Source organism: Vitis riparia, chromosome 3 (genome assembly GCF_004353265.1).
Source record: "Vitis riparia cultivar Riparia Gloire de Montpellier isolate 1030 chromosome 3, EGFV_Vit.rip_1.0, whole genome shotgun sequence".
Lineage (NCBI taxonomy): Eukaryota > Viridiplantae > Streptophyta > Magnoliopsida > Vitales > Vitaceae > Vitis > Vitis riparia.
This window is the reverse complement of record NC_048433.1, coordinates 15,326,236-15,398,324: the sequence shown is the minus strand read 5'-3', so window position 1 is coordinate 15,398,324 and position 72,089 is coordinate 15,326,236. Positions and strand designations below refer to the sequence as shown.

General features: G+C 32.7%; 3 protein-coding genes across 4 annotated transcripts in view; 1 reads left to right on the top strand and 2 right to left on the bottom strand.

Annotated features, from left to right (window-relative positions):
• Positions 1-5,797, bottom strand: part of LOC117910153 — a 15,815-nt gene extending 10,018 nt beyond the window's left edge. Inside the window, exons 1-3 of one of the 2 annotated variants that reach the window (XM_034824216.1) lie at positions 5,219-5,797; positions 3,333-3,533; positions 2,656-2,695 (exon numbers count right to left, since the gene is read on the bottom strand). In XM_034824216.1, the coding sequence (XP_034680107.1) occupies positions 2,656-2,695; positions 3,333-3,533; positions 5,219-5,747 (770 nt within the window). In that variant the 5' untranslated portion in view covers positions 5,748-5,797. The remainder of the gene's footprint in view (positions 1-2,655; positions 2,696-3,332; positions 3,534-5,218) is intronic. The other variant, XM_034824212.1, reaches the window with a different exon arrangement.
• A 4,570-nt stretch (positions 5,798-10,367) lies between these two features.
• LOC117910982 lies at positions 10,368-13,672 on the top strand. The gene is made up of 5 exons (XM_034825153.1): positions 10,368-10,953; positions 11,199-11,641; positions 11,702-12,089; positions 12,168-12,397; positions 12,872-13,672. Exons 1-5 carry the CDS (start codon positions 10,368-10,370, stop codon positions 13,670-13,672), a joined length of 2,448 nt encoding a protein of 815 aa, XP_034681044.1.
• A 51,443-nt stretch (positions 13,673-65,115) lies between these two features.
• On the bottom strand, positions 65,116-68,184 carry LOC117910864 (scopoletin 8-hydroxylase-like). Its single transcript, XM_034825042.1, has 3 exons — positions 67,520-68,184; positions 65,650-65,998; positions 65,116-65,553 (listed from the first exon to the last, which is right to left on the bottom strand). The coding sequence occupies exons 1-3, from the start codon at positions 68,017-68,019 to the stop codon at positions 65,302-65,304; spliced, it is 1,101 nt and encodes a 366-aa protein (XP_034680933.1). The 5' UTR covers positions 68,020-68,184; the 3' UTR covers positions 65,116-65,301.
• Between the last annotated feature and the right edge of the window lie 3,905 nt (positions 68,185-72,089).

The window sequence follows — 72,089 nt, the reverse complement described above, 5'->3', positions numbered from 1 at the left end:
ATGACTTAGTCGACTTTTATAGACGGACCATCTACTCAACCATTATAAACCAAGCCCTCCTTCTCTAGACCAACATTCACTAAGCCCACCTATACTAAGATACCACAACCTTAAGTACCTTATACTCCTAACCATGCATGCTCCTTGGATGGATATATTTGCTCAAATTAGCTTTCTTGGTACTTGCATGGTGGAACTTGCAATGGTCAGTGACACATGATTTTATTCTATGGAGGATAGGATGGACAGGTATCAAACTGGGTTCACTTCTCAGTTTGAGTATCTCCAATAAAGGATTGATTACATTAAGGATTGCACGGTGCGTTAGCATAAGGACATTATGGCCTACTTGAGTTCAGTGCTTCCACCTCCACCTCCTCAACCTTGATTCATTGGGCACCTCCCTTGTTCTTTTTTTTTTTTTTTATGTTGCCAAAGGGGGAGATATTTTAGGATCAAGGAGGCTAGATATAGGAGACTCATACATGCATATCATCTTTGTTGGATCATACATTGCTTATGTTTAGTAATGTTAGTTTGATTGGACATATGATGTACTGACTGATACATTTGACTTATAATATATGATATGCCTATATATTTGATGACTTATATTGTTTTTTGTTGCAATACTCTCTAACATGTCTTGATCTTTTTGTTTTCAATTCTTAAATTCTGATTGTTAATCCATGATTGGTTTAACAGGAAGGATTTTTTTCCTCCTAGATAACCAAGGTTTTTTATCATAAAAAATGGCGAGATTGTTAGCCCAAGGGTTCTCTTAATCATGTTTTGATGATAATAAATCATGGTTAAGTGGCTAATTGATTTGAATTATAAAGAATTTCAGGTGTTTGTTTGGAAATTCATCAAAAGACTCAATGGATGCAAGATCAAGACATTTGGGAGACCTTTAATCATAAGAAATATATGTAAGATGAATGCATGGGTGCACTTGGGATTTTCATATCTTTTCATACATTTTTAAAAACTCCGTTTATGCATTAAAGTTACATTTCCATCAAAAACCCGAGTTTTATCAAATGAACGTTAGGCAAATCATTTAAAATTTGGCATATTAATTTGCTTAAAGACCCTGCCAAGTGTTAAACAAGAAAAAAAGAAAAGAAAAAGATAGGTTTTTAGGCCAAAAAAGGTGAACCAATTGAGGTAGTGGCCAACGGGCTCAATTGACTAGGGTATCGGTCGACCAATTACACTTTCCTGGTCGAGTTCCGATCGAGAGATGCAAAAAATCTTATCTCTCTTCCAATATCCTTTCTTCCCTAGTCGAGGGATATGTCTTCCCAATCGAGCTCCGATCGAGGCCTAATGGCCACCTGCCATGCATTTAATGCCTAACGGCTAGTGAACCGATTGACCCCCAACTCGATCGGTCAAGGCTGCTTTTTGGCATTTTGGTTCCCAATGCTAGAAACCTATAAACTGAGAGCTCCACTTCATTTATGAGTAAGAGAACACCTACATTTATTTGTTTACCTACTTGTTCTTGCCGCCAAAACTCACATTCTTTCTTTGGTGCATTAAACCTTCATTTGCATATTCCTTAGTGCACCCTTGTGATTCTTCTTAGCTTTTAAGTAGTATTTGAGCCCTTGTTGAGTTTGGTTGAGAGATTTAAGCTTATTATTTCAAGTGAGTAGATATTTGAAGGGATTGTGTAAGAACCCATTGGATCCAGAATCCAAGTGTAAAGATGATTAGAAGCTTGGTTGAAACTTCAAGTTAGTGGAAGCCCATAAGATATGTTTCCTTTTGTTTTAGATTTTCTACTTTTTATTTAGATATCTCATATTATATATATATATATATATATATATATATATATATATATATATATATATATATAGGAAATGGAAACAGTGGGTGGTTTGAAGGCCACTAAATAATAAATGTGATATCCTACATTGGATAAGGGAAAATGTTTTTACTGCTATATATATACTTCTTTTAACCTTGTAGGCACGTTTTTAAGTCGCAAGGGCCCCTTTTAGGTCCATAGTGGTTAATATCTACACGATTAAAAGCGAGTCATTACAGATGTATCAAAGTTGATCCTCTACTCCTATATGGAGGTTTCTTTTGGTTTCATGAGAAATGTTTCTTTATTTGACCCTACAATCCCGTGAGACACAACGAAGATATTGTATCTATATGACGGAGGAGGGGTTGGGGTATTTATGTTTCACATGGGATAGGGGAATATATATATATATATATATATATATATATATATATATATATATATATATATATATATAAGTTCCTCTTAATCTCCTAAACATATTTTAAAGTTGTAAGAGTCCCTTTAAGTCTAAAGTAAACAATATCTACACGATTGGGATGAGACTGTTACAATAGATATAATTTTTAAAATTGAGATTAGAATCAAGAAAGGAGGTTTTCTTGGTTAGACCATGGGTGGGGCATTTTTACAAAAGACTGATCCTATTCTTCCTCCTCTTAGCTAGATGCATTAAATTGAAACAAAATCTTATTTACTTAGAAAGTATGTCCAAATGAAGCACTAAAATTTAAATTTCTAATTATATTTTAAATTTCTTATGCAAGAGCTTTTAAGAACACTAACCTTCAAAATAAATATGGTGCTTACCAAAACTTTTCATATCTCACCTTTCATCACTTGTCTTCTTGTTATCCTTGGGGGGCCACTCTGGAAAAGAACTTCAATTGTGAGATGTTTAGGCCACTATTTGTTAGTGAAAAAAAAAAACATATGTAACAGAAAAGGAAAGAAGCACTACTTAACAATTATAAGAAGTTGAAGTAAATAATTAATGGTGAGTGGATATAAAAAAGAACCAAATTTTATTAAACAAATCCATCAGACCAAATCCTTATTTTATTGGACAGGAAAATTTGAGGAAAAAAAATTACATCCATTAGAGCCCCATTTCGTAATATGGAAGAAATTGTAGACATTGAATTTTACTTGCTCACGTTCCATTCTACACCGTGCATGGGTTCTATTCTATTTATTGAGCGAATAAATATTAAATCCATTAAAATATTTTCAATTGAGTTGGATTAACTTGAAAGCTTGAATGTAAATCATACATTGTTGTATAAGATAGCTAATTGATTTGTTTCCAAACTATATTTTTCAAAAAAAAAAAAAAGAAAAAAAAAAAGAGAGAAAATATATAAAACTATATTTAGCATTCCAAAATTATGTTAATGCCCATACCCAATTTCTAAAAAATGTTATTATCTAAATAAATAAAAAAAACAAGAATAATTGAGTAAATGAAGAATAGATATTGATGAGGAAGGAGTTAAATGTACTATACCGGAGTTAATGAGTATCTCCATGAGTCCTTGTGTCGGTACTGTTGAGATCATGAGTTCGTCCATGAATCCTCGTCTCATTTTTATTTTCTTCTTTTCAAATGCAGTTGGATTGCATGCAAGATATTGAAGAGCAGTCATTGAATCTTGATCTCTTTCTTCGATTAAATACAAGTAGCTCTCCGCAATAAAATGGGCCAATTCTATTTCATGTTAATTTTGTAGAGATAACACACAAAAAAAAAAAAAAAAAAAAAATAGATTAGTAACCTAATGTTGTCTTTGCATCCCAAAAAATATTTGAAAAAGAAAATATACATAAATTATCTTATTTGATTTATTAAATAAAATCAAAAGTATTTAAAATTTGTACATTTTTATAAACTATTTAATTTTTATAAACAAAGAAAAATAAATTTGAAGTTGATATTTAAGTAAAGCTTATTGATTTTAAACTTATTATTAACTTTTAAATTTTTTTTTTTTTTTGGATTTTTCTTTATTTTCATTCCTTGATACTTTCTCCATTTCTAAGATCCACATGGCATGCACCTAGACTAAAGGGCATATGCAAATTATCTAAAACGTGCTAACTTAATATTTTTTTTACTAGTAACATTTATGTTTTGAACTTTGAAAAGAAGGCATGACATGATATGTCCCCTTAATGTATAAACTCCCTTTGTACAAACCCATCACATGCCTTTCAAGTTTAACCAATTAAATATGAAGTTTTTAAATGATTTTAAGTGGGTTATGAATTTTCTTGACCAACATAGTTTTGGGTACCATTTTTAGGCCTAAAAAAGAGGTTTTGAATAATAAAAACTCTTTTGTTGTATATTTTGATTACATTTAAGAAGTTGTTTGGGGAAAAATATTAAGACTTAAAAGTAGCAAAAGTTACAATATAGTAACTTTTGGCCAAAAAGGGCTTTGGGAAGCTAATATTTCTTTAAAAGTTTATTTAAAAAATTATATCAATATTTATAAAAAAAAAAATAGAACCTTATTATATCTTTAAAAAATTTTCAACTTGAGGTAGATAAATTAAATATTTTGATACCTTAATTTGTAAACCATTTTTTTATTTATAAATCATTCATTGCTTTCCAATGTAAGTATTTAAAATTTTTTGGTATTTTATATGAAGTTATTAGTATTTTGTAATTTTAAATAGAAATGAAATGAAAATATTAAATCTATTTTCAAGAAATTAAAGATATTTCTTAAGAAGTTCCTTTAAGGAGGAGTTAAGCTACTTCAAACAAGGCTTTCATTAGAACATGTACTAATCTTTTAAATTTTCAGCACTTAGGATTATTAGAAAACATTATCTAAAGCTTTGTTTGGATTGTAAAATATAGTAGAAAAAAAAACAAAAAAGAAAAGTTAATTTATCTTGAAAATAGTGAAAAAATAAATAAAATAGAATAAAAAAAAAGAAAATAATGAGTTTTCATACATTCATGTAAAAATATAATTATAAAATAAAATTGTCTAAAAATAATTCAAGTTTTATACGGTCAATACCTATATTATTAAAATGTAGTACATGAATGGTCAAAGATACTAACTTTTGACTAAAAAATGTATAAATATTAATTATTTTTATATAGCTATTTGAAATTTGTATTTTATAAACTTGAGTTTTTATTTTGTGGTTTTTTTTTTCATTTGAGTGTATAGAAATACATTTGTCCAAAAAAACAAAATAGAATGAAAAATATTTAAAGTTTATATATACATGAGAGCAAAAGAAGAAAAAGAAATTGGGAGAATGATATAAGAAAAATCTACACTTGGGATAGCCTATAATTTCTATATTTAATAATAGAAATGGATATTATAGGAAAAAACTTGCAGATGAATTGAGAGAAGAACTCACCGAAACACTCGGTGAAGATGGAAATATGAAGAACTGTTGTTCTATCATTCCTCCGCAAATACTGTTTACCATCTTCTGGATTTCGTTCCGTTAGTTTCATTTCCCGAGCCAGAAACTTAAACATTTTAGTTTGGCCGTAGCGGGCTGCACAAAAAATAGGCGTCTCTCCTAAGTCGTTACGCGCAATTAGCAACTCTGGACCTCTCTTCAACATCTCCTCCGCCACATCTTTCATAGTATCACTGGCCGCTACTTCGTGGAGTATATTGCTGCCGGCGTTGTTTTTTGTAGCGGCAAGTTCATGGTTGCGTTCTATAGGCAACATTTTCAGTAAGTTGGGTACCAGTTTACTTCGTTTGAAGCGAGAGGCCATGTGGAGGACTGTGTCATTGTAAACACTAATTCTCTGTAGCGGGCCTTCACGATGAGAACTGCAGAGTTGGGTCACCTTCTTGTCGTCTTTGCTGATCAAGTGAAAGAACAATTGAGCTTGGAGTTCCTGTTGGTCGGTAGAGTTGGTGTCGGCCATGAGAGCGTCTCTGGAGAGGGATGGGTTCTTACAGCGTTCCAGAGTCACTGCAAAATCCCTTTAATATAATTTGAGGCTGCCCATATTTTCATCACGTTTACGAAGATATGGTTGGTGCCGGTTGCCGGAGTAGTCTCAATCATGCTTGGAGCCACTCAGCAATGATGAGTATTAATAATCTTTTCATCACGTTTTTTGAATTTTTATGAAACCATTAAATGGTGGATCCCATTGGTTTCATAAATGGTAATAAAAGGGCCACTTTGAATATAAATTTGACAAAATGGTTAAACTTCATTTTTTTCCCGTAATGGGGCTATTTTGGCCCAAAACTCATTTTCTCTAACCTAACATGAATATAAAAACTTGAGATGATTAAATCATTGTTTAATATATTTAAAATATAGTACCTTAATAATAAAAGTGAATATACACATTATTTAAACTCTATTTGCTTATTATAAATTGAAGTTGTTAGGTAGTACATCTAATCTTATCCTCAAAATCAATAAGACATTAACTAACAAGCTAAATTCTTTAACCCAATATGAATATAAATTTTTCAAAATAATGAGACTGTTGTTTCATATGTTTAAAATACAAAAACTTAATAATTTAAAATATATAATTTAAAATCTATTTGTCTATAAATTTAAGTTGTTAGGTAATGCATCACATCACATCCTCTAAATGAATGGGACTTTGCCCAATAACTCATTGTAACATTGTAAGAAATTTTATATTTTCTCTAATTTAAGATGAATATAAAAATTTGAGATAACGAAATTGCTATTTCATATAGATAAAATTTAGTACCTTGGCAATTAAAGATAATATAAAAATGAATATACACATTATTTAAAATCTATTTGCTTATAAATTTAAGTTGTTAAGTAATACATCTCATCATCCTCCAAATGAATAAAATGTTACGTAGCAACACCAATTTGTAAGAAAATAGATTTTAAAACGTAAATAACTGATTGATGATATCTAAGAAATTCAACGTTTGACCTAATATGTGTATACAAATTTGAGATAACAAAATTGTTGTTTGATATGTTTAAAATACAGTAACTTAGTAATTAAAAATAATGGATATATATTCTTTAAAATCCATTTGTTTATAAATTTAAGTTGTTAGGTAATACATCCCATCTCACCCTCCAAAAGAATAAGACTTTCTCGGACAACTCAATTTTGTAAGTAAATAGATTTTAAAACACAAACAATTGGTTGATGATATTTATGAAATTCAATATTTTCGCTAACCTAGGATGAATATAAAAATTCAAGATAAGGAAATAGTTGTTTCATATATTTAAGATACAATACCTCAATTATTAAAAATAATATAAAGATAAATATAGACATTATTTAAAATTCATTTGCTTATAAGTTTAAGTTGTTAGATAATACATCCCATCTTATCATCTAAATGAATAAAATGTTACTTAACAATTCAAATTTGTAAGTAAATAGATATTAAAACAACAACAATTGGTTGATGATGTAGTATCCCACATCGCCTAAGGAGTGAATGGCGAAGAGCCATATACGAAGGGCTTTCACAATACACTATTAAGGATGTAGGTCTAATAAAGAAGTAAAATTCGAGCTGATTGGTGGGATATGTGTACCACTACAACCTTGAATCAGACAATATTTGATGAAGAGTGGGGTTATGACATAATGGTATCAAAGCCTAATCTTCAACTGAAAGTATGCTAGCGAAGACATTGGGCCCCTAGGAGGTGGACTATAGTGTTCCACGTCGCCTAAGGAGTGAATGATGAAGAGTCATATATGAAGGGCTTTCATAATGTACTATCAAGACTTTTTTTGAGGGTGTAGGCCCAATAAAGAAGCAAAATCGATGTTGGTTGGAGGGACGTGTGTGTGCTACTGCAACCTTGAATTAGACAATATTGAGTGTAGAGAGGGCCATGATAGATGATATCTAAGAATTTGAATGTTGGACCTTAAATGAATATAAAAATTCAAGATGAAGATTGTTTGCTCAACTATTGAAACTTAAATGAGAAGATAGGAAGACACAAAATTCATGGTGATGCGTTTGCCAATGGAGTAGGGGGAAAACAAGGAATGGGCAGCATTTAGTACTTCATTCGAAGAGTAGAAGTTAAACTGAAGCACCAAGAGATATGATAGTGTGCATTTTAAAAGCCATATGTAGAGAGAAGAGAAAATTAGAACAAATGAAGTTTAACTTTTTGGTATTTCAGATTGAGAGGGTGTTTAGTAAAATAATTTAATATTACAATTTAAAATTTAAAATGACTTAATATATAAAAGTTAAAATAATTTATTTTTTCTATAGCACAAATATCCTTTATTTTCATAGATTATGTCTCTTTTTTCCATCGTTTATTTGTTACAACCTTTTTATTCAATATCACTGAGGATAAATATATCAATTTAATTGTTTAGAAAAAATTTTAAATTGGTTTAAAAAAAATTAACACTAGAAATAATAATTAAATATTGAATTTTATACAAATAAATTAATCATAATTTAACTTAAAATTATTTTAATATATTTGGCATTAAGTACTTTAATTCATTAAGCATTAATGATTAAGTTATTGAACACTTGCTAACTTTCAACCTATTTCTCATCTTTTCCATACCATTCCAAAATAATATATAAATATAATTCAAAAACATTGAGATTAATGGATAAAGCTGAAGTTCAAATTGTGGAAAAGATAGTGAAAAGAGGAGATTTATTGATTGGGAAATCAATTTCACTCTATCCCAATTGTTAGAGATGCAGTACTAGCCCCACAGAAATAACTCAAGTATACCAGCTCTATAGCAATAACACAAGTGCACTACGTACGTCTAAGTTTTGTTTTACACAGTATGGTATAAAATTAAAAATAATTCTAATGGTTCAATCGAGCAGTATAGAACTTGATTAGTTGATAAGGGGTTCTCTTAACTGTAGGGACCCCTCCTCCTGATGACACGTGGCACGCCTCGCTGTCCGGAGCAACTCCATCCGAGCTCCCCATAGAGGACACGTGGCGCGCTCCCCTATCCAGACTTCCTCAGGGAGAAGCACACGGCACTCGCGAACATCACATCCGGACGATAGCATATCCTATCCGGATATGTTGTCCAGATCGTTGGCTAAAGTAAGCAAGTCTTACTACGTCATTCTGACAACCTGCCACAGCCCACGTTCCGCCACCTGCAGAACGAAAGGACAAGAATGATGGCAAGTCACCTCCCGCTATCTCTGACAGCCGCGTCGCCTACCACGATCTCTGACAGCCGCCCGTAGGGTGATGATGGCCCTGCCACCACCTAGAGGCATCATGACAAGCCAAAAAGTCTCCCCACCATTAAAGAGGGAAGCAGAGCTCCTAAAACTATATATATGGACCTTCACACAAGGAGGAAGGTAAGCTTGCGATACCTAGTAAAAGGTCAACGGATTAATCTCTCTATCCATGGCTGACAAAACCATCGGAGGGTGTGTCCGGACACCTTGTCCGGACATCTTTTGCTGGGACAACTGAACCAAAACTCAATCTTGGTTGAGAGCGTGCGTCCATTTGGCAGCTATGTGGATCACAGGGACGCGAGGCCTCAACATTGGCGTCGTCTGTGGGAAGTTCGTTGATTCAGTCATTGGCAAAGATGGGCACACCTTCCAGAAGCCACTCATCTACTAGGGGAGAGAAAGATAATTCTGAATGGCACCAAGCCATTGAGAGAAGACAGTTGGCAAGCGAGCGACAACTACAAGCTCTCCTCCAGGAGACAGTAAGATTAAGAGAAGAAAACGCGATGTTACGCATCCAGGCTTCGTCGACGGGGCCTCTCTGTCATCAGCGTTCAAGAGGCCAGGTAGCAAACTCAAGGCCTGACCCAGAGTCAATATACCTTGGGACAGCAGGAGCAATCCCTGAAACATGCAACGTTAGGCCACATGAGCCACACACGCCCATGCACCGAGCTCCCCATGAGGAAAGCTCAAACTCTACTCATCTTTCAGCAAAAAGACAACGCGACAAAAAACCCCAGTTGTCAGACTCAATGCGCGCGAGACTAGGCCCACAGGAGCCTGAGAGGCCAAGGCAGCCAGTAGCCACAACCTGGGGAGCGCACCCTGACCCTATGGTACAGAACGTTCTCCCGCACTGTGACCCTATGGTCACCCCTATGGTGCAAAACGTTCCCCCGTACCAAGCGATACGACAAGTTGGGAGAAACCTCCCAAACGAGCCACCCATTGGCTCCATCAGCAAAAGGCTGGACGACATGCTCTTCACGCTTTTTTGCTCTCATATCGTTCATTACGAGCCCCTAAGGGGATTCCTCGTACCCAAATTCTCCACGTACGATGGGTCCAGCGACCCTTTTGACCATATCATGCATTATCGACAACTCATGACTCTCGATATAGGAAACGACGCGCTGCTATGCAAAGTATTCCCCGCCAGCCTACAAGGGCAAGCCCTCTCATGGTTTCACCGCCTACCTCCCAACTCTGTTGATAATTTCAGGGACCTGTAGGAAGCCCTCGTGGGACAATACTTATGCTCCGCTCGGCATAAGTAGAACATCAGCACTCTGCAAAACATAAAAATGCAAGATAACGAGTCCTTAAGGGAGTTCGTGAAGCGGTTTGGTCAGGCCGTGCTACAGGTAGAGGCCTACAGCATGGATTCTGTCCTACAGATCTTCAAGCGAAGCATCTATCCAGGCACCCCTTTTTTCGAATCACTCGCTAAGAAGCCTCCTAAGATGATGGATGGCTTGTTCCGGCGTGCGAGCAAATACTCGATGCTTGAAGATGACGTGCGAGCAGCCACCCAGCAAATCTTGGTTGCAGGACAGGCATCCAGAAGTGGTGCGGAAAGAAGTGCCAAACTTCCAAACCGGCCAAGGCCGTCCGATCGAAGGCAGGAAGGGCCAAGTCACTCGGAACTGCCGCCCCTCACACCCATTTCCATATCCTATGAGAAGCTTCTCCCTATGATCCAAGACATGTCCGACTTCAGGTGGCCTAGACCCCTCGGAACGGACCCATCCAAAAGGGATCATAGTAAAAAATGTGCCTACCATAAGGAGCATGGTCACACAACGGAGGCATGCAAGAGCCTCCATTATTTGGTCGAAAGGCTCATAAAGGCGGGACATTTGAAGCAATACCTCCGCTCAGATGCCAGAGGTACAGACGCTTTCTGAAATCATAACTCTGGAACCCCCAAAGCTCCAGCTGCCCCCAAAGCCATTATAAATTATATCAACAGAGGCCCATCGGACGAGGAGCACGACTCCAAACGAAAGAGACCGAGATTGTTGCGGGTAGCATTGGTGCGTGAGAGTGTCAACTCCATCCGGCCTGGGATAACTGGGGGGGGGGGGGGGGGGGGTCTCGCCCCATAGATGGGACAATCATTTTCCCACCAGTAGACCCCACACGGATATTGCAGCCGCACCGCGACGCCCTCATTATGTCCCTGGAGATAGGAGACTTTGACGTGAGACGCATCCTAGTTGACCTGGGCAGCTCGGCCTATCTTGTACAAGCATCGGTCATTAGCCACATGGGACGCAGTCTCACAGGCCTCGAAAACCCTGGGCAAATCTTGTCCGGATTCAACGGGGCATCAACTACTTCCTTGGGAGATATTGTACTGCCGGTCCAAGCTGGCCCAGTCACTCTCAACGTACAATTTTTCGTGGTACAAGATTTATCACCCTTCAATGTCATCTTAGGGCGCACATGGCTGCACTACATGAAAGCCATCCCCTCTACATATCATCAAATGGTAAGCTTTCTTACCAAGGATGGACAAATAGACCTATATGGTAGCCAGTTAGCCGCTCGCCAATGCTACCAGATAGCACAGGAGGTAGAAACCAGTTAGGAGGATAAACCCCTCCCTGAATCCACCCACGCACTGGACCAATAGCAATCACTGAGTCCAACGGACAAAGATCCCCCGGTAGCGGATCCCTTGCAGACGATCCAAATTTTAGAAGAAGGTACTCATCTTACATATATCAGTTCCCTCCTGACGCCAGAAAAGACCCGGAACATTCAGAACGCCCTCCGACAAAGCCATGACGTCTTCGCATGGGCACATTCTGATATGAAGGGAATTCATCCCTCCATCGTCTCTCATAGGCTCAACGTCTTGCCAACAACAAGACCCGTCCGACAGAAGGTTAGACGTTTTCACCCAGACAGGCAAAAGATCATCCAGGATGAGATTGAAAAGTTGCTGGGAGCCGGATTCATCAAAGAAGTGGAGTACCCGGACTGGTTGGCAAATGTAGTGGTGGTACCCAAAAAGGAAGGCAAATGACGGGTGTGCGTCGATTACACCAACCTCAATAATGCATGCCCAAAAGACAGTTTCCCTTTGCCACGGATAGATCAAATTGTGGACTCCACTGCTGGGCAAGGGATGCTCTCCTTCTTGGACGCCTTCTCCGAATACCACCAAATCCCCATGGCCCCGGTTGACGAAGAAAAGACATCCTTTATAACGCTACATGGTCTTTATTGTTACAAAGTCATGCCATTCGGACTCAAAAACGCTGGCGCCACTTATCAGAGACTGATGACGAAGATCTTCAAACCTCTGGTTGGCCTCACAGTGGAGGTATATATTGATGATGTCGTGGTTAAAAGCAAAACCTGAGAGAAACATACCGTACACTTGCAAGAGGTCTTCCACCTCTTAAGGAAGTATGACATGAAGTTAAATCCTTCTAAATGCACCTTTGGCGTAAGCGCTGGCAAATTCCTGGGATTTATGGTCAGCCAAAGGGGGATAGAGGTTAGCCCGGATCAAGTGAAGGCAATCATGGAAACACCACCCCCCCAGGAGCAAAAAAGAATTACAGCGCCTCACAGGCAAGCTCGTCGCGCTAGGACGCTTTATAGCCCGCTTCACTGATGAACCGCGACCCTTCTTCTTGGCAATACGAAAAGCTGGAACGAGCGGATGGATGGACAGTTGTCAGAGCGCTTTCGAAAAAATTAAGCATTGCCTCATGCAACCGCCCATTCTAAACAACCTCCTCCCTAGAGAAAAATTGTATATGTACTTGGCTGTATCGGAGTGGGCAATTAGCGCTGTTCTGTTCTGCTGCCCCTTGCCCAAGGAGCAGAAACCTATTTACTACGTCAGCAGGGCGTTAGCAGACGTAGAACAAGGTATTCAAAGGTGGAGCTAATGGCCTTGGCTCTTCGAAGTGCCGCCCAGAAGCTCCGCCCTTACTTCCAAGCCCACCCAGTGGTCGTGCTAACTGACCAGCCCCTTCGCAACATCCTGCACAAGCCGGACCTAATCGGAAGAATGCTTCAATGGGCCATAGAATTGAGCGAATTTGGAATCCAGTTCCAACCCAGGTTGTCCATGAAAGGCCAAGTGATGGCTGACTTCGTGCTGGAATACTCTCGAAGGCCTATCCAGCGCAAGGAACCAAGTGAAAAAGAATGGTGGACTTTGCTGGTTGATGGAGCCTCCCGGTCATCAGGATCCGGTGTAGGGCTCCTGCTGCAATCCCCAACAGGAGAACATCTAGAACAAGCCATCCGATTGGGGTTCCCCGCCTCTAACAATGAAGCGGAGTATGAGGCCATCCTATCCGGATTGGACCTCGCCCTGGCTTTATCCATCTCCAGCCTCCAGGTCTATAGTGATTCCCAACTCGTGGTAAGGCACGTCCAGAAGGAATATGAAGCTAAGGATGCGCGCATGGCGCGATATCTAACTAAAGTAAGGGACACCTTACAACGGTTCACCGAATGGACAATCGAAAAAATTAAACGAACTAAAAATGGACGTGCCGACGCCCTGGCAGGCATAGCTGCTTCCCTCCCCATCAAAGAAGCCATATTATTGCCTATACATGTGCAAGCCAACCCTTGACTCTACCCCAGAGAAGAATCGATGGCCCACAAAAGGCGTAGGGGGGCAACAGAAACCCTAACGCACCCAAAACACAACAAAACCCCCCGAAAAAGCCCTAGAAACCAATACCGACCCCCATTCGCAAGTAACTTGCCCAACAAACCAGAAACAACCACAAAGCAAACACAATGCGTAGAAGGTAGGAATAGGGAACATACCGAGTGTACATTGGCAAAATGGAGATGAAGTCCGCGGTGCAGTCATCGTCACGGCACGAGTGTTGCTAGTAGAAACCTTAGAACCTCACTCACAGACGAGGATACGCAGAAAGCTGAAGAGAAAGCACTACCAGCAAAAAATGCAGAAGAAAAAATGCAAGAGTGAGAGGCTCGGCCCGCTATTTAAATGAGAGACAGCCTCTCGGTATTCTAACCGCTCAGCTGCGCCATTATTGAAAAGACACGCTGCCTGGGAATTCCCAGAGACGGCGGCTCATCATAAATGCTCTTCTTCCTCTTCGCCTCCACGTACCACGTGGCCCAATGAGCGAAAAAAAGTAACCTCAATTTCAAAAAACTATCATTTTTAACCCACTCATTCTGCCCAGGCAAAATCGGCAGGTTAAAAGGGGGGGCATTGTAGGGATCCCTCCTCCTGATGACACGTGGCACACCTTGCTGTCCGGAGTAACTCCATCCGGACTCCCCTTAAAGGACACATGGCGCGCTCCCCTATCCGGACTTTCTCAGGGAGAAGCACACGACACTTGCGAACATCACATCTGGACGATAGCATATCCTATCCGGATATGTTGTTCGAATCGTTGACTAAAGTAAGCAAGTCTTACTATGTCATTCCGACAACCTGCCACAGCCCACGTTCCGCCACCTGCAGAACGAAAGGACAGGAATGATGGCAAGTCACCTCCCGCGATCTCTGACAGTCGCGTCGCCTATCACGATCTTTAACAGCCGCCCGTAGGGTGATGATGGCTCTGCCACCACCTAAAGGCATCATGACGAGCCAAAAAGTCTCCCCACCATTAAAGAGGGAAGCAGAGCTCCTGACACTATATATATGGACCTTCACATAAGGAGGAAGGTAAGCTTGCGATACCTAGTAAAAGGCCAACTAATTAATCTCTCTATCCATGACTGACAAAACCATCGGAGGGTGTGTCCAGACACCCTGTCCGGACATCTTTTGCAGGGACAACTGAACCAGAACTCAATCTTGGTTGAGAACGTGCATCCATTTGGCAGCTACGTGGATCACAGGGATGCGAGGCCTCAACATTAACAGTAAGGTATGGATTATGAGGAGACTCTGGCCTTTGTTATAAAGATGACTACTATTTGTACTCTTATAGCAGTTTCCTCTATTTGTTAGTGATATATATCTCATATGGATGTTAAAAATACCTTCTTGAATCATGATCTTTAAGAAGAATTCTACATGGTACCCTCTTTTGATCTTTCTCCTAACCCTGAAGAAGTTTGCAAGCTCAAGAAAGCTTTATGTCGTCTCAAACAAGCACTTCAAGCTTGATTTGCAAAGTTCTCTTATGTGTTTACTTCTCTTGGTTTTCATCCCAATCATCATGATCATGTATTCTGTCTAAAATACACTACTATTGGTTGTATTCTACTTTCTTTATAAATCATATTTGGCTTTTCATTTTGAAATAAAGAATTTAGGTTCTTAACGATACTTTTTGGGAGGTAACTTTTTCTCCAAAAGGTTATCTTCTCTTGCAGTCTAAGTATACAATTGATATTCTTGATCGTGCTCACCTTATTGATACTAAAAGTACTGTTGATACTCTCCTTCAAGTTAATGTTCGATAATCTTGTTCTTATGATAACCCCTTACCAGACCCTACACTATATCATACTATTGTTAGCAACTTAGTCTATCTCACCATTATACGTATAAGCATTACTTATGTTGTTCATATTGCTAGTTTGTTACTTCTCCTATCACATTTTATTGGGTTGTTGTTCTTCCTATTCTATTGTATCTTTGGGGCACTTTATTTTAGAGTATTTTCCTTCCATCCACTTCCTTTTTGGAGTTGTATGCACATTTTATAAAGGGACCAAACATATCGAGATTGTATGTCACCTTACTTATCATCTCCTTTATCATGACACTCTTACTTTGCTTTTTGTTCTGTCTTCCCTATAAATTGCAGACTTGTTTACCAAGTTACACTCCATTTCCACATTCTCGGTTTTCGTTGGCAAACTCTCGATATTTCTTGTAGTTGCATCATGAATTTGTGAAAGGATGTTAGAGTTATTTATTTTTTATATTAAAATTATTATCGTTCTTTTTAGGAATAAGATAAATTAATCATTTCTTTTTATTTTCTTTGATTGTAAACTTGTTTAAACTCTATTTGTATTATATTTATTTTTTAAGTAATTATATAAAACACCTTAGACTTTCTTTCTTCTCTTTGTTTGTGATTCTTTTGAAGCTCATATTTGTGTAGAACTTGGAACAATCCCTTATGTTTTCTTGAAAGAATAAATCATGGAGTCCATGCGTTCTACCATTTTGGAAACATCTTAGTTTACCTACATGCTGATGCTATAAATTTTAAAAATAAATTACTTGAATTGCTTCTTTGAATTGATTCTCCAAATAGACACAAGCAAAAGGTTACCTAATGAACCCAACATTGGTTTTATGTGGTGTTTGAAAAATTGGTTATCGACAATGGCCAATCGGGGAGAAAATTTGACAGAAAATCTACAATTTCACCAACAAATTGGCGAAATATTGGAGATAAGTCAGGACGTGTGGCAATGCGTGCATGGGCGACGGGGCAATGTCAAAAAATCGTCCATAAATGGGCGGCAATTTTTTTTTTTTTTTAATTTATCCTATTTTAAAATTTTTTAATTATTCATTTTTAATTTATCATTTTATTTTATATTTTCTTTTTATTTTTAACTACTTTCCATATTTATGTCATTAATTCTATTTAAAAAATTGCTATCACTTCAATCTTATATATATATATATATATATTTATTTATTTATTTATGTTTATCCTTTTAATTTTATTTTATTTTTAAAATGTTTTTGTTTTAAAAAAATTAAAAATATAATTTTACTCAAAATTGATACTATATAAAAAAAATTAATGAAGTTCTAATATTTTATAAATTAAAATTAATTTGATAAGATAAATTAATAATAATTTTAATTATTAAAATGAATTAATATTAATAGAAAAAGTTATCACCACAAGATTTGTAATAAAATTTTAGAAATTAAATCTCAAATAAAATATGTTATATAAATCAATTTAATTTTTTATTTAAATGTAATAAAACATGGCTTAATAAAAATATTTTTGAAATTTTAAAATAAATGAATATAAATATATTAAAGGAATTTAAGCTATTTTTTTAATAAAAAATTAATAAATATTATCTTTTATCAAATTTTAAAATGTGTATTCTTTATTTTATCATTTTTTTTTTAGTTTTTAAGCATTTTATTGAATTTTGAACTATTTATGTCCAATTCGATATTTTTGCCAAAATATTTATGATATTTTCGATATATCCGTAAAATCTAATTATCCATATATTCGTATTTATCAATATTTCAAATCTTAGGTTGGTGATGTTGTTGGCCTAGTGTTAGTCCATGCTTTGACCCATTCAGCTTTAATGAGTAATAATAATCTTTTCATCACAATTTTTCAATTCATAAGGTTATAATTGGTTGTTAAAAAGAAGAAAAAATTGGTCACCTAATTGCTTGAGGCCAGTTTGTCAATATTTTTTAATATATATTCAAGATACGGAATAAAATAATAATAATAATTATTATTATTATTATTATTATTATGGGATATATTTAATCTAAACCACTTAAAATCTAAATCTTTAAATAAATTAATAAATAAAGAAACCTAAGTATAAAAGAATAGAAATGGGTACAAACAATGAAATTGAAATACTAAAGGATCAAACAAATGTATAAAACAATAAGATGTTCAAAATAATGGGATCTATGCACATGTGGTGCAATTTGATTAATTGCAATTTTGATATGTTGCACAATTTAATAGTGTAGTGAGAACCAAGAGTATACAACATGAATGTTAATATTTTAATGAAAATATAAGTTATATTTTTTGTTAAAATAAGTAATAATTTTTCTAAAAAAATATAGAATAATAATATTTTATTTAAAATGAATTCTAAAAGACATACATAACTTTTTTTAAATATATAAATAATCTTTTTTTTCCATTTGTTTATTTATTTTTTAACTAAGGAACATGTTTACTATCTAATTATTTTGAGTATTTTATACCAAATTTAGTGTTGGAATTTTTTCTATTAAATGAGTTACAAATACAAATTCTCTATTCAAGAAGTTCACGCACAATGGGTTACATTTTTGTACTCCTTGTCCATTAATGCATTTATGAAATGATATGCTAATGTTTTGAAGTAAAATAAATGTTTATGGTCTATTGATAAGAATTAAAGAACTTCTTGTTTAGGATTCTCTCGTCTATCCATAAGAGACTTGTAAGCAACGATTATAGGCTTCTCAAATCAGCATGGATATGATTGGAGATGGTGTATGAAAATAAGGTCATGAAACTTATAACCATAAGGTGATTAGTTGTTTTGTATCTTAAATAAAACATTTTTTCTATTATAAAAACTAAAATCAAAAAATTATATAGAAATTTGGTAATTGAATTACATTTAAGAAACCTTAAATGTTATTTCATATATTTAAAATATAGTACCTTAATAATTAAAAATAATATAAAAATGAATATACACATTGTTTAAAATATATTTGTTTATTATATAAGTTCAAGTTGTTAGGTAATACGTCCCATCTTATCCTCCAAATGGATAAGAATCGACCTATTTCTTAACATTTCAAAATTTTAAGCAAATAGATTCAATTTTTTCTATAGCTTAATATGAATATAAAAATTTGAGATAATGAAATTATTGTTATATAATACATTCCATCTTATCCTCCAAATGAATAAGACATTGTCTAACAACTCAAATTTGTAAGCAAATAGATTTTAAAATGTGAACAACTGGTTGATGATATTTAAGAAATTCAATGTTTTCTCTAACTTAAGATGAATATAAAAAATCTAGATAACGAAATCGTTGTTTCATATGTTTAAAATATAGTACCTTAACAATTACATATATATATATATATATATATATATATATATATATATATATATATATATATATATATATATAAAGATGAATATACATAGTATTTAAAATCTATTTGCCTATGAATTTAAGTTGTTTAGTAATACATCCCATCTTATCCTCCAAATGAATAAGACGTTACCTAACAACTCAATTTTGTAAACAAATGGATTTTAAAATGCAAATAATTAATTGATGATTTGAAAAAAAATTCAATGTTTGACCTAATATGAATATGCAAATTTGAGATAGTGAAATTGCGCATTGTTTCATATGTTTAAAATACAATACCATAAAAATTAAAAATAATATATTTAAAGATGAATATACACACCATTTAAAATCTACTTGCTTATAAATTTAAGTTGTTAAGTAATACCTCCTATTTTATCCTCCAAATGAATAAGATGTTGCCTAACAACTCAATTTTATAAGCAAATGGATTTTAAAATGCAAATAATTGATTGGTAATATCTAAGAAATTCAATGTTTGACCTAATATGAATATAAACATTCGAGATAACCAAACTGTTGTTTCATATGTTTAAAATATAGTATCTTAATAATTAAAATAATATAAAGATGAATATAAATATTATTTAAAAACTACTTGTTTATAAATTCAAGTTATTAGGTAAGACATCCCATCTCATCCACCAAATGAATAGGCCATTGCCTAACAACTTAAATTTGTAAGAAAATAGATTACAAAGTACAAACAATTGGTTAATGATATTTAAGAAAGGTGTTGTTTCATATTTAAAATACAATATCTTAACAATTAAAAATAATATAAAAATAAATACAGACATTATTTAAAATCCATTTCCTTAAAAATTTAAGTTGTTAGAAAATACATCCTATTTTATCCTCCAAATAAATAAGATCTTACCTAACAACTCAAATTTGTAAGTAATTAGATTTTAAAATGTGAATAGTTGGTTGATGATCGATATCGAAGAAATTCAATACCTAACAACTCAAATCTGTAAGTAATTAGATTTTACAATATGAACATTTGATTGATGATACATAAGAAATTCAATTTTTTCTTTTACCTAAAATGAATAAAAAAATTTGTTATGAGGATTGTTTTCTCAACTATTGAAACTTAATAAGAAGATAGGAAGGGACAAAGCTTATGGGGATATGTTTGCCACAATAGAGTGAGGAAAATAAGGAATGGGTAGCATTTAGTATGATAGCGCACTTTATAAAAGTCATATATCGGTAGAATGAAGAGAAAATTAGAAAAAATGAACTTTAATTTTTTGGTATTTTTGAAACTAAAAGTGTTTAATAAAATAATTTAATATTACAACTTAAAGTTAAAAATGACTTAATATGTAAAAAGTTAAAATAATTTATTTTTTCTATATCACAAATATCCTTTCATTGGTTGTCTCTTTCTTCCATTGTTTATTTTTTTACAGTAAAATAATTATTTTTTCAAATAATTATAATAAAAGTAAAAAAAATTAAATATATCAATTTAATTGTTTAGAAAAAAAAATTAAATTGGCTTTTAAAAAAACTTAAACACTAGAAACAATAATTATATACTGAATTTTATATAAATAAATTATTCATAATTTAACTTAAAATTATTTTAATTTGTTAAGCATTAAGTACTTTAATTCATTATGCACTAACTATTAAGCTTTACTGAAAGCTAGATATGATTAAAGAAAGAGGACAAGTTTTTATTTTATTTTATTTTTACTAAGGAACATGTTTACTATCTAATTATTTTGAGTATTTTATACCAAATTTAGTGTTGGAATTTTTGCTACTAAATGAGTTGCAAATACAAATTTTCTATTCAAGAAGTTCACACACAATGGGCTACATTTTTGTACTCCTTGTCCATTAATGCATTTATGAAATGATACACTAATGTTTTGAAGTAAAATAAATGTTTATGATCTATTGATAAGAATTAAAGAACTTCTTGTTTATGATTCTCTCGTCTGTCCATATGAGACTTGTAAGCAATTATAGGTTTCTCAAATCAGCATGCATATGATTGGAGATGGTGTATGAAAATAAGGTCATGAAACTTATAACAATAAGATAATTAGCTGCTTTGTAGCTTAAATAAAACCCTTTTTCTATTATAAAAACTGAAAAATAAAAAAATTATATAGAAATTTGATAATTGAATTACATTTAAGAAACCTTAAATGTTGTTTCATATATTTAAAATATAGTACCTTAATAATTAAAAATAATATAAAAATGAATATACACATTGTTTAAAATCTATTTGCTTATTATATAAGTTTAAATTGTTAGGTAATACGTCCCATCTTATCTTCCAAATGGATAAGAAACGACCTATTTCTCAACATTTCAAAATTTTAAGCAAATAGATTCAATGTTTTCTATAGCTTAATATGAATATAAAAATTTGAGATAATGAAATTATTGTTATATAATACATTCCATCTTATCCTCCAAATGAATAAGACATTGCCTAACAACTCAAATTTGTCAGCAAATAGATTTTAAAAGGTGAACAACTGGTTGATGATATTTAATAAATTCAATGTTTTCTCTAACTTAAGATGAATATAAAAAATCTAGATAAGGAAATCGTTGTTTCATATGTATATATATATATATATAAAGATGAATATATAGAGTATTTAAAATCTATTTGCTTATAAATTTAAGTTGTTAAGTAATACCTCCTATCTTGTCCTCCAAATGAATAAGACGTTACCTAACAACTTAATTTTATGAGGAAAGGGATTTTAAAATGCAAATAATTGATTGGTAATATCTAAGAAATTCAATGCTTGACCTAATACCAATATAAAAATTGAAGATAATCAATACTTAAAATAATATAAAGATGAATACAAATATTATTTAAAAACTACTTGTTTATAAATTTAAGTTATTAGGTAAGACATCCCATCTCATCCACCAAATGAATAGGCCATTGCCTAACAACTTAAATTTGTAAGAAAATAGATCATAAAGTATAAACAATTGGTCAATGATATTTAAGAAATTTAATGTTATCTCTCACCTAAGATTAATATAAAAATTTAAGATGAGGAAATAGTTGTTTCATATTTAAAATACAATATCTTAATAATTAAAAATAATATAAAAATAAATATTGACATTATTTAAAATCCATTTGCTTATAAATTTAAGTTGTTAGATAATACATCCTATTTTATCCTCCAAATAAATAAGATCTTACCTAACAACTCAAATTTGTAAGTAATTAGATCTTAGAATGCGAACAATTGATTGATGATATCTAAGAAATTCAATACCTAACAACTCAAATTTGTAAGTAATTAGATTTTAAAATATGAACATTTAATTGATGATATCTAAGAAATTCAATTTTTTCTTTGATCTAAAATGAATATAAAATTTTGGTATGAGGATTGTTTGCTCAACTACTGAAACTTAATAAGAAGATCGGAAGGGACAAAACTTATGGGGATATGTTTGCCAATAGAGTGAGGAAAATAAGGAATGGGTAGCATTTAGTACTTGATTCAAAGAGTAAAGGTTAAATGGAAGTATCAAGAAACATTGGGTTTGGAAATGATCGTGCACTTTTTAAAAGTCATATATAGGTAGAATGAAGAGAAAATTAGAACAAATGAACTTTAATTTTTTGGTATTTTCGAGACTAAAAGGGTGTTTTGATACAAATGAACAAATGAACATTTTGCTGAGAGAAATGCTTGGAAGGAGTGAGAAAATCTTCTCTCTCTCTCTCTCTCTATATATATAGTCTCTAAAATTAAAATTTAAAACATACATGCATCAGAATGAGTCAGCAACTAATACTACACTCTCAATATGCTAATTATTAACCTTACACAGGCTGTTACTTTATAGAAAAAGAAGAGAGGACAACATGCTCTGAAAAAAGTTCTGAAACGAAATTATGTTTCTTCTTTCAAACTTGAGTAATAGGAGCTGCAGTTGGCTGTGGAGATTGGGTATCGGATTTATTCCCACAAAACCAACGAAAGCCTTTTTCACGGTCCAGAACAGTCCTTTGAAAGCTAGATATAAACAATAAAGGGGGACAAAGACGAATATTACAACCCCAATGGCAACACCTTTGAGGAATTTTGCAACGAAATATTTGGAAGATTCTGTGCAACGTCCCAGGACTGCTGAACGTAGAGGTGAATATGAGAGAAAAAAAATGGGGACAGGAAGAAATCCAACCACACTCCAAACAGCATTTGTCCAATTATGTGTCATGATCAGGATGATTGTTGCTTCAAACGCCACCGCCATCATTGAGACCGAGAGGATCATACATATAATTCCCTGTGTCAGCTTCTTAAAAAGATATGTTTCGAAGTCTAGTAGTGGAAATGAGGATGTAAGGATGGAGAGAAATTTACCCACAGATGTCAAAGCCAAAGTGAGGGAGAACAGTGGCTATGAAAACCACAAAGAAGGGTTTAGAGTTAAGGATTGGAATACCGGTGTCTTGATTAGGACCTCCTGGTACCGTGTAGGCTGCTGCAACGGCAACAGTGGCTATGAAAACAGAAAGAATGGTGCAATTCTCAGTGGTGCGCATTAGCCATTCCTTGGCATCTCGATGGAGTCTCTCATTCCTAGCAGCAAATAATTCTTCAGCAGTCTGGTTATCTTTGTTGAGAGGCTTGGTCAAATGCATCTTACAGGCTGACTTCACTTTCTGCACCCACACATACAATCACAAGTAGCACCGTTATTCTAATGTAACACATACAACCCTCCATTTATCATTAGACTAAATTAAAAATATTAGGGAAAAAAAAACCTTCAAAGTAATTATTCATGAACTTTTAGGTTGTGTTTGATTCTTAGACGATTCTTAAATAATTTGAGGTAAGTGGAGAAAAATAAAGGGAAAAAGTAGAAGAAAATAAAAAGTGAAAGAAAAAAAAAAGATTTAAAATCAAAAATCATTTTTATAAATTACTTTAAACTCATTTTACTTATTTTAACTCTTATCTAAGGATTAAATAATTTCAAAATATTCAAGTATTTTTTTATTAATTTTAATTATATTTTATTTTTACATTTTATATTTTATATATTAAAACAAAAATGAGAAATTATTTTTTAATACTTTTTTCTTTCTTTAGTATTTTTCTAATAACTTAAACTTTAAGGTCAATTAGTGGATTTTAACATGGTAAGAGTAGCTTGGTCTTGAGTTTGAATCTCATTGGTGTATTGTTTAGTCTCTCTATGCATTAATTTAACCTTGTGTAAGCCTAAAAAAACCTATAGTGATAACTTGAAGGATCATTTTACAACATTGAAAGCTAATTTTCATATCATACACAAAAGTGATGGCCAAATAAAAATTGATAGGTGGTAAAAATGATCTTATTTATATTTATATTTGTTAAAAAGGTTCTATTTATCTCTATTTGTGAAACTGATCTCGGTTTTGATAATAATAAAACAAAAATTAAAACTAATAATTTATCCTAAGATTAGTTTAGGCAAAAAGATTTTCCAAAAAACAATAAAAGATAAATTAAATCAAATAAAAATTAAGAAGAAGGAAAATACCTCATAGAAAAGAAGAGTCAAGACCTATTCTCTAGGATCTCTTTGTAAAACTGTTGGTGCACTAGGTTCATAGCACATTACATTTTTATTGAATACATAAAATCATCCAAATGTCTAAATAGATTTTATTTTCTTGAATCTAATCCTTCCTAATTAAGCTTTTTTTAAAGGTTTATGAAGTTGAATAAAAGTTTCCAGGAATTCCAGGCCTCAAACTAGCTAGGGTCTTTTATACACTTTACAATATAATTGGTTGAAGTAGAGAGGAATCGATTAATCTAGTTATGCTCAATTTAGTAACCCCAATAACTAGTAGCCAATTGATTAGTCGAACCTAGACTGTGTCTAACAACTAGTTTGAGTTTCTAAATCCTATTTAAACCATTCTTAAATATTATTTAAGCCTTTTTAAAGTGTTTTCAAAGTGACTTGCTTTCAAACTTGTATTTCATCTTAGTACTATAGGAAAACCCATATTTCTCTGTTCCCTACTCCCAAATCAGTTTAGGTACATGCAAATCTTTCCTAGGCTTTATCTAAATCCTATATTTAGAGAAAACAAGCAATTTTAAACAATAATAAGATTTAGATATCAAAAAAGAAAACTTTAACTTAATTTGAATATTTTCAAATCAAATCCATGCAGTGAAGTATTTGAATGAAGTTGTTGGAAGTCTCATAGACCCACGATCTTCCGCTCAATGGCTCTTCCTTAAACCTTGGCACTCAACCGATGGGAAGAAAAGCAGGGTAGAGGCTATGACTCTTTCTCTGAAGATGGAAGACAAGTCTCTAGAAACCCTTGATTACTACTCAAAAAGTGCTATTTGATAGCTTTTAATTAATCCTTTTAAACACTTTTGAGTAGTAGTTAGTGCCTTTTAACCCAATTAGCATGTTAAGGCCCCTTTCAATCAATTCTAATCAAATTGTGTAAGTTTTGGTGTTTTTGTTAGTATTTTGATCACCAAAGCATTATGAGATTGAGGAGAGTTATATGGAATCCTTGGAAAGCTATGGGAAGCTCAGAGGCATGAAGAATCAAAGCCTTGAAGCTCTTTTGCCATAAGCAAAGTGGAAATAAAAAGGGGAAGCAAAGAGAAATCAGCCATGGAGCACTCTTGATGACAGTCACTGCAGCCACTTTTGGAGCACTTCCTGGAGTCCAAATTATGCATACAATATGTCATTTGAAAGCTTGGGAAGTCAACAATCCAATGCTTCAAACCGTGTGCAATTTGGAGCTGAAATGAGGAAGTTACAACCTTTGGAAGATAACTGCTCCAAGCTGAAGGAAGGAAGGCTTCAGAAAAGTGCTGCGAAATCACCATTTTTGTTGCGGAATGGTTTCGCAGCCTTTTTGCACAGTGCTATGGATTTCCCCTGAAGCTTCACGCCGCGATGGAAGCCAAACACCTCAAGTTGGAAGTCCACTTTGCAAAGGTGTTGAAGCAGCTGGTTGCTATGAAGAAATTTCGCAGCTCCTCTTGTGCACCTGCGAAATTTCGCAGACCTCACTTGTCACCTGCGAAGTGGTCCTGAGTACTTCCCGATATTTGTAACCGACACTTGGAGATATTTTTCATTAGATTTTTGTTGCCCAAATGCCCAAATTCTCCTTGTAAGTCACCAATGATAGGTTTCCTTAGTTTTTAAGCTAGGAATTTGGCAAAATATCAAGGGAATAGCTATCATTGTAATTTTGGTATAAAGGGGGGCCCGAGGAGCCTGTTCTGTGGGTGCTGGTTGTTGAATCCTTTGTACAGTTTTGGGAAGGAAGTAAAATACAGAGCACTTGCTCTGTTTTTCCTATATATTCTTGTCTTCTCTTTCATTTTTTTTTCTTGCTAGCCAAACATTCTCTGAGATGTTTTCTCAGAGGATGAGAGGCTAGGCTCTTTGTCTCTTGGAGCTAAGGTAACCGGGTAAGTTTCCTCAGGCATAAATTGGAAGTTTTGTTGTTTTAGTTTGGAATGAAGAGTAAGTGTTTCCCATGAATGGTTTCTACGTTTTTAGTTAACTTAAAACACCTTGGAGTCACCTGGGCCAACACTTGGTAAGGCAAGTGATCTCTAACCATGGAGATGCACTAGTTTACCCCTTGTGAGCCTCTGGTAGGTGACTTGAAGGTAGGATTTTCTAGAATAGCCAACACTTGGTAAGCTTTTGGACTCTTAGGAGACATCCATTAGTTACCTCTTGCGAGCTTTTGACGGGTAATCCAAGGTTAAAGATCACCTTGAATGGTAAAGGCTAGTGAGAGGCTCAAACCATTGCAAGTTGCATCAGTGAGAGAATTAAAGCTGAAATCCAATTGAGGGATGCATTTGTGCAGCACCTATTAGAGAATTGACTTTATGTTAATTCTCTAATGTGAGGAAATGAAACAAGTGATCGGAACTCTCCTTTTTGTATGATGAATCTGAGCCTAGTGATCTGAAACTCCAAGAAACACTTTTCTTTATAAGTAAAATCAGTTACTACTTTTGGTTAGCTTAAACTAATCCTTTTTCATTCAAACGTCTTTATGTTTTCTTTTGAAGCTAACCTTGAAATGAAAAGGCACCAATTCAGCTTTGAATTGATATCATTTGTGAAGTGAAAACCCATCCCAGTGAACGATCCTAGAGCCACTATGCTATAGTAGCTTTGTCTTTGCTACCCTAGTATATGGTGTAATAGGTTATAAATTTTGTTGATTAATCCCTCAATCAAGGAGCACCAGCTGGACACGAATCAGCTGAGACACCAATTAGGCATGAATCAACCCTCCCTAAATGGGCATTTATAAGGTTCTCCATAAGCTTAAGTGACTTGAGCCCATTAGGGGCTTGGGTCACTCAATATAGACTAAAAAGGTTCCTAATTGATTAATTAGCCTAATAGGGCTATCTAATAAATTAATTAACCCAATTTAGAGACCTTGTTCACTAACTCATGTGCGATCTTATGTAATTATCAAAATATTTGTGTGCATAAAAGTGAACCTAAAGCCAACCCAACTCTCATAGGCAATGTCATAAAGGTATATGAGCTTGAGCGGGAACCATTGGAACCCATAAGAGAATTAATTCCATAATAATTCACTTTTGAAGTTGATTCAACATCCCACGATAGAGAATCAACTACACTTCAGTATCCTATGCAAATAACAATGAGACAAAGCTTGGATTTGTGACCTACTGTCCATTGTATGTAGAGTACTCCCCATGAACTGGTTTCCATAATCTAATAAGTTAATGTTATATCACCTATCAAGATTACCCTTCCAATCCTTGAATTACATATCTCACTTACTATATGATTAATTGACATACTCTACCTTCAAAAAGCATATGTTAAGTTTCCATTAATGGAAATGCTATGACCAAAGTCTTCTAGATCACATGTCCTTTGAATCACCTAAGGGACACATTGTCTTAAACCCATAAGATATTATGGTGCCTCTATTGAGAATACCTGTTACCACCACTAGCCTCCATCAACAGTGACTCCATCCATAAGGATATGTGACCACCTTAGGGCCTCACCCATGGGTCAAAGACTCAATACCTTCCCAAGGTTGAGAGTCTATGCAGTATAGTAGCTTGGTGAATCATGATAATTAATTAATAGTCTTACATCATGATTCACCATTAGTCCTATCTAGTGTGCATTGCATACACTAGAACACTCACTATGGAAAAACCATCTTGATAACCAAGACAAGTCATCCCTCCAATTAGGAGATAGTGCACTATAGTCTCGCATGGATTTCCCAAATCCATGAACCGATTGTGGACTACTTATCACTATACAAGGAACCCAAGACATGGATCTTTTGTGCAACTCCTAATGCACCCAAGTCATATACAATGCAAGTGATGTGAGCATGTATGCTCAAATAACCAATTAATGCATATGGGAAACCAAAAAACATAGATAAATAAATTTATAAATGAATCTCAATTTGTTACTTAATGTCATGCTTTATAGGGCTCAATCCTAACAAGTACACCATTCAATTCTAGTTTTTGTATATTCCATTGTACCAAAATTGTAAACTAGAAGTTTTATTCTTATCAAATTTTTTCTTATACATCTTGTGAGTTAGGCTTAATTATATAAGGTATCAATTTAGTGAAAAATTTAAGTGTGAGGTATCACTTAGGGTTGTCCAAGTGTGGAGTGACACTTGGGGATCTTTAAGAGTGAGACATCTCTTAAAGAGTGAGGTATCACTAAAGAAAAATTATAAGTGCCCATTAGAACTAGTAAATCCAAGAGTAAAGTATAAAGGCTTGGTTTGGAAGCATAAATATAGTGGAACCTTAAGCTTGGATTGAAACTTGAGGAGAATGGATATAAGTTGAGTTGCTTCAAATCACTATAAAATCTTAAGTTCTCATTTCTTTCTTCCCTTACTCTCTTTACTTTATATGCAATTTCTATAATTGTCACTTTCTTTGTAAGTTTAAATTTATAAAAAGTGATCATCACCTTATTCAACCTCCCCTCCCCTCCCTCTCTCTTCTAGGGTGATTACCTTAAGTTGGTATAACTAGAATCATAACAATTGATTTCAAAGTAAGGGCTTTTGCTAATACTTAATAATATGTAAGGAATAGAAAATCAACCTAAGTCTCTACTCATGGGAGGTTTTTCAATTTCAAAATAGATGTCATATTCCAACTAAAATTGAAACCAAAAATAGATATCCTATTCTTTTTCAGATATGATTATAGGTATTCAAAAACAAAAATGACTTGGTTTTTAAAGTCTATTGATTTTGATTTATGGAAAGCCATTCAAAATAGATATAATATTCCAACTAAAATTGAAAATGAGGTATCCATTCCAAAGCCAATCCATGAGTGAAATGAGTAAGAAAAGAAAAATGCGTAATTAAATGCTAAAACTATATGTCATCTGCTAGAATAGAGTCCTTATAAGCATGACATGATGTAATTAGATTTAGAATTAAATTCCTAAATGAATTTTTTCATTTCTAAAGAATCAAAAACTCTTCTAAATGAATGGATATAGTGTCAATCATCATGAAAAGGATTATCAAATTGGCATAAGAAGTTTAGAAATGCTTCAAATTGTTTTTTCTATCTTATCCTATTGGTTTGAATTTTTTTTCATAAAGAACAATTGAAAATGTATTGAATTATGATCATACAAAGAAAAATCATTTTAATGAAATTGACATAATTGCTATCCCAAGGCTTGTATTAAGAAGAAGTCATCATTTATGAAAACCTTAGGTGAAATAAAACGATCACATTCTTGCATGTTTTAATGATGTTAAATTATGCATGTTATGTGTTGCATCTTTTAAATTGCATATGTTGGGAAATAACGATATGCTTTAAATGAAAAATATTTCATTCCCTTACCATTTTTAGCAAATAATGCTTTAAATTGGAAAATGCTCTAAGATTGAGAAAATTTTTATTTGAAATATATTTTCAAATGAAAAAGAAAAAGAAGAGGAAAAATGATGTTATGCTTATTATTTATTTTTCATGACATCATTTATGATTGATTAATAAATTCTCTTATCATACTTAATTGAGACTTTTTGTTGATGACAAAAAGGAGGAAAATTAGTAATAAGTTATTATAGTACTAGGATGATAATATTTGTTTTAGCAATCTTGAATATTGATGCTTCATACTTCAATTATTATATACATGCATGCATCCTATTTGTTATCTTACCAATTGCTAATTGCTCTTTGTGTTGTTAATATTTGGTTATATTATTTTTTAGCACCTTAAATTTAATCCTTAAGATTCTTAAAATTGACCATTTTCTAAAAATCAAAGAGCATATATTAAGGGGGAAGTATTTGAGCAAATTTGATTTTGTCATCTCAAAAAGGAGGAGATTGTGAAACTAAAGTTTGGTTCATTTTGGTTTTGATGATAATAAAACAAAGTTTGACACTAATGATTTATTCTAAGTATATTTAGACAATAAGATATCTAAAGAAGCAATAAAAGAAATATCAAGTCAGAGGAAAATCAAGAAAAATGAGAAAACTTCAAAGAGAAGAGGAATAAAAACCTATTATCTAGGATCTTTTTGTAAAGTTGCTAGTACACTAGGTTCATATTACATTACTTTTTTTTATTGAAGCACATAAATTCATCTAAGTATCAAAATCGATTTTATTCTCTTATAAACTAAATGATTTCATGTTCTTGATTAAAACTATGAATCTAATTCTTTCTAAACTTGTTTTAAAAGATTTATGAAGTTGAATATAAGTTGTTAGAGGTTCCAAGCCTCAAACTAGGTCTTTTATGCACTTTACAGTGCAATGGGTTGAGATAAGGAAGAACATGTTCAGTTGAGGTGCACTTGCACTTTGTTTCTTTTAGTAGCATGTGTTCAACCATTGAGGTTAAGCCTTAAATAGTTGAGCTGATTGGCCAACGATAATCGCAATGGCTAGTAGTTGGTCGATTGGTTCATCAACTTCTTAAACCTAAACCATGCTTAACAAGCATGACTACTTTAGGTTTCCAGCTCTTATTTAAAGGCTCCAAGATTCTTGTATTAATGGGAAAGAGTTTTAAATGATTATTAAATATTATTTAAGCTTGAAGGAGTGTTTTTAAAGCGTACTTAAAGAGTTCATCTTAGTGCACCATTCAACCTTATTTTCCTTATAATCCATTATGCAAAAATTGTAAAATAGAAGTTTTATTCTTATTGAATATTATTTTATATACCTTGTGAGTTGGGCTTAATTGTAGGGTATCACTTAAGGGAAAAAATTAAGTGTGAGGTATCACTTAAGGTCTACCAAGTGTGAGGTATCTCTTGGAGATCTTCAAGAGTAAGGCATTTCTCAAGGAAAAATATAAGTGCCCACTGAAGCTAATTAATCCAAGTGTAAACCTTGAAGGCTTGATTTGGAAGCTTTGGGATAGTGGAATCTCAAGCTTGGGATTGAACCTTAAAGAGAGTGGATATATGCTAGGTTGCTTGAACCACTATAAAATCTTAAGTTTGCATTTCTCTTTTCCTTTACTTTCTTTACTTTATATTAAATTGCAATTCATTATACTTGTTATATTATTACATACAATTGTCACTTGCTCTTTATATTTAAATTTGTTAAAAGCAACCATCATCCTATTCACCCTCTCCTGGGCAATTATCTTAGGTTGGTATAGTTAAAACCCTAACCCTATTTAATTAAGACTTATTTATTGTATCTAGGTTTTATTTCTTAGTACCTTGGTTTTATTTGGAATCTAATGATATAAATTTTATTAAATACATTAATGACTCAAATTTGAAATTTAGTACCTAATAAGTACCTTGTCATTTTCCTAACTTGGATGCATATTTTTATCCATTACTTAATAACTTATTATTATCATTATTATTATTATTATTATTATTATCATTATTATTAGTAGTAGTAATGAAGATTAATAATCAAATGACTTGCCACAAGTGTATGCATGAGCACTATGTTAATGGTTATCATTAATGGGTAAGTAGAAGTGCACCTTAAACAACAGCAACTCTTTTTGTAGTTGGAATGCAGGGCTTTGCATCTTTTCACTAGCTTGACTTTTTCTTGTTAGGCCAACCATATGTAGTAAGGAGTTCCCTTTGTTATTTGTAGCTGATAATAGACTTCTTGCAAGCAATTTAGATTTTGCCACTATATCAAAATTTTCAATATGACGGTGAAGGATTGCCACATGTAGTATGTTCATTCCCTCCTTATTGATATGCTCAAGCGCTTGAGGATGACAAACCAGTGTTTCTTCAACAATGTCTTGAATGTTTGACATTGTTGCCAAAAATCATGGAGCTTCATCGCTCTTCTTGTACTCGTAGTTGGTTGAACTTTCTTGGTAGTTTTGCCCTTCATTTTCTTGGAAATTTTGTCCTTTCTTTTCTTGGAGTTTGTCCTTCAATTTCTTGGATATTTTTTCTTCCTTTTCTATATCCAACTCCTTAGTCTCACCTAAGCCAACTTCTTGAGAATTAACACTAGCATGCCATGATGATAATTCTTTACCAAAAGCTTAACGAGTCCTTGAAGTGAATAGAATCTACTTTCAGTAATATGAGACATGGTGGATTACTTTTACATAATATATTGAAACATAAAAATGTATCACAAGTAAATAATCTAGTATTATATGATGTTTAGGTATGAAATATTATTATATTGAAGAGGGTAATTGAAGTCTAATAGTACATATTAATCCAACCACAATAGCTTTCAATAATACATTTGTAATTTAATCGGTTATAAAGGGTGAGGAATATTTTACAATTTTTTTTTTACTAGTAGTGCATAGATGGATCTATAAAGAAGATTTTTTTTCCCTTTCTCTTTTTTTTTTTTTTAATATTTTCTAAAGGCCTTTTAAAGTTATTAAAAATTGGGTAATTGCCTAAAATGAGAAATAATCACAAGTAAAAATAGTTTCATTTCTTTTCTACATTGCCTTTGTATTGAAATATCATTTTTTTTTTATATTTAATTTATTCAACATTGCCTTGGTATGATATCTATTTGTTTATACCTTAGAGTTGTTCTTTAAAAGTGTGATCTTTGTATGAAAATATTTATTTTTAAAATTTTCCTTCTTTCACTTTGAGTAAATAAAAATGGGTTCTAGAATATGTGCATGTGAAGGATTCCCCTTTTGGTCACTCCTAATCATATAATTATTTATCTACCAAAAATTTCACATAGCGTGGCTGAAAGTTATATACCTAAATTATTTAATAATCTCCTATACAACTTATGTAACCTATCATAACTTAATTTATAGAACCAAATATTTTTGAACAAAAAATTATATATATAACTTATAAAATTTTCGATTACCATTTTCAATAATCACTTAATAACTTTGAGTTTAAATATAGATTTATGAGGGATTTTTTGTCATCCATTAGAAATTGGCATCATATGGTTCAGAAAACATCATTACTTTGTATTTGATTATTATGATTTACATATTTAACTGTCATTCCTTTCTATAACTAAGTTATGTTTCTTCATTTCTTTATTCAATGGTCTAGATTTACCCATACACATTAATGGCTTAAATTCAAAATTCAACAAAATAATAAATCGGTATCCTAAATTTTTCTTCTATGAAATCTAAAAGAACAATTGAAGCCTTTTTTAGCTTAGCAATAGGTTTGTGTTGAGTATTGAGTCTTTTGAGCATTTTAGATGTTGATCAATCAAGAATCGTTGTATGTTCAAGAAAGAATTCATGTAGTTTGAGAAGCAATTTACAAAACCTATTAATAACATTTGTGTAGTTACAAATTGTAGTGAGAAGCTACCCATGTGTGTTTTTTTAATTTGTTTTCCTTTAAGGAATTATGTACAATAAAATTTATGAAGTATTTAGTTTGAATATATTTAAGGATATAAAAGAAATAATGATATATGCATAATATTTTAATTTAATTTTTTTGTATAATTTTATTTATAAATTTTAGTTTTTTGATATTTAATTATTATAAAAAAAATATAAATATATTCATTAAGAAGATTATTATGATAGTTTTTATATTTTGGATGATAGGGCAATGAAATTTACAAATAAAATTTGTTAGCCCAAGGGTTCTTCTGATCGCTTTTTGATGATAACAAACCATGGTTAAGTGGCTAATTAATTTGAATTATAAAGAATTTTAGGTATTAGTTTGGAAATTCATCAAATGACTTAATGGATGCAAGATTAGGACATTTAGAAGACCTTTAATCATAAGAAACATATGTAAGATGAATGCATGGGTGTACTTAGGATTTTTTATGAATTCCCCAATTTTTTATGGCCAATGGCAAGGGAATTTTGATTTTTGGTAAAAAACAAAATTGATCATTTTCTAAGTATATATCTATATGATGTTCTATATGATGCATATGATTGCATGTTGTGAGTGCACCACTCGAGTGCTCCCCTATGGTCACTTCATTTCCCAAGTATTCAAGGATGTTAGCATTAACCTTAGTTGAGAGACGAACTTTGAGGATCCTTATACATATGATACATATGATACATATGATGATCAATTCATGGGGCGAATGAAATTTGAGAAGACTCCAAATGGCTTTTGGATCAGAAAAGCAAAGAGAGCATAGCCACGAGGATAAGATAGACACACCTTAGAGTTAAGAAGGAGGTAGGGATTAAAGAGATGAAGAGTGGAGTAGACCCTCAGGGTGGACTAGACCCTCCGAGTGGCTACTAGTAGAGAGGGCTCAAGCTTGATATTCCCTCACTTCAGATAGAAATTCCTTTATAGACCGGGGGTGTTTAGTTGGAGTCCATCGGCTTTTATAGATGGATGATTACTACTCAAAAAGTGTTATTTGATAGCTTGTAATTAACTCTTTTAAACACTTTTGAGTAGTAATTATTACCTTTTAACTCAATTAACATATTAAGGACCTTTGCAATCATTTATAATCAAATTGTGTAAGTTTTGGTGTTTTTGTTAGTAACTTGATCACCAAAGCAATCCGAGATTGAGGAGAGTTCTTTGGAATCCATTGCAAAGCAATGGAAAGCTCAGAAACATGAAGAAACAAAGCTTTGAAGCTTTATAATCCTTTGCCATAAGCAAATCCGGAATGCAAGGAGGGGAAGCAAAGAGAAATCTACCATGAAGCATTCTAGAGGACATCCACTGTCAGCCACTTTTGGAGCACTTTCTAGAGCTCAATTTAGGCATACTATATGTAGTTTTGAAGCTTGGGAAGTTAGCAATCCAATGCTTCAAACAATGAGCGATTCGGACTTGAAATGAAGGAGTTACAGCCATTGGAAGCCGATCACTCCAAGCTGAAGGCCAATTTCGTAGGGCTGCGAAATCAGCCTTTGGCTGCAAAATGGTGTCCTTCATGCTGCAAAATTTCGCAGCCCTCTTGCACGGCTGCGAAATTCTCCTGAAGCTTCCCGATATTTGCGACCGACATTTTGAGATTTTTTGCTTTAGATATTTGATGTCTAAATCCCCAAACTCTCCTTGTAATCCACCTATCATAGGATTCCTTAGTCTTTAAGCAAGAACAAAGGGTAAATAACCCCATATATATTGTTTGTAAATTTCCAAAAAAAAAAAAAAAGAGGTCGGGAGCTTGTTCTCAGACAACTTTGTATAGTTTTGCAAGGAAGCAAAATACAGAGCCTTTGTTCTGCCTTACCTTCTCGTTTTTATTGTATATATTTATTTAATTTTTCTTACTAGCCAAACAAGCTCTGAGGATGTTTTCTTAGAGAATGAGTGGCTAGGCTTTTAGTTCCTTGGAGCTAAGGTTGCCGGGTAAGGCCACAAATGCAAGAATTGATAGTTTTGTTGTTTCAGCCATTAATGAAGAGAAAGTGTAACCCATTAATGATTTCTATGTTTTTAGTTAACTTAAAACACCTTCAATTCACTTGAGCCAACACTTGGTAAGGCAATCCGTCCATGGAGATGTACTAGTTTATCTCTTGCGAGCTTTTGGGAGGTGACTTGAAGATAGGATTTTCTAGAATTGCCAACACTTGGTAAGCTTTTGGACTCTAAGGAGACATCCATTAGTTATCTCTTGCGAGCTTAAGAAGGGAAGTCCAAGGAAAATGATCACCTTGAATGGCAAATGCTAGGTGAGAGGCACGAGCCATTGCAAGTTGCATTAGTGAGAGGGAATTAGTGCTGAAATCCATTAAAGGGAAGCATCTGTACAACACCGGTTAGAGAATTAACTATATGTTAATTCTCTAATGCGAGGAAAAGAATCAAGTGACCGGAGCTCTGTTTTGCCATGAGGAGGCTCCCCTGTGAACCTAAAACTCCAAGGAATGCTTTTCTTCATAAGTAATTTCCATTACTTTCTTTTTAGTTAGCTTAAAACAAAACCTTTTTCAACCAAAGTTTATGTTTTCTTCTTAAGCTAACCTTGAAATGAAAAAGCACCAATTTAACTTTGAATTGATATCAGTTGTAAGTTGAAAACCCTTCCCAGTGAACGATCCTAAAGCCACTATGCTACATTAGCTAAAGCTATCCTAATGCATGGTGATATAGGTTATAAATTTTGTTGATTACTCCCTTCTGAGGACCACAATCAAGGAGCACTAGCTGGACATGAATCAGCTGAGACACCAATTAGGAATCACGAATCAAATGGCGCAGCTGCCGAGGAAGGTGCCAACTTCACAGTGATATTATTTCAGCGTACTTGTGATTTTCATCACAAGTTTGGTGAATTTTCTTTCTTTTTACTAACTCTTTTAGTTGTTTCTTTTACTTGTTCATATTCTAACATAGCTTTTAATTTAGTTTTAGTTAATCTAAGTTTTTTTGTAGTCTTGTTTTTTTTTTTTTCTTCTATTTTTATTTTTTGTTACAGTTGATACTAGTTGTGTATGCCAAATTGGATACGAGATAGTGGAGGAAGGCTTGTTAAACGTGAAACACCTCATAACAAGGAATTGGAATTGAGCTTGAACATCATGGAAACTACACCTGAAGATCAGCATAGTCACCATGGTCATTAGGACAATCCCAATGAATTTAGATCAATGAGAGACCACATGCATCCACCTCATATGAGTGCATCATCATGTATAGTGCCCCCTACAAAGCAACTAGTGATCAAACCACATATTGTTCCACTTCTACCAACTTTCCATGGAATGGAAAGTGAGAATCCCTATGCACATATCAAGGAATTTGAAGATGTTTGTAATACATTCCGAGAGAGAGGAGCTTCAATCGACTTGATGAGGCTTAAGCTATTTCCTTTTACTTTAAAGGATAAGGTCGTATCCGTACTTGGACTGATTTACAAGCTGAATTCCTCAAAAAGTTTTTTCCTACTCACAGAACAAACGGCTTGAAAAGGTAAATTTCAAACTTCTCAGCTAAAGAGAATGAGAAATTCTATGAGTGTTGGGAAAGATACATGGAAGCCATTAATGCTTGTCCTCACCATGGTTTTGATACATGGCTATTGGTGAGTTATTTCTATGATGGGATGTCTTCCTCAATGAAGCAACTCCTTGAAACAATGTGTGGAGGGGATTTCATGAGTAAGAATCCTGAGGAAGCTATGGATTCCTTGAGTTATGTGGCTGAAGTTTCAAGGGGATGGGATGAACCGAATAAAGGAGAAGTGGGAAAAATGAAGTCTCAACCAAATGCTTTTCATGCTAAGGCTGGGATGTACACCTTGAATGAAGAAGTTGACATGAAAGCAAAATTTGCAGCTATGACAAGAAGATTGGAGGAGCTAGAACTGAAAAAGATGCATGAAGTGCAAGCTGTTGCTGAAACACCAGTGCAAGTAAAGCCATGTTCTATTTGTCAATCTTATGAACACTTGGTGGAGGAGTGCCCTACAATTCCAGTTGCTAGAGAAATGTCCTGGAGATCAAGCAAATGTCATTGGACAATTCAAGCCCAATAGGAATGCTTCGTATGGAAACACTTACAACTCAAGTTGGAGGAATCATCCAAATTTTTCATGGAAGCCAAGAGCACCTCAGTACCAATAGCCGGCTCAACCATCTCAACAAGCTTCAAGTCTTGAACAAGCAATAGTGAATCTTAGCAAGGTTGTGGAAGATTTTGTTGGAGACCAAATATCCATCAATGCTCAACTCAGTCAAATAATTGATAGTGTAGAGAATACTTTGAATAAAAGGATGGATGAGATGCAAAATGACTTATCTCAGAAGATAGATAATCTCCAATACTCAATCTCAAGGCTCACTAATTTGAACACAGTGCAAGAGAAGGGTAGATTTTCTTCTCAACCTCACCAAAACCCCAAGGGTATCCATGAAGTAGAAACTCATGAGGGAGAATCTTCACAGGTGAGAGATGTCAAAGCCTTGATCACTCTAAGGAGTGGTAAAAAGGTTGAGTCACCAACACCCAAGCCACATGTTGAAGAGGAATAAGAAGAAGAGACAAAGAAGAGGGAGGAAATCAAAGGAAAGAAGAAAGATATCAGTGAAGGGAAAGAGGACCATGATTCAACAGTGAATGCAAATCCGGAGAAAGAACTTATTAAGGAAGAAATGATGAAGAAACACACATCTCCACCTTTTCCTCAAGCTTTGCATGGGAAAAAGAAGGATAAAAAATGCATCAGAAATCCTTGAAGTATTGAGACAAGTGAAAGTCAATATTCCATTGCTGGATATGATTAAGCAAGTTCCAACATATGCAAAATTCCTAAAGGACCTGTGTACTATAAAAAGAGGGTTTAATGTGAATAAGAAAGTCTTCTTGACTGAGCAAGTAAGTGCCATCATACAATGCAAATCTCCTTTGAAGTACAAAGATCCGGGATGTCCTACCATTTCAGTCATGATTGGAGGAAAGGTAGTGGAAAAAGCTTTGTTAGACTTGGGAGCAAGTGTGAATTTGCTACCATACTCTGTCTACAAGCAATTGGGACTTGGTGAATTGAAGCCAACATCAATCACTCTATCTTTAGCTGATAGATCAGTGAAAATTCCAAGGGGGATAATTGAAGATGTCTTAGTTCAAGTTGATAATTTCTACTATCCAGTAGATTTTGTTGTTCTTGATACTGACCCTTTGTTAAGGAAGCTAATTATGTTCCTATCATCCTTGGAAGGCCATTTCTTGCTACCTCAAATGCAATCATCAATTGTAGGAATGGACTTATGCAACTCACTTTTGGCAACATGACACTTGAGCTTAATATCTTTTATATGTCTAAGAAGCTAATCACTCCGGAAGAAGAAGAAGGTCCAGAAGAGGTATGCATTATTGACACTCTAGTGGAGGAGCATTGTAATCAGAATATGCAAGACAAGTTGAATGAAAGTCTTGAGGATCTTGAAGAAGGGTTGTCTGAACCCGCTGATGTGCTTGCTACTCTACAAGGTTGGAGGAGGAAAGAAAGATTCTACCTTTATTCAATAAAGAGAGGCACAAGAAGCTGCTAAGGAAGAATCCCAAAGCTCAATTTGAAACCTCTGCCCATGGAGTTGAAATACACGTACCTGGAAGAAAATAACCAATGCCCTATTATTATATCTTCATCTCTTACTACTCATCAGGAGATTTCTCTACTTGAAGTTCTTAAGAGGTGTAAGAAAGCAATAGGATGGCAAATATCTGACTTGAAAGGAATCAGTCCTTTGGTTTGTACACATCACATATATATGGAGGAAGAAGCTAAACCAATTTGTCAACCTCAAAGAAGATTGAATCCTCATTTGCAAGAAGTGGTGCGAGCTGAGGTGTTGAAGCTACTTCAAGCGGGTATTATTTATCCCATATCTGACAGCCCTTGGGTGAGTCCTACTCAAGTGGTACCAAAGAAGTCAGGGATTACTGTGGTTCAAAATGAAAAAGGAGAAGAAATTGCTACACGCCTCACTTCAGGTTGGAGGGTGTGTATTGACTATAGGAAATTGAATGTTGTGACAAGGAAAGATCATTTTCCACTCCCGTTTATTGATCAAGTGCTGGAGAGAGTCTCTGGCCATCCTTTCTATTGCTTCTTAGACGGATACTCAGGGTATTTCCAAATTGAAATTGATGTTGAAGATCAGGAGAAGACCACTTTTACATGTCCATTTGGAACATACGCCTACAGAAGAATGCCTTTTGGTTTATGCAATGCACCTGCAACATTCCAAAGATGTATGCTTAGTATCTTCAGTGATATGGTGGAGCGAATTATGGAGGTTTCATGGATGATATCACCATATATGGAGGTACATTTGAAGAATGCTTAGTCAATTTGGAAGCGGTTCTTAACAGATGCATTGAAAAAGACTTGGTGCTCAACTGGGAGAAATGCCACTTTATGGTACATCAAGGAATTGTCCTTGGCCATATCATCTCCGAGAAAGGCATTGAAGTTGATAAAGCAAAGGTGGAACTTATTGTCAAATTGCCATCCCCAACAACTGTAAAAGGAGTAAGGCAATTCCTTGGCCATGCAGGGTTCTACAGGAGATTTATAAAAGACTTCTCTAAGCTTTCAAAGCCTCTTTGTGAACTTTTAGCTAAGGATGCTAAGTTTTATGGGATGAAAGATGTCAAAAGAGTTTTGATCAATTGAAGCAATTTTTGACAACCGCTCCAATAGTGAGGGCCCCAATGGCAACTACCCTTTGAAGTAATGTGTGATGCCAGTGACTTTGCTATAGGAGTGTACTTGGCCAAAGAGAAGATGGGAAGCCCTATGTGATCTACTATGCAAGCAAAACATTGAACGAAGCTCAAAGGAACTACACAACTACAGAGAAAGAATTGTTAGCTGTGGTGTTTGCCTTAGACAAGTTTCGTGCTTATTTGGTAGGGTCTTTCATCATTGTTTTCACTGACCATTCAGCCTTGAAGTATTTATTGACAAAGCAAGATGCAAAAGCAAGGTTGATTAGATGGATTCTTTTATTACAAGAGTTCGATCTCCAAATCAGAGACAAGAAAGGAGTGGAGAATGTGGTAGCTGACCACCTTTCAAGGTTGGCTATAGCACACAATTCCCATGTCTTACCTATTAATGATGACTTTCCTGAGGAATCACTCATGTTGCTAGAGAAAACTCCTTGGTATGCTCATATTGCTAACTATTTGGTTACTGGTGAAGTTCCAAGTGAGTGGAAAGCACAAGACAGGAAGCACTTCTTTGCAAAGATTCATGCTTATTATTGGGAAGAGCCTTTTCTTTTCAAGTATTGTGCAGATCAGATCATAAGGAAGTGTGTCCCTGAAGAAGAGCAACAAGGAATCCTCAGCCATTGCCATGAGAATGCATGTGGAGGCCACTTTGCCTCCAGAAAACAGCCATGAAGGTGTTGCAATCAGGGTTTACTTGGCCATCACTTTTCAAAGATGCCCACATCATGTGTAGGAGTTGTGATAGATGCCAAAGGCTCGGGAAGCTTACAAGAAGAAATCAAATGCCCATGAACCCCATCCTAATAGTTGATCTTTTTTATGTTTGGGGTATTGACTTCATGGACCTTTCCCAATGTCTTTTGGTAACTCTTATATCTTGGTGGGGGTGGACTATGTTTCTAAATGGGTTGAGGCAATCCCCTGTAAACACAATGATCACAGGGTGGTTCTCAAATTTCTTAAGGAGAACATCTTCTCAAGATTTGGGGTGCCCAAGGCCATAATCAGTGATGGAGGTACTCATTTTTGCAACAAACCTTTTGAAACCCTATTAGCCAAGTATGGAGTGAAGCATAAGGTAGCTACACCTTATCACCCTCAAACTTCCGGGCAAGTGGAGCTAGCAAACAGGGAAATCAAGAACATATTGATGAAGTGGTGATCACGAGCAGAAAAGATTGGTCTATTAAGCTTCATGATTCATTATGGGCATATAGAACAGCTTACAAGACTATTCTTGGCATGTCTCCCTATCGCCTAGTCTATGGCAAAGCATGCCATCTCCCTGTGGAAGTTGAATATAAGGCTTGGTGGGCAATCAAGAGGTTAAACATGGACTTGATCAGAGCCGGGGCAAAGAGGTGCTTAGACCTTAATGAGATGGAGGAATTAAGAAATGATGCTTACATCAATTCCAAAGTTGCAAAACAGAGGATGAAGAGGTGGCATGATCAACTAATCTCCAACAAAGAATTCCGGAAAGGACAAAGAGTCTTACTCTATGACTCAAAAGCTCCATATCTTTCCTAGGAAGCTCAAGTCGAGGTGGATAGGTCCTTTCATTATTCACCAAGTGCATCTCAATGGAGTGGTGGAATTACTGAATTCCAATGGCACAAACATCTTTAAAGTCAATGGTCATCGTCTCAAGCCATTCATTGAGCCATTCAAGCAAGAAAAGGGAGGAAATAAACCTTCTTGAGCCACAAAAAGCCTAATCAGAGAAGGGTTAGATGGATTTGGTTTCACCAAAGTCCATATTTTTGTTTAATTGTGTTAATTTATAAGCTTTGTAAATTGTTTTGATTTTAATTTTCACCTTAAATTGTGTTATTTATATGTAACTTAATCTTTTTGAATGATCAAAATCAGGAGAAATTGCAAGGAAATTGAAAGAAGGAAGTTAGGAATCAAGAGGAGCTAAAAAACAAGGAGAAAGCATGGTTTGCGAAATTTCGCAGCCTAAAAAGGGCCCCTGCGAAAATGGCCCTTGGCTACAAAATAATTTCACAGCCCCTAAGCATCGCTGCGAAAATCACTCCCACCGCTGCGAAAATCGCTCCCACCGCTGCGAAAATCACCTCCCGCTGCAAAATGATTACGCAGCCTCCTATTGCCCTCTGCGAAAATTTTCGCAGCTACGAAGTGACCCTTTGGCACACAAGTGCCATTTCGCAGCCCCATACACCCATTTCGCAGCTGCGAAATGGTTGTGAAATGTCCACACCTTGAAATCCAACATTTCACAGCCGAGACTCCATTTCGTAGGTGGTTTCGCAGCTGTGAAACCACCCCTTGGCACACGAGTTCCATTTCGCAGCGTCGTACCCCTGTTTCGCAACTGTGAAATGGGCTGCAAAAATGTTACAAAAATGGCCCCCTTTGCGAAATCTGCCACCCGCTGCGAAATTACCCTCTGCTGTGAAAATGAACAGTGTCCCCTGGCATCCCTTTTAAACGGTATAAATTCCATTTTTCCTATTCTAACCGGTTATTTGAACTTCAAAAAGGTACCAAGATGAGCCAAGCCAGAGCACCCTCCCGTCTGCCTTTCCGCCTGAGCAAACCGGCGCACCTCTGGCCGTTTTCTCCGACACAGCCATGGCTAGAACCTGAGGAGCTAAGTCCTCGTCCCCATCGACTCGCCTGAGAATCCCAAGAGACATGCCTGTCCAAGGTTCTACCTCCGAGCCTTCGCGGCCACGAGTCATCCCACCTCCAGTCGAGGACGCACCCATCAGTCCTCTTCCCAGGCGTTATAGCACAAGGAGGTCACTTACCATCGCTGGTGCGAGCTCTTCTAGAGGCCAAAAATCATGTACCGGTCCCCCAAAGAAGAAAGCCAAGGTCTCTGAGCCAATTGATCTAACATAGTCGTCTTAAGAGTCTGAATCAGAGCCTACGCTATCTCCACCGCCTGCCAAAAAGTCTCCACCACCTGCCAAGAAGCCTCAGCCATCTCAAACACCTACAAAATAATCTCAGATTCCCTCAGGCATGACCCTTAAGGTCGTTATCAGACGGCCCATGGTTACTCAGCCACCAATTGAAGGAAATTTGGATTGTAGGGCAAGGTCATTCCACTCCGAGCTCTGTTTCGACATAGCCACTTTCAGACTTCAGCCTGAGCTCAGGGATTCCTTCCGTCTGCTACAGAGGTATCATATGGAGCACTTGCTGACTCCTAGGGATTTTTTCTATCCCCGTGTGGCATTGGACTTCTATCAGTCCATGACCACAAACCAGGTCTGGGATCCTACAGTCATCCATTTTACCACAGACGGACGCCATGGTATTTTGGGAGCTCGACATATAGCAGAGGCACTCCATATCCCCTATGAGCCAGCACGTCCAGAGGATTTTTGAGCTTGGACTCATCCTTCACAGAGCGACATTGTTCATACTCTGTCTAGAGGGGCATCCTCATGCCATTATATCTTGAGGAAGGAGCTTCCTCCCAGCATGTTCTTCATTGATGCACTCCTCCGCCATAACATTTTCCTACTTCAGCATTGGGTGCAGAGGAGAGGAGTTTTGCTGGAGGCATTGTTTAGGATATCTGAGGGATACTTCTTTGGCCCTCACCATCTCATCATGGCCGTTCTTCTGTACTTTGAAGAGAAGGTGCATCGGAAGAAGCTACTCCGATCAGATGCCATTCCACTTCTCTTCCCCAAACTATTATGCCAGATATTGGAGCACCTGGGATACCCAGTAGAGCCTCAGCATGAGCGTAGACGCATTTTTCGAGAGATATTCACTCTCGAAAAATGGACCAGTATGACAACTTATGGTGGTGTAGACTAGGGAGCACCAGCTGGACTAGAGCATCCAAAGCAGCTAGAGGAGCCAGTTGACATACCTGCTGACACTCAGCCACCTGCTCCTGTAGTGGCCTCTAGTGAGTCTATACCATAGGTTCCACTCTCTGCTCCTCATGCCACACCACAACCTCCCCCTATTATTCCACCTATTTCAGAGCCATTTCCTTCAGCTGAGCCAAGGATAGCTATACCCATTATCGAGTATAGAGGCCTATGCCACACTTTCCAGGCATTGGCCACTTCTTAGAGCATCCTCACTCAGCAGATGACAACTCTTCGTGCTCATCAGAAGCAGATTATTGCCACTCAGGCCCAGCACACTGCCATCCTGAGGCAGATTTAGCATCATCTAGGTCTTGTATCAGCTCCTGAGCATGCCACGCCTAGCCCACCAGAGCTAGCACAGGCCTCTCCTTTCGTAGACCAGACTATGCCTCCTGAGGAGCCTACTACATGACAGGCAGAGGTAGTTGAGCCATCATCTCCACAGCATCCTCCACCCACCATCTGATCATTTTGATAGTTTCCTTTATATATTTCGATTATGTATTTCCTTTATGTATTTACTTATCATAGTAGCACTTGAAATCCCATGCTTTTAATATTATTTATTGGGATTGCTTGTATTACTTGTTCTCCATTTTGTACTTACATGAATTGAAGTAATACAAATCTATCACTTTTTGATCACTCTTAGCATTATTTTATTCTTATTTCCTCTACTCATATCTTTTAGTGTTTTTGAAACATGTGGTTTCTCCAATCAATACTCGAAATTGATATCACTCAGGAGGTACCACTTCCTCCCTATAATCTCAATCGCTCATGCCACATTAAGGACAATGTTCAGCTTGGTTGGGGGGAGAGTTGAGGAAGGAAGTTTTGTTATTAATGCTAATTTATTTTGGTAATTTAGTTGCTTTTTGCTTAATTTTAAAATTTTTTAAAGTTTTTATTCTACTCTCCATGGTTACTAAGGAAAAATTTTCAAATTGAAATGGGAGAAATTGAATTTTTGTTTTTCACTTGACTTAGAGTTTGTATTATGCTTACTAAAGTTGATGAATTGTTGAATCTTCTATTGAATTCAAGCTTAGTTCTTCCACTTTAAGCTATTCACACACTGTGCACAATAGGTTCCGATTATAAGATGAAAAACTATTTCCCTCTTGACTTAGGAAAATTTAGACTTGGTACCTTTGACCTTATTTTAATAGTGTTGGGACACCTTATAAAAGGCCAATGAGCCTTTGAAAAAAAAAAAGAAAGAAAGAAGAAAAATGTTTGCTTGCCTTGAAACCCGAGCAAGGTCTGAGGGTTATATGGTGAAAATCTTCAAAGCCTGGTGCCCTAAGCCTTAATTGGTTGGGAGCCACCAACCTCAATGCTTTGTTACAAAGGTGAATAGGTGGAGTTTAACATACTGTAGGTGCTTGGGTATTAAAATTCATTCTCAAAAGTCCAGGGTAAAATCCGAGGAGTTAGTGGTTGAAAGATCCTTAAAGCTTGATGCCCTAAACCTTAATTGGTTGGGAGTCATCGATGGACCCCCGTTACATGGACAATTTAGAAAAGAATACCTTTAAGCCTTGTACTCCTACAATGAAAAAAAAATTGTGAAACAAAAGGGTGGTGTGTTCTTAGCCTATTGAATTTGGTCAGTTTGCTAAGTGTTGAAAAAGAACTAGGTTGGGAGGAGAGATTAGTTCAGCATACTATATTCGGAAACTATCAACGAACACTTAGATTTTTGTGGAAGAGTAAGGTTTGGTCCTTTGGAAGTGGAAAAGATTTTAAAGCTTCAATTTGCATAATGCCTTCTCTTTATGAATTGTGTTTAGCAAAGTATTTGATAACTCTTGTTGAAATTTGAGTTTATATTTCTTTAATGTTTCATGTCAGAGTTTGATCATCATGCCACTTAAAATTTTTTGGAAGTGATAAGCATGATCTTGTAAAGTATATTACTTTTTAGTACTTTTTCTCTCCTTTATTGCTAAAGGACTAGCAATATGTAGGTTGGGGGGAGTGATTACTACTTAAAAATTGCTATTTAATAGCTTGTAATTAACTCTTTTAAACACTTTTGAGTAGTAGTTATTACCTTTTAACTCAATTAACATATTAAGGACCTTTGCAATCATTTCTAATCAAATTGTGTAAGTTTTGGTGTTTTTGTTAGTAATTTGATCACCAAAGCAATCCGAGATTGAGGAGAGTTCTTTGGAATCCATGGCAAAGCAATGGAAATATTAGAAACATGAAGAACCAAAGCTTTGAAGCTTTATATTTCTTTGCCATAAGCAAATCCGGAATGCAAGGAAGGGAAGCAAAGAGAAATCTACCAGGAAGCATTCTAGAGGACAGCCACTGTCAGCCACTTTTGGAGCACTTCTTGGAGCTCAATTTATCCATACTATATGTTGTTTCGAAGATCGGGAAGTTAGCAATCCAATGCTTTAAATGGTGAGGGATTCAGAGTTGAAATAAAGGAGTTACAGCCATTGGAAGCCGATCACTCCAAGTTGAAGGCCAATTTCGTAGGGCTGCGAAATCACAAGAGGATGGATGCGAAATCAGCCTTTGGCTGTGAAATGGTGTCCTTCATGCTGCGAAATTTTTTAGCCCTCTTGCACGACTGCGAAATTCTCCTGAAGCTTCCCGATATTTGCGACCAACATTTTGAGATTTTTTGCTTTAGATATTTGATGTCTAAATTCCCAAACTCTCCTTGTAATCCACCTATCATAGGATTCCTTAGTCTTTAAGCAAGAACAAAGGGTAAATAACCCCATATATATTGTTTGTAAATTTCCAAAAAAAAAAAAGGTCAGGAGCTTGTTCTCAGACAACTTTGTATAGTTTTGCAAGGAAGTAAAATACAGAGCCTTTGCTCTGCCTTACCTTCTCGTTTTGATTGTATATATTTATTTAATTTTTCTTACTAGCCAAATAAGCTCTGAGGAAGTTTCCTCAGAGAATGAGTGGCTAGGCTTTTAGTTCCTTGGAGCTAAGGTTGCCGGGTAAGGCCCCAAATGCAAGAATTGGTAGTTTTGTTGTTTCAGCCATTAATGAAGAGAAAGTGTGACCCATTAATGATTTCTATGTTTTTAGTTAACTTAAAACACTTTCAATTCACCTGAGCCAACACTTGGTAAGGCAAGTGATCTCCGTCCATGGAGATGCACTAGTTTATCTCTTGTGAGCTTTTGGGAGGTGACTTGAAGGTAGGATTTTCTAGAATTGCCAACACTTGGTAAGCTTTTAAACTCTAAGGAGACATCCATTAGTTATCTCTTGCGAGCTTGAGAAGGGAAGTCTAAGGTTAATGATCACCTTGAATGGAAAATGCTAGGTGAGAGGCACGAGCCATTGCAAGTTGCATCAGTGAGAGGGAATTAGTGCTGAAATCCATTAAAGGGAAGCATCTGTACAACACCGGTTAGAGAATTAACTATATGTTAATTCTCTAATGCGAGGAAAAGAACCAAGTGACCGGAGCTCTGTTTTTGCATGAGGAGCCTCCCCTGTGAATCTAAAACTCCAAGGAATGCTTTTCTTCATAAGTAATTTCCATTACTTTCTTTTTAGTTAGCTTAAAACAAAACCTTTTTCAACCAAAGTTTATGTTTTCTTCTTAAGCTAACCTTGAAATGAAAAAACACGAATTTAACTTTGAATTGATATCAGTTGTAAGTTGAAAACCCTTCCCAGTGAACGATCCTAGAGCCACTATGCTACATTAGCTAAAACTATCCTAATGCATGGTGATATAGGTTATAAATTTTGTTGATTACTCCCTTCTGAGGACCACAATCAAGGAGCACCAGCTGGACATGAATCAGCTGAGATACCAATTGGGAACCACGAATTAATGGACCATCTACTCAACCATTATACACCGAGCCCTCCTTCTCTAGACCAACATTCACTAAGCCCACCTATACTAAGATACCACAACCTCAGGTACCTTATACTCCTGACCATGCTCATTGGATGGATACATTTGCTCAAATTAGCTTTCTTGGTACTTGCATGGTGGAGATTGCAATGGTCAGTGACACATGATTTTATTCTATGGCGGATAGGATGGACAAGTATCAAACTGGGTTCACTTCTCAGTTTAAGTATCTCCAATAGAGAATTGATTGCATTAAGGATTGTGTGGTGCATTGCATGAGGACATTATGGCCTACTTGAGTTCTGTGTTTCCACCTCCACCTTCTCAACCTTGATTCGTTGGGCACCTCCCTTGTTCTTTTTTTATGTTGCTAAAGGGGGAGATATTTTATGAACTAAGAGGCTAGATATAAGAGACTCATACATGCATATCATCTTTATTGGATCATACATTGCTTATGTTTAGTTGTGTTAGTTTGATTGGACATATGATCTACTGACTGATACATTTGACTTATGATATATGATATGCCTATATATTTGATGACTTGTATTGTTTTTTGTTGCAATACTCTCTAACATGTCTTGATATTTTTGTTTTCAATTCTTAAATTTTGATTGTTAATCCATGATTGGTTTAAGGGTAAGATTTTTTTTCCTCTTAGATAACCAAGGTTTTTCATCATAAAAAATGGAGATATTGTTAGCCCAAGGGTTCTCTTAATCATGTTTTGATGATAGTAAATCATGGTTAAGTGGCTAATTGATTTGAATTATAAAGAATTTCAGGTGTTTGTTTGGAAATTCATCAAAAGACTCAATGGATGCAAGATCAAGACATTTGGGAAACCTTTAATCATAAGAAACATATGTAAGATGAATGCATGAGTGCACTTGGGATTTTCATACATTTTTTAAAACTCGGTTTATGCATTAAAGTTACATTTTCATCAAAAACCCGAGTTTTATCAAATGAACCTTAGGCAAATCTTTTAAAAATTGGCATATTAATTTACTTAAAGACCTTGCCAAGTGTTAGAAGAGAAAAAAATAATAGAAAAATATAGGTTTTTGGGCCAAAAAAGGTGAACTGACTGAGGTAGTGGCCAACGGGCTCAATCAACTAGGGTACCGGTCTATCAATTATACTTTCCCGATCGAGTTTCAATCGAGAGATGTAAAAAATCTTTTCTCTCTTCCAATAGCCTTTCTTTCCCGGTCGAGGGATATGTTTTCCCGCTTGAAGTCCGATTGAGGCCTAACGGTCACATGCCATGCATTTAATGCCCAACGGCTAGTGAACCGATTGACCCCCAGCTCGATCGACCGAGGCTGTTTTTTGGCATTTTGGCTCCCAATGCTAGAAACCTATAAACTGAGAGCTACACTTCATTTATGAGTAAGAGAACACCTACATTTATTTGTTTACCTACTTGTTCTTGCTGCAAAATCTCTCATTCTTTCTTTGGTGCATTAAACCTTCATTTGCATATTCCTTAGTGCACCCTTGTGATTTTTCTTAGCTTTTAAGTTGTATTTGAGCCCTTGTTGAGTTTGGTTGAGAGATTTAAGCTTACTATTTGAGTGTTAAAAGCTTCAAGTGAGTAGAGATTTGAAGGGATTGTGTAAGAACCCATTGGATCCAAAATCCAAGTGTAAAGGTGATTAGAAGCTTGGTTGAAACTTCAAGTATAGTGGAACCCTTACTCAGTTAGGAGCTTGAGGAGAGTGGACGTAGGCAAGGAAGTGTTGAACCACTATAAAATCTGAGTTTGCTTTCTCTAACCTTATCTATTTATATTTGTGCTTTTTGTACATAAGTTTATTGTGTTTGAAAAATTTTTTTTTAACCCCAATTCACCCCGCCTCTTGGGTGTTTTTCTCTATTAAGATTAGCCTTTATTTTCTCAAATTAATTAAGTTAAAATAATTCAAATTAATTAATTTAATCAAGTTTTATTTTAATATTTCTTTTTTGCATGGGATGTTGAAATATCATAAATATCAACAATTGGTCTTTCTCTTGGTGTACCAGTATTCTATTGATATATTTGACAATATTGGCCAATTTTTGGCAAGCAAAGATTTCAACATTTTTTTTTTTTTTTTTGTATCAAGGCTAGTATGATATATTGAAATTTTGATTATATTTCTAGAAATTTTAATCTTTGTAAATAACTACTATGTTTCAATTTTAAAAATAAAAAATAAGAAGTATATCCAATTGATACCTTAGTGCTCATTTAGATATGCTTCTTGGTTTTTATTTTGAAGGGTAGAAAATAATAATAACTTCTATAAAATATATAAAATACAATAACTTTTATATAAAAAGTACAAACTTAAATTATGTTCTTAAAAATATAAACTTAACTTACATTTTTAAAAATTACTTTTAAATTTTCTAAAATTTGAAGTAGTATTTTTTTTTTTAAATCTCATATTTTTAACAAATTTTAAAAATCATTCTATTTTTGAATTAAGTTTCAAAGAGTTCTTATATTTTATAGAGGTATTATGATTACTTTCTATTTTAGAAAAGAGAAACAAAAAGTTTATCTAAATTGCACCTTATTGTCTATTGGAGACGCTTATTATTTTTTATTTTTAAATGTAGAAAATAGTAATAATTTCTATATATATATATATAAAATATAGGATTTCTTAGAGGTTTATATTGAAAATGTTATGGATTTAAAAATTGATTGAAAATTGAGATAATAAAAAAATTTACTATCTCAAATTATAAAATTTATTAAAGTAATTTTTAAAGACATAAGATATGTTTACCTTTTATTTTAGAGTTTCTACTTTTTATTTAGATGTCTCATATTATATATATAGGAAATGGAAACAGTGGGTGGTTTGAAGGCCACTAAATAATAAATGTGATATCCTATATTGGATAAGGGAAAATGTTTTTAGTGCTATATATATATAGACTTTTTTTAACCTTGTAGACACGTTTTAAAGTCGCGAGGGCCCCTTTAGGTCCATAGTGGTTAATATCTACACGATTGAAAGCGAGTTATTACAAATGTATCAAAGTTGATCCTCAACTCCTATATGGGGGTCACCTTCACGATGAGAACTGCAGAGTTGGGTCACCTTCTTGTCGTCTTTGCTGATCAAGTGAAAGAACAATTGAGCTTGGAGTTCCTGTTGGTCGGTAGAGTTGGTGTCGGCCATGAGAGCGTCTTTGGAGAGGGATGGGGTTCTTACAGCGTTCCAGAGTCACTGCGAAATCCCTTTAATATAATTTGAGGATGCCCATAAGCATGATGATGCCACAGGGTTTACGAAGATATGGTTGGTGCCGGTTGCCGGAGTAGTCTCAATCATGCTTGGAGCCACTCAGCAATGATGAGTATTAATAATCTTTTCATCACGTTTTCCCAATTCATAAGGTTGTAAGCAATCTTATAAAACTTAGATGGAAGTGGCCAAACAAACCGTTGACCGGTCTTCTATTGGATTCCATTTGTTAATTGAACCGTTTCAAGCTTCAAAAACGAATTAAACCGAGAAACGACTTGAATGAGAGACCTTCCATCGAACCAAGTTTTGATGTCATCTTCAACTATTAATTTATTTATTTTTTTATGAAACCATTAAATGGTGGATCCCATCGCTGGTTTCAAATCTTAAATGTCAAATGGCTGATCCCACACTTGACTACATTTTCACTCCCATTAAATGTCAAACGGCAGTTAATTAATATATAAACCATACAAAATTATAAAAATTCATAAAATGTAAAACTAATGATATATGAATAATATAAAAAATTATTTGATTGAAAAAAATATTCATATGTTTGTATAATATAGTTATCATGATTAATATATGCTAATATTAAAAATAAGATGATGAAATAGTTTAAAACTTTAAATTATATATATATATATATATATTAATTATTTTAAATTTTAATATTATATGAATTATAAATCTATGATGTTATTAATTTGACCATAGTTCAATTATCAATTTGAACCATAAATCAATAATTTTTCCTATTTAATGACTTGTTTGGTTTTGAAACATTGATTATAATGGGTTATTAAAAGAAGAAAAAAATGGTAATTTAATTAAGGCCATTTTCTTCAATATCTTTAAATATATTCAGGATAAAAAAAATGGTTTTACTATTATTATTATTATTATTATTATTATTATTATTATTATTATTTAAATAAGAGTGTTTGGGATGTTTTTTGTAAAAAAAAATTTTAAACAACGAAATAAAATAATTTTCATTGTTTTTAAAAATTAATTTGCTACTTTAATTTTGTAAAAAGTTTGTAATATTAAATTAAATTTAATACAAATCTTATGAAAAAATAAAAAATATTTTTTGCAATTATAAATGAATTAGAGATCATTTTTTTTAATATAATATGTAAACACTAATATTATAATAAAGAACAAATTATATTATTTTTTGTTGGAAAAAATGATAATATTTTAATAGATATAAAGAAAAATTAGGGTATTGAATTAGTACCTATGGAACATATAATCTAGATCAATGAAAGTGTATAATAAAATCTAAACCATTGAATAAATGTATAAATAATTAGACCCGAGTATAAAAGAATAGAACTATGTCCCAATGAACAAAAGAATGAAATCGATGTTTACTATATCTAATTATCTCGAGTATTTTATACCAAATTTGGTCTTGGAATTTTTGGCATTAGACGAGTTGCAAATATAATTCTCATTATATTCTTGTACTCTTTGTCCATCAATACATTTATGAAATGGTGCATGCACATGCTAATGTTTTGAAGCAAAATAAATGTTTTTTGTCCTATCAAACAAAGCCAAAAAATTCTTGACTATAATTCTCATTATCTATCCATCTGAGATTGATAAGCAAGGATATAATTATAGGCTTCCCAAATCTCAGCATGCATATAATTAGAGATAGTTTATGAAAACAAGGTCATGAAACTTACAACAATAAGAAAGTAAACAAAAAATTATGTAAAACTTCAAAAGTTGAATTATATTTAAGAAATATTAAATGATGTTTCATATATTTAAAATACAGTATCTTAATATTTAAAAATAATATAAAAGTATGGTATCTAAGAAAGGTTTTTTTTTCTAAATTTTGGGTCAAAATGGCTCCTTTTAAAACTTATATTCAATGTGATATCTTTTCAATCACATGAGTCTCACGTCATTCTCCCACAAAAATATAGCTTCAATTGGCCAATTGAGGCTTCAGATAAAAAATGAAGTTCCAATTGGCAATTGAGATTGTATTTTTTAACTAAAGTCTTAATTGACAATTAAGGTTTTAGGTTAAAAAATGAAGTCGTAATTAACAATTAAAACTTCACTTTTTAACTAAACCCTCGATTGGTAAATGAGGTTTTAACTTCAATTAAAAAATATATATAGATTTTTTAATAATATTGTTTCTACATGGTAATAAAAGGATCACTTTGAACATAAGTTTTACAAAGTGGTTAAACTTAATTTTTTTTCCCATAATGAGGCTATTTTGGCCCAAAACTCATTTTCTCTAACCTAACATGAATATAAAAACTTGAGATGATGAAATCATTGTTTAATATATTTAAAATATAGTACCTTAATAATAAAAGTGAATATACATATTATTTAAACTCTATTTGCTTATTATAAATTGAAGTTGTCAGGCGATACATCCCATCTTATCCTCAAAATCAATAAGACATTAACTAACAAATTAAATTTTTAAGAAATTCAATGTTTAAATATGTATATAAAATTTTCGAGCGAATGAAACTGTTGTTTCATGTGTTTAAAATACAATAACTTAAGAATTTAAAAGATATAATTTAAAATATATTTGTTTATAAATTTAAGTTGGTAGGTAATGCATCACATCACATCTTACCCAACAACTCAAGTTTGTAAGATAGATTTTAAAATGGGAACAATTAGTTGATGGTATTTAAGAAATTTAATATTTTCTTTAACTTAAGATGAATACAAAAATTTGTGAAAATGAAACCGTTGTTTCTTATGTTTAAAATACAATACCTTAATAATTAAAAATAATATATATACTTTAAAATCTGTTTGTTTATAAATTTAAGTTATTAGCTAATGCATCCCATCATATCCTCTGAATGAATATGACTCTACCTAACAACTTGAGTTTGTAAACAAAGAGATTTTAAAGCGCAAATAATTGGTATTATATTTAAGAAATTTAATATTTTCTCTAATTTAAGATGAATATAAAAATTTGAGATAACGAATTGCTATTTCATATAAATAAAATATAGTACCTTAACAATTAAAAATAATATAAAAATGAATATACACATTATTTAAAATCTATTTGCTTATAAATTTAAGTTGTTAAGTAATACATCTCATCATTCTCCAAATGAATAAAATGTTACCTAGCAACTCCAATTTGTAAGCAAATAGATTTTAAAACATAAATAATTGATTGATAATATCTAAGAAATTCAACGTTCGACCTAATATGTGTATAAAAATTTGAGATAACAAAATTGTTGTTTCATATGTTTAAAATACAGTAATGGATACATATTCTTTAAAATCTATTTGTTTATAAATTTAAGTTGTTAGATAATACATCCCATCTCACCCTCCAAAAGAATAAGACTTTATCGGACAACTCAATTTTGTAAATAAATAGATTTAAAACACAAACAATTGGCTGATGATATTTAAGAAATTCAATATTTTTGCTGACCTAAGATGAATATAAAAATTCAAGATGAGGAAATAGTTGTTTCATATATTTAAGACACAATACCTCAATTATTAAAAATAATATAAAAATAAATATAGACATTATTTAAAATTCATTTGCTTATAAGTTTAAATTGTTAGATAATACATCCCATGTTATCATCTAAATGAATAAAATGTTACTTAACAATTCAAATTTGTAAGTAAATAGATAATAAAACAGCAACAATTTGTTGATTATGTAGTATCCCACATTGTCTGAGGAGTGAATGGTGAAGAGCCATATATGAAGAGCTTTCACAATACATTATTAAGGCCTTTTATTAAGGATGTAGGTCCAATAAAGAAGTAAAATTGGGGCCGATTGGCGGGATGTGTGTACCACTACAACCTTGAATTGGACAATATTGGGTGAAGAGTGGGGGGTTATGACAGAATGGTATCAAAGCCTAATCTTCGACCAAAAGTATGCTAGCGAAGACATTGGGCCCCAAGGGGGGTGGACTTGCCCGAGGAGTGAATGATGTAGAACCATATTTGAAGGGTTTTCACAATATACTATCAAGACCTTTTCTTGAGGGTGTAGACCTAATAAAGAAGCAAAATCAAGGTTGGTTGGTGGGACGTGTGTGTGCTACTGCAACCTTGAACTAGACAATAATGAGTGTAGAGTGGAGCCATGACAGATGATATCTAAGAATTTTAATGTTTTCTTGGACCTAAAATGAACATAAAAATTCAAGATGAAGATTGTTTGCTCAACTATTGAAAATTAAATGAGAAGATAGGAAGACACAAAATTCATGGTGTTGCGTTTGCTAATGGAGTAGGAGGAAAACAAGGAATGGGCAGTATTTAGTACTTCATTCAAAGAGTAGAAGTTAAAGCACCAAGAGACATGATAGTGTGCATTTTAAAAGCCTGGAGAGAAGAGAAAATTAGAACAAATGAAGTTTAACTTTTTGGTATTTCGGATTGAGAGGGTGATTAGTAAAATAATTTAATATTACAATTAAAAATTAAAAATGAGTTAATATATAAAAAGTTAAAATAATTTATTTTTTCTATAGCACAAATATCCTTTATTTTCATAGGTTATGTCTCTTTTTTCCATCGTTTATTTGTTACAACCTTTTTATTCAATATCAATGAGGATAAATATATCAATTTAATTGCTGAAAAAAAATTTAAATTGGTTTTAAAAAAATTAACACTAGAAACAATAATTAAATATTTAATTTTATACAAATAAATTAATCATAATTGAACTTAAAATTATTTTAATTTATTTAGCATTAAGTACTTTTATTCATTAAGCATTAATGATTAAGTTATTGAATACTTGCTAACTTTCAACCTATTTCTCATCTTTTCCATACCATTCTAAAATAATATATAAATATAATTCAAAACATTGAGATTAATGGATAAATCTGAAGTTCAAATGGTGGAAAAGATAGTGAAAAGAGGAGATTTATTGATTGGGACATCAATTTCACTCTATTCTAATTGTTAGAGATGCAGTACTAGCCCCACAGAAATAACTCAAGTATACCAGCTCTATAGCAACAACACAGGTGCACTACGTCTAAGTTCTGCTTTACACAGTATGGTATAAAATTAAAAATAATTCTAATGGTTCAATTGAGCGATATAGAACTTGATTATTTGATAAGGGGTTCTCTTAACAGTATGGTATGGATTATGAGGAGACTTTTGCCTTTGTTATAAAGATGACTACTATTTGTACTCTTATTGCAGTTTCCTCTATTTGTTAGTGACATATATCTCATATGAATGTTAAAAATACCTTCTTGAATCATGATCTTTAAGAAGAATTCTACATGGTACCCTCTTTTTATCTTTCTCCTAACCCTGAAGAAGTTTGCAAGCTCAAGAAAGCTTTATATCGTCTCAAACAAGTACTTCGAGCTTGATTTGCAAAGTTCTCTTTTGCGTTTACTTCTCTTGGTTTTCATCCCAATCATCATGATCATGTATTCTTTCTGAAATACACTACTATTGGTTTTATTCTACTCTCTCTGTATAAATCATATTTGGCTTTTCATTTTGAAATAAAGAATTTAGGTTATTTACAATACTTTTTGGGAGGTAACTTTTTCTCCAAAAGGTTATCTTCTCTTGTAGTCTAAGTAGATACAGCTGATATTCTTGATATTGCTCACCTTATTGATACTAAAAGTACTATTGATTCAAGTTAATGTTTGATAATCCTGTTCTTATGATAACCCCTTACCAGACCCTGCACTATATCATACTTTTGTTAGCAACTTAGTCCATCCCACCATTATAAGTATGAGCATTACTTATGTTGTTCATATTGTTAGTTAGTTTGTTACTTCTCCTACCACATTTTATTGGGTTGTTGTTCTTCCTATTCTGTTGTATCTTTGAAGCACTCTATTTTAGAGTATTTGCCTTCCATCCACTTCTTTTTTGGAGCTTTATGCACATTTTAACATTGATTGGGGCCAGTGATCTCAAAGATTGCAAGTCTACCATTAGATTTTGTATGTGTTTTTTTTTTTTTTTTTTTTGGAGATTCTCTTATTTCTTAGAAGAGCAAGAAATAGACTATCGTTTTTTTATCCTCCACAAAAGTTGAATATTGTGTTATGACATCTACCACTTGTGAGATAGTTTGATTATATCAATTACTTATTGATACGAGTATTTCTCTTCCTTGTCTCACTCCTATTTACTATGACAACAAGAGTATTGTTCAAATTGCACACAACTTTGTCTTTTATAAAGGGATCAAACATATTGAGATTGTTTGCCACCTTACTTGTCATCTCCTTTATCATGACACTCTTACTTTGCTTTTTGTTCTATCTTCCCTATAGATTGCAGACTTGTTTACCAAGTTACACCCCACTTCCACATTTTTGGTTTTGATTGGCAAACTCTCGATATTTCTTGTAGCTGCATCATGAATTTGTGAGAGGATGTTAAGAGTTATTTATTTGTTAAGAGTTATTTATTTTTTATATTAAAATTATTATCTTTCTTCTTAGGAATAAAGGTAAATTAGTCATTTCTTTTTATTTCCTTTGATTGTAAACTTGTTTAAACTCTATTTGTATTATATTTATTTTTTAAGTAATTATATAAAAGACCATAGACTTTCTTTGTGATTCTTTTAAAGTTCATATTTGTGCAGAACTTGGAATAATCCCTTATGTTTTCTTGAAAGAATAAATCATGGAGTCCATGCATTCTACCATTTTGGAAACATCTTAGTTTACCTATATGCTGATGCTATAAATTATATATAAAAAAAAAAAATAATGTTACTTGAATTGCTTCTTTGAATTGATTCTTCAAATAGACACAAGAAAAATCCCCTTCTTATTTATTTTAAAATTTGGAGCATCTTTTAATGTGATTTAACAACCCAAGATAAAATGCAATGGCCAAACTCTATTCATCCTGTAGATAATATTGGTGGAATCATGAATTTAGCAGATGGCTGTAAATGCAATGCCCTTCCATTTAGCTTGGGCAATTTCCAACATCGGTTTTATAAGGTGTTTGAAAAATCGGCTATCGATAAGTCGGGACGTGTGGCAATGCGCACGTGGGCGATGGGGCAGTGTAAAAAAATTGTCGATAAATGGGCGGCAGTTTTTTTTTTTTTTTTTTTTTTTTTTAATTTATCCTATTTTTAAAATTTTTAATTATTCATTTTTAATTTATCATTTTATTTTATATTATTCTTTTATTTTTAACTACTTTCCATATTTATCTCATTAATTCTATTTAAAAAAAATTACTATCACTTCAATCTTAATATTTTTTTTATATTTATCCTTTTAATTTAATTTTATTTAATTTACATATTTTTGTTTTAAAAAATGAAAAATATAATTTTAATAAAAAATTACTACAATATAAAAAAATTAATAAAATTCTAATATTTTATAAATTAAAATTAATTTAATAAGATAAATTATTAATAATTTTAATTATTTAAATAAATTAGTGTTAATAGAAAAAGTTATCACCATAAGATTTGTAATAAAATTTTAGAAATTAAATCTCAAATAAAATATATTATATAAATAAATTTAATTTTTTATTTAAATGTAATAAAACATGGTTTAATAAAAATATTTTTAAAATTTTTAAATAAATGAATATAAATATATAAAATAAATTTAAGCTATTTTTTTTATAAAAATTTGATAAATATTATCTTTAATCATACTTGTCAATTACATTTACAAAATAACTTTAAAATGTGTATTCTTTATTTTATCTTTTTTTTTTTAAGTTTTCAAGTATTTTAATGAATTTTGAACTATTTATGTTAAATCGATATTTTTGTTAAAATATTTCTGATATATCCATAAAATCCAAATACCAATATATCTGTATTTACCAATATTTCAAACTTTAGGTTAGTGATGTTGTTGGACGAGTGTTAGTCCATGCTTTGACGCATTCATCTTTAAGGAGTACTAATAATCTTTTCGTCACAATTTTCCAATTCATAAGGTAATAATTGACTATTTAAAAAGAAGAAAAAATTGGTAACCTAATTGCTTGAGGCCAGTTTGTCAATATTAATATTTTTAATACATATTCAAGATACAATAAAACAACAACAACTATTATTATTATTATTATTATTATTATTATTATTATTATGGGATATATTTAATCCAAACTACTGAAAATATATGATAAAATATAAATTGTCAAATAAATTAATAAATAAAAAAACCTAAGTAGAAAAGAACAGAAATGGGTACAAACAATGAAATTGAAGTACTAAAGGATGAAACAAATGTATAAAACAATAAGACATTCAAAACAATGGGATCTATGCACATGTGGTGCAATTTGATTAGTTGCAATTTTGATATGTTGCACAATTCAATAGTGTAGTGAGAACCAAGAGTATACAAAATGAATGTTAATATTTTAATAAAAATATAAGTTATATTTTTTTTGTTAAAATAAATAATAATTTTTCTAAAAAAAAATGCCGATTAATAATATTTTATTTAAAATGAATTCTAAAAGATGTACATAACTTTTTTAAAATATATAAATAATCTTTTTTTTCCATTTATTATTATTATTTTTTTAACTAAGGAACATGTTTACTATCTACTTATTTTGAGTTTTTTATACCAAATTTAGTGTTGAAATTTTTTCTATTAAATGAGTTGCAAATACAAATTCTCTATTCAAGAAGTTCAGGTACGATGGGTTACATTTTTGTACTCTTTGTCCATGAATGCATTTATGAAATGATACGCTAATGTTTTGAAGCAAAATAAATGTTTATGGTCTATTGATAAGAATTAAAGAACTTCTTGTTTATGATTCTCTTGTCTATCCATATGAGACTTGTAAGCAACAGTGAAATTATAGGCTTTTCAAATCAGCATGCATATGATTGGAGATGGTGTATGAAAAATAAGGTCATGAAACTTATAACAATAAGAAGATTAGTTGCTTTGTAGCTTAAATAAAACCTTTTTTTTATTATTATAAAAACTGAAAAATAAAAAAATTATGTAGAAATTTGATAATTGAATTACATTTAAGAAACCTTAAATGTTGTTTCAGATATTTAAAATATAGTACCTTAATAATTAAAAATAATATAAAAATGAATATACACATTGTTTAAAATCTATTTTCTTATTATATAAGTTTAAATTGTTAGGTAATACATCCCATCTTATCCTTCAAATGGATAAGAATCGACCTATTTCTTAACGTTTCAAAATTTTAAGCAAATAGATTCAATGTTTTCTATAGGTTAATATGAATAAAAAAATTTGAGATAATGAAAGTATTGTTATATAATACATTCCATCTTATCCTCCAAATGAATAAGACATTGCCTAACAACTCAAATTTGTAAGCAAATAGATTTTAAAAGGTGAACAACTGGTTGATGATATTTAATAAATTCAATGTTTTCTCTAACTTAAAATGAATATAAAAAATCCAGATAACGAAATCATTGTTTCATATGTTTAAAATATAGTACCTTAACAATTAATATATATATATATAGTATTTAAAATTCATTTGCTTATGAATTTAAGTTGTTTAGTAATACATCCCATCTTATCCTCCAAATGAATAAGACATTACCTAACAACTCAATTTTGTAAACAAATGGATTTTAAAATGTAAATAATTAATCGATGATTCGAAAGAAATTCAATGTTTGACCTAATATGAATATACAAATTTGAGATAATGAAATCGCACGCGTTTCATATGTTTAAAATACAATACCATAAAAATTAAAAATAATATCTATAACGATGAATATATACATACTATTTAAAATTTATTAGCTTATAAATTTAAGTTCAAAAAATAAATTCTGTAAATATAATTTAAAGCATAAAAATAAACATAGACACATAAAATGGATTTGAAATAAACTTTGTATTCAAAATTATACCTTGATTATAGAGATATTGAGTCTTGATTATAAGCTTGTTGACAACAAAAGATTTTGATTACACAGGAAAGATTTTGAAATGAGAGGGATTATAAAAAAGCAAATAATATTTTTTGAGAACACTCTTGCTAGCTCTTATCGTCTCTTGTTCACCTCCGTTTTGCAAAGAATTTGATGACTCTATTTATGGAGAAATTTGACATACTTGAAACTTGTTGAAATCCATGGAATTGAAACTTGTTTGAATCCATGACATTATTTGAGTAAACAACTTGTTGTTTCTTGTTGCAGTTCTTACATCTTAAAGTTTATCAAGAATCTTGAACAATTCTTAAAAATATTGGATTTTTTTTGTCATAAACAACTATTCACATCACCTTTCTACTATTTACATCACTTTTTTACTATTCACATCATGTCTTACAACTTTAAACGTTTTTTTTTTTGTTAATTATACAACATATGGATGATATTGTTCTAATAGAATTTAGTCTAGCTTTAAGATATTCATTTACTCAAGAATTTCTCTCTACCAAATCTTCTACTTCAAGTACAAATTTAAATAGTGTCAATTTTGCTTCAAATATTCCTTTTCATGTCTATCAACAACAAGAATTTCCTACTTATGTCTCCTACTCATTCTAATATGTGTCCTTCTCAAGTCAATATTATTTATAAGAAAAATTATAAGAAAATTTTTTCCTCAACTTTATCATCATCATCATCATCATCATCTTCTACAAAGTCTTAAGACCAACATTTCATCATTCCCATAAATGCTGCTAAATAAAAAATACAACTCTTTACTCTAATAAAAACAATATTGTTAAAAGAAATACAACTTAGATTAGATAAACTAAAACATTAATGGTATTAATCAAAATATGAATCAAATTCAAACCATAACAAAAAGATAAATAAGAAATTAATAAAATAGAAGAACAATTCAAAATGTCTACGAATTCAATAATTACACCCCCTTGCACAGTTAATGCAATATCTAATAATTTTGTAAGTAGAAAAAATCATTATTCAAACCCTCCTTTTCTTGATGTATAATTAGAAGAATGAAATTATCAATTAGTTGCAAACTATGATAATAGTAGTTTTTATGAATGGAATATAGATTGACTGAGTGAACATCAAATTATTAATTTACTTCATGAAATGATGATGGCTACTAATGCCTATAGAATCAAGACTAATAATTCTGATTTTCATGTTGTTGGTGTATTGGTAATAAGGTTCATTGGTTTACTTAAAGAATGGTGGGATCATTATTTGAGTCCAACTGATAAAGAATATATATTAAATACAAAAAAGACAATAATTAAAGAAGAAGGAACCCAAACCTATGAAGAAAATGTTGTCAATACTTTAATATTTATAATAACAAAACATTTTATAGGAGATCCAGTTTATCTTTCAAGAAAGAACTTCTAAAATTCATGATAATCTTAAATGTCTAAAATTTCAAGATTTTAAGTGGTATAAAGATATTGTTTTTAGTCAAGGTCCTGACCAGATTTGATTGTGGAAGTCATTATTGGAAAGAAAAATTTATACAAGGTTTACCCATTTTATTTGCTGAAAAAGTTAGACAAAGAATTGGAAATGTTTATAATGGAAGAATTCCTTATGAATCATTAACATATGGAGAATTAATTACCTTTATCAATTAAAGAGTCAAATGAAAAAAGAAAAACATGGTAGTAGAGAGAATTAGGAAAATTTTGTCCATATTATGGGCACAACACTATAATAGCCCATTTAAAAAGAAAAAATAAACAAAATAATATAAAAGGTAAGAAGTCATCAATTGAGTCAAAATTTCAAAAAAAATTTGTAAAAAATAATCATAAATCAAAATCCTCCAACAAAACAACTTTAAAAAAAGAAGACACCTACATGTTACTAATGTGAAAAAATAGGTCATTATTTAAAAGATTGTCAACTAGAAAACAAAATTAATTCTTTAGAAATAAGTGATAAACTAAAAAATTTAACGATAGGATTAATGATTAATAAAGTAGAAGAAGATTCAATTAAATACTATGAAATAAAAGAATAAAATCAAATATTAATAACTCAAGAAACATCAACTGAAGAGTCAAATCAAATTAAGATGAATCAGATGATTAAAAGGAATGTAATGGTATTTGTGCATGCTTTAATAAATCAATAAATTTGATTTCAAAATATTCAAAAACCCCCCATAAACATTTTTAATCAAAAAACAAACAAGCATTTACTTCCTTTTGCCCTTCAAACACCACTATCTAGGTTGACTAAGCCATTTATAGAAAATTCAATTTGAACTAACTCATGACTAAATCAATAATTATAGATTGTTCCAAGTCATAATATCACTCAATTCTTAAGTAGAACTTGACTCTAATAGAACTTTAACCAAAGCCATAAAACAATTCATAAATCAAAAGATAAATTCTGAAAATATAAGTTAAAGCATAAAAAATAAACATAGAAATTGAATCTGAAATAAACTTTGTATTGAAAATTATACCTTGATTACAGAGAGGTTGAATCTTGATTACAAGCTTCTTGACAACAAAAGGTTTTGATTACAAAGGAAAGGTTTTTGAAAGGAGATGAATTACAAAAAAGCTAAAAGAATTTTTTGGAACACTACTGCTAACTCTGATTGTCTCTGCCTTATGATGAACTTGATGAGTTGATGACTCTATTTATAGAGAAATTTGAAGGACTTGAAACTTGTTGGAATTCGCAAAATTGAAACTTGTTGAAATCCACAAATTATTGGAGTAGACAACTTGTTGTTTTCTTGTTGCTGAAGGTTGAAAAATTCTTTGCTGTTAGAGAACCTTCAAGCAGGCTTCAAAAAAAAAAAAAACATTTGGCACGTTTTCTCTTTTAGGAGAACAAATGACTAGTGGGAGTTACTTTTGAAAAGTAAACTTTCTTGTTATATCACCTTTTGATTTTTGATTTTTGATTATTTTTATTGAATAAATACAAGGAGACAAATGTATAAAGATTCTTGAAATATATAATTGCACAAAAAGATTCTTGAAATCTTTTAGCTGAACATTTCTAAGAAAGGTTTTTCACATTCTCTTCTAGCTTGCTTCTCTTGGACGTATTTATTCAATAGTTTGCTGAACATTTCTAAGAAAGGTTTTTCACATTCTCTTCTAGCTTGCTTCTCTTGAAAGGTTTTTAGCTGAAAATTTCATTAGTTTGCTCAAGATTGGAGAAAATTAATTAATGAACTACCCCATAATCCATGAGGAGGGCTTGGGTTAATTCTATTGACTCAATGTTGAATCTAATGACTATTGAGTTATAGTTGTCTAGGTCAATATTGGTCTTGCAAATATTATAAGTGAGAACACACTTATAGTTTTGTCTTTCTACTGAAATTTCTCTACATAAGGGATTAAGCTTTGAACATTCATTTTTTGCCCTCTAAATGTGAACATAAAAATTGAAGACACAACCATAAGTAATGGATTTTGATCCTTTTATCAGTTTGTTTGCAAATGATGTTAATCAAAAGGGAGAAAACATCTGTCTTTTTTCCAAAGATATTACCTTAATTGGAACCACAAGAACTTAACTAAGACCCAAGTAAAACACATAACTTTATTAAGGGAAGAGATTCTTAATTTACTAAAGAAATACATGCTTGAGGAGAATTTATTTAGCCCTATGCTACATTTGTTTGAACTTGAGGCAAATCAGTTTCGGATGAACAACCATGCAAAAACAAAACCATAACAACATATATGCGATTATTCTTTGCTTCAAAAGGAATTGATCTGAGCAAAATCTAGTGACTTCTTCCCTTCATGAGCTTTCCCAAAAAAGTTGTTCATGTACTCCTCAAACACAAACTCACGATAATGAGCAACCCCATCTCTCTCAACCACTTGAGGCAATGGCCCGATCTTCTCATTTGGTCTAGGAAGGGTGAATATAGGGATCGACACTCTAGATTGAGTGCTTGTGGTACGCACCCTATGTTCTGCGCTTTTGTACTTCCCATTGCTTAATATCTGAAAATTTGCATACATTCATATCAAAGAAATGTCCATTAGAGTAATATTTTATGTACTAAGTAAATTTTGTAGGTATATTAGTATTAATCTAACCTGTAATGTATCACCAACATTGATGATCAATGCGCCTGGTATGGGTGGTATCTCCACCCACTCTCCCTTCTTTCCAGCATCGGTGATGTCTTCCTCCATTTTCACATATAATCCGCCGATACCATCTTGTAGCAACACCGTTAACATGCCCATATCAGAGTGGCGTGCCACGCCAACGGTGAGATCAGGGTTGGGGCAGGTGGGGTAGAAGTTCATGTTCACGATTTTTAAACCAATGAGGCCATCCATTCTTGATTCCTCTAGTGTTACTCCAAGCTTCTCCATTAACACTTCTAGTATTCTTCTCACCATTGAGATGGATGCCTTCAGGTACTCTAGTGCTACTTCCCTACAGAAAATATGAATAATTTTGCATGCCATGAAGTTTATCATAAACAAGGTCTAAAAAGTGCTCCATGTAAGTTGACCACTCCACCATCTCGCAAGTTTCTCATTCCTTTTTTAGTATATAGATATATAGATCTAATCAGCTACCAATCTGGAGTTAGATTTGTTTGTACATTTCATAAATTACTACAATGAATATTTCTATATAATATGAACCATTTATATAAGAATCTTCTTGTTGTATGTCACTTGAAGGGTCTAGGAATAGTTACTAAAGAAAACTCTTTAACATGCTTAGACCCATTTTTTCAAATTGCAAAGGTTAGTAGGTTTAAAGTAGATAATATTTATATGGGATATAAATTATATCAAAATTAATTCTTATCCAAAAATATAATAATTAAGCTATATGGAACTTAAATAATATCAAAATTAATTCTTAGTCGAAAATATAGTAATTAAGCCCACATAAATTCATGGGTCATGATGAAGATGCATGAAAAGATTACTACAATATTCCACATTGCATGGTTAGAAGTTTCTAATACTTCAAAGAAATAACCTGTTAAATATAGGGCTATTTGATTAAAAGGGTAAGTGAAAACCCAAATTTTGAAATTTAACCCTCTGTCAATTTTTTTTTTTTTTTATCTCATTTTGATAAAATTGTTTTCATTATTTTCTTGTAAAAATAACCTTTTGGTTTGAAACCTACATGTGAATACTTGAAATGGTAAAAGATATTTATTTTTTTATAAAAAAAAAAAGTTACTTTTCAAGAAAAAAACATGAGAAGGGTTAGATTCATAATTTGAAGATTATTTTATCTCTTTTAATTAAATATTTCTATAATATATATAGATGACTTTTACTTTATGTGAAAATTTGAAAGACTCACATATTCAAAGTTTTATGTAGGGATGACAATGGGGTGGGTTTTTTCGGGTTCCCACGCCGGCCCTAATGGGACGGGGTTCAATTTTAATAAACGGGTTTGGGATGGGTTTGGGCCCACATCGATTATATATATAATTAATTTAATTTAAATTTTAAAATTAATTTAATTTAAATTTAATTTAATTTAAATTTTATTTTACTATTTTTAATATATAGATAATAATAAAATATTTTTAATAAAATAAGTTATAAAAAATATAATAATTTAATTATTTATAAAATATATTTATTTTAATGTAATTAAAAATTTTAAAAATAGTTTTAAAAAAAATCGAAAAAAGTTAAACAGGGCAGGGTGGGGTGTGTATGGGAATTTATCATACCCGCCCCGCCCCGCCCCATTTAATTTTTAAATGGGACGGGAATGGGAATTGTTTTGAATAAACGGGGCGGGTTGGGATGGGGGCGATCTGTTCCGAACCCGCCCCATTGCCATTCCTAGTTTTATGTCTATTTCGTTCAAACTATGGATTTAATCATGAGGCATGAGTAGTATACACATCTATCAAGTTATCACAAAATAACATATAATATCCTAGGATTAGGGTCAGTTGAAAATTCTTACTTGCATTCATTAGGCCAAAATTCAAGTGCTTCGCCATCGCTGGTATACACCATACTAACATAGTCCTTCCACTCCAATGCTTTCTCTTTCTCAGGCACAAAGCTCGTCCCATACTTCACATACGGGCTAGGGCTCACCCCCTTCCGATACACCGCCTTCTTCTCAGGCGCTTGTCCAAAGAACTCATGCGTTGCGCTCTTAACCGACTCCAGAACTTCAATGGGCACCCTATGGTTCACAACTTGGAAGAAACCAACCCTCTCGGCTGCCTCAGCTATCAATCCCACCACTTGGCTATGCTGAGGTCCATCAAGCATTGATAAATCTATTGGTGGTCGATCATAGGAACTTGCTTTGAGCTTGTCTATGCGCTCATGATGTGGCTGGATGTATTGCTCTGGCACCTTCTCCAGGCCAAGATCCACCATGCCTTTGACTCCATTGCCATCTCTGACAACAAAGTTGTACACTGAATCGCCATCATAAAAGTTAGGTTCCATTGTCGAATGAAGCTTGAAAATCTTCTAGTTTTGTTGAATGTTGATGATTCAATAACCTTATACCAATGATCCCAATTATTACTGTCTAGTGATCGTTGACTTTTGTGTGGTGTCGAAGCAAGACTCAGGGCCTTGAAGCTGGATGGAGTAAGGGAAAGTACACATAATGCCACTGGGGTTTGGTGGCCGTGGTGGGGTTTAGGTGAAGAGAAAAATACAAAAAACTCATCCTCCAGGTTACCAACCAGTCAACAACCACATGCCAAGGAAATAATCCCATGCCAACACAAAAATATATGATCTTTACAATAACCAATTATATAATTTCAGGAATTATTTTATAAAAGTTGTAAAATATTTAATATTTTGTAAAAATAAAATATTGTGAAAGAGAAGTTACAATTTAATTTGTAGGATATAAAGTGATAAACTTAAGACCTTAAGAAAAATAAATTTAAATTTGAAATAAACTAATATAAGTATACATGGTTAAAAATTAAAATGGTGATATAATTTATAAATTGAGAATTGCATAATTAATTTATATTATTTTAATTTCAAATTGTGAGTGGAAAAAATTAGATGAAATATTGAAAGTGTGAAAAGCAATATAATTGGTATTTGAAGTGGAAAAAAAATTGAATCATTTCAATTAATTGTAAGTGTAATTACACTTTAAAAAAAATGTAAATAAATTAAAATAAGTATACATTGTTAAAAATTAAAATGGTTTTGTACTAATTATTAATTGAAAATTGTATTAATAAATTATTTCTTATAATTTAAAATTATTTATAAAAAATATTAGATAAAATATTGAAAATACCAAAAATAATATAATTAGTATTTGAAGTGGAAAAATAAATTGTATCATTTCCATAAATTTTAGTTGTATAAATTGCATCATTTTGATAAATTTTAATTGTATAATAGTCTTTTTAAAGAATGAAAGTGAATTTTTGTGTTTCAAATTCAAAGAATTAGATATTTGAGAGGGTAAGAAAAATGTGAGGAATACACAAATTATTTGGATCATTTCTAATTTTTTAGTATTTTTTATCATTGAGTTTTTTAGGCATGAATTCTGCAACCCCTAAGTGTAATTAACCTATTTAAACAATATTTAAGTCATATGAGATTTAAATTTAAAAAAAAAAAAAAATCAAAGAAGTGGAAATTTGGGAGGGTACGAAGAATATGGAGATTCTTCACATTCTTGCTAATTTGTTAGTATTTTTGGATTTTGATTTTTTTTTTTTGCATGAATTCCTATTTAAGCAATATACAAACAATATGAGATCCAAATTTAAAAAAATAAAAATAAAAATAATGGAGATTTAGAAGGGTACGAATAATGTGAGGATTCCTCACATTCTTTGTATCCTTACTAATTTTTTTAGTATTTGTGGATTTCAAATTTTTTGGGCATCAATTCTACACCCCTTAGGTGTAATTAACTTACTTAAACAATATCCAACCCATGTGAGGTCTAAAAAAAAAAAAAAGAGTGGAGATTTGGGAGGGTATGAAGAATGTGATGACTATTTTTTAAGTATTTTATGATTTCAATATTTTTGGACATCATTTCCACACCATAATTGGAGCCAAAATATGTGCTCTAATGACACATATTCGATATGATTTATGCACCAAAGGACATTCAAATCACCCAGCTTGACCTCAATCGATGCTAAGGCCCTAGTCATGAGTTTAACTTATATTTTGAATATTTATCTCAGGTTCAAGGGAAGAAAATGGTGCAAGTTGAATCGCTTTAAATATTGAAAGATCAAGAAATGGTTAAATGAGGAAAAAAGTAAGCCAAGACTCATGGACCATGAGGAAAGGCAAGAAGAGGATATCATGAGTTTGGAAGATGAGAAATGACCATTATGGAGCAAGAAAGAAGGCAAGAAAACATAAGAAATGAGACATGAAGCAAGATTTAGCTACATGGAAATTTATAACTCAAAATCTGATGGCAACATATACTCTGATTTTGAGGACCAAATTTGGAGCACTTTCCAAAGTTCATTTTATACATACTATATATCATTTCGAAGATCGGGAGTCAGGAGTCTAATGCTTCAAACAGTGTGTAAATCAAAGTTGAAATGAAGAAGTTATGATCATTTGAAGACAACTGTGCAAATTTGAAGAGCCATTTCGAAATGATTTCGAAATTCAACTTATGAATTTGAAATCCAATTCAAAATGACCCCAATTTCGAATTCACCTACTGTCACTTTGATGTTTCGCCTCCTTTACCTCGGGAATTGCATCTAGGACATTCTATCTGCCCTAAGTGGACACAACACAACTAGAAATCACCATTTTATCATTATTTTTAATCATTTTTAGGTAATTATTTTGTAATAAGTGGCAAATGAGAGTGTGTCACATATTAGGTAATTGGTAATATTATATAAATATTATTTTAGGAATTTTTTTTCGGAGAGTTTGACATTGAAGGTGAAAGAAGACGAGAACTTTGGTTTGCTTTCTTTTTCTTCTTTATTAAATATGTTGTTTTTAGTTTCTTTTGATTCAAATTATGAATTTTTACCCTATTATAGATTGTAAATGTGACATCACCTCCATGAGATGCTAAAAAGCCAACTTGGGGCTTAAAGCATGAAAACCTAAGGGCTAGGAAACCTATAGGGGTAATGGGTAAATTATTATAACAATGAGATTAATTATTGGTTGGGTGACAATTTATCATTTTTTTTATGCTATCCTAGTGAGTTAGTTTGGGGAATGATACGATAGGTTATTACCCGATACTAGTGATTCTTGGTAATTCTTGATCATTAGTTATCCTTGTATTCCCTATCGTTATTTGCCCTAAAACAAAGCTATAAGGAGTAGGAAGGGTTAAAAAGTCAAATCTTAAACTGGTAATCAATCTAATTTATTTGATGGTTCTAGGAATCTGTTTTAAAAATGAAAAATTAGGTTTCAGATGCAATTTTGAGTTATAGAACTCAAATTGATCGTAAGCGGCCAAGGATCCCAAAACCCTAAGATCACTTTACTTAAGAAACCCTTGTTCTCTCTATTTCTATACCTTAAGTTGGATTGTGGAAAGCCCCAAACTTGAATCGATTGAATTAAAAATCAATATATGTTTTTTTTATATTAATTTAGTTCTTTTACTTAGTTTCACTTCATTCACGTATTATTTTTCATTTTAGGATTTAAACAAAAGCAATTCATTTATTATAGTATTAACAATTTCCATAAGTCTGTCCTTGAGGACGATACCCAAAGTACTACAAAAGTTGTAATGACTCTTTCTCTAGTTTTTCTTTACCAGAGTTACTACGTAAAAAGGTTAAGTATTTTGGTACAACAGAGAAGTTTAGTCACACCCCCTAAGGGTAATTAACTTATTTAAGTAATATAGAAGTCGTCCAAGATTTTAAAAAATAAAATAAAATTCAAAGAAGTGGAGATTTGGAACGAAACAAAGAATGTGAGTATTACTAATTTTTAAGTATTTTTGGATTTTGATTTTTTTTTTTTTTTTTTTTTGGGCATCAATTTCACATCCCCTAAGTGTAATTAACCTATTTAAACAATATCCATCCCATATGAAGTTTAAACTTTTTAAAAAAAAATTCAAAGAAGTAGAGATTTGGGAAGATACGAAGAATGTGAAAATATTTCTCAGCTTCTAAGCAACTAAGTTTAACAAGCCGATTTATACAATATGAAAGTCATATGAATGTGAATTATTATTTTTTTTTTTTTTTAAACTTCAAACAAATGGAGATTCTCATCAGGGGTATGAATTTTTTAAAACTTCAAAATTCAAACAGGGATTGATCCAGCGTATGTGAGAAGCGGTCAAATATTTTCTCTACTACTAGCCATTGCCACTTTATGTGGACAATGAGCATATTAGCCGACCAACGGCTAGCAAGGAGAGGCCGAATTTTTTCTTTGCCACTAACCACTACCAGTTTATGTGGATAATGGGTATATTAGTCGGTCAACTACTTTGATTACAGTATAGTATTTTCCACTAATCATTGTTCTTGCCTTGTGATTTTGGCAACTTATTT

What these genes read in the sequence shown, in the direction of transcription:
- LOC117910982 (XM_034825153.1), top strand. Translation starts at nt 10,368, where the DNA reads ATGCAAGATAACGAGTCCTTAAGGGAGTTCGTGAAGCGGTTTGGTCAG. An exon ending in GCTACCAGATAGCACAGGAG is followed by an intron (nt 11,642 to 11,701) that starts GTAGAAACCAGT and finishes CTGGACCAATAG; the next exon opens with CAATCACTGAGTCCAACGGA. An exon ending in GGTGGTACCCAAAAAGGAAG is followed by an intron (nt 12,090 to 12,167) that starts GCAAATGACGGG and finishes TGCCACGGATAG; the next exon opens with ATCAAATTGTGGACTCCACT.
- LOC117910864 (XM_034825042.1), bottom strand. Translation starts at nt 68,019, where the DNA reads ATGGAACCTAACTTTTATGATGGCGATTCAGTGTACAACTTTGTTGTC. An exon ending in TTTTGGCCTAATGAATGCAA is followed by an intron (nt 65,999 to 67,519) that starts GTAAGAATTTTC and finishes TATTTTCTGTAG; the next exon opens with GGAAGTAGCACTAGAGTACC. An exon ending in ATGTTGGTGATACATTACAG is followed by an intron (nt 65,554 to 65,649) that starts GTTAGATTAATA and finishes GCAAATTTTCAG; the next exon opens with ATATTAAGCAATGGGAAGTA.